This window comes from Apodemus sylvaticus, chromosome 16 (assembly GCF_947179515.1).
Source record: "Apodemus sylvaticus chromosome 16, mApoSyl1.1, whole genome shotgun sequence".
Classification (NCBI taxonomy): domain Eukaryota; kingdom Metazoa; phylum Chordata; class Mammalia; order Rodentia; family Muridae; genus Apodemus; species Apodemus sylvaticus.
In genome coordinates, this window is record NC_067487.1 from 61,322,312 (window position 1) to 61,394,400 (window position 72,089).

At 45.1% G+C, this 72,089-nt stretch overlaps 1 pseudogene; it reads left to right on the forward strand.

Moving 5' to 3' along the window:
• The first annotated feature begins 29,448 nt into the window (after window positions 1-29,448).
• On the forward strand, window positions 29,449-29,558 carry LOC127667150 (uncharacterized; annotated as a pseudogene).
• The last annotated feature ends 42,531 nt before the right edge of the window (window positions 29,559-72,089 follow it).

The window sequence follows — 72,089 nt, forward strand, 5'->3', positions numbered from 1 at the left end:
CCTAGAGGTAGACAGTCCAGGGTTAGCTTCCTAGAGTTCTCTGTCACTCCCTGGGTATGGTCCTCAACTTCCGGTGCCCAGAAGCTGACTGGAGGGTTACCCATCATCTCTGCAGGACTGCAGGATGCAAGGGGGGAATGAAAGCGGGGTGTTGTAAGATGCAAGGGCAACTGAATTCCAGTGTTTCCCCCAAACACTGGCAAAAGAGACTCCTGTTTTCATTCTAATGTTTGAGCAAGACTCATGCCACCCACCCTGTAACAAAGGCCGGAACACAGAGTCTCTTCCAGACAGCCGTGTGCCTGCCAAAGGTCAGGGTTCTGTTGTTATAATATAAAAAGAGGAGAATGAGTTCTAGAGGCTTCCAGAATATCCTTGTACAATTATTTTTATTAATCTTTATTTCTCTTAGGTAGCTGTTAGGATTCTGTCTAAGCTCCACCCCACAATTACCTGGCAACAGCCAGGTATGCCCCTCCCCACAGTTGTCTGGCAACAATAGACCTGGCCTATAAAAAAGAGTGCTAGGCCCCTCCTCTCTCTCTATTCCTCTTGCCTCTCTTCATCTCTCTTATTCCTCTTGCTCTTCTTGGGCCCTCCTCCCCTCCCCCCACCCCACGTGGTCATGGCCTGCTACTCTCTCCCTCTCACTGCCTTTCTCTGCCTCCACTACCCCATTAACTCCCATCCTCTGCCCTGAATAAGCGCTATTCTATACCTGTCTGTGTGTGTCTAGGGGAAGGGATGCCTGGGCATGATTTTGCTGGGTCACCCCCTTCCCCCATACCGCTGTATACCACATTCTCTAAACCTCTTTCTCTTTTTATGATCACAACAGTAGCGTTTAAGGAGGCTTAAAGTTATTGAGTCTATGGGAAGCTCAGGGATCCGGTAAAATAAGAGAAGGAGGAGCTAACAATGTCTTCTGTAGAGAGATTTTGGAACAAACGCTGTGCTGGTGATGGATGCATCTGATCCGTTTTAAAGGTTCACCAGATTTTGTCCACCCAAGTGTGCACATTTCTCATCCCTGGAATGAATTATCTAGGAAAATTGTTTATTAATTGAAAAGGAATAATGTTGCTGAGTAAAACTGAGCACTGTCTGACCTTAGATCCTGCTGGGGAAGTAGAGGGAATTGTGGCAAAAATATTAAGAAAATAGAACAGAAGGATTACAGAAATATCTGGGCCTGAGTAGTCAAGGTATGTCAAAGACTAAACCTACTTAGCAGGAAAGTGTGGGGATAAAGAGAGCTAAGGAGAGGGGTGCGTTTAGAAAACACTCTTGCATTATTTTGGTTTTAATTTGCGCAGCCATGGACAGGCCGTTTTACACAATGAATGATGCTTATTGAAGTATATTATCAATAATGAAAGCAGTTCTTTTCAGTCTTAAGAGCAGGTTGCAAAGCATTTTGGTCTCATCTCCATGCACAATGCAGAAAATGCAGACAGTTTCGCAGCTGCTAGAATACTACAGCACTGTGTCCAGATAGGGATGCTTTTAACAGACAGAATCAGTGCAGCTCGCTTGTGGGAAATTTCAATTTCTCTGCGAGTGATTTACATGGGAGCCCCAGCTTGAAGCCATAGCTCACATCTCCGTTGCTCTGGAGATGGCTTCTCTGTTGGAAAGGCAATTATGACCTGCAGGAGAAGCCTGTCTACCGTTAGTCTCCAGTTTTAAATGTTGACAGGTGGAGATGAAGGTGGGGGCAGGGGTGATTAATAAAAGGCTTTGTCTTCCTCGTCTCTGGAAAGAGAAGGGTTTATGCATTACAATTTTCAAGCCTCCAAAGATCTTTGTGTACTTGGATTTTGTTTGGTTTGGTTTTGTTTCCTGAACATTTTTTGCATTTGTTGGAGATTAGAATAACGAATCTTTTGTGCTTAGTGATTCTTGTTTTGTTGTATTCGTAGGGACAAAGAAGTGGGTAAGTCTGTCTCTTGATTTCTAAGCCAGGGATTAGATGCCTAGGGAGAGAGCTATAATCATTTCGGGCCCCTGGATCTGGATGCTATGTTGACCTCCACAGCACCATTCTTACAATGCTGTTTATAGAGGAATAGACTTGGATGCAACAGTGGCTGGTGAACCTTGGTGCCATCAGACAGGACTGGTGGGGAAGCTCTTGAGTTGGCATTCCCTTCACCTATTGTAGCACAACTGCATCTGCAAATTAGATCACTGCTCAGCTAAACAAATGTGTGTTTTTCGAGTGACTTACTCTGTAAAGCTTGCCATAGCCTCGAGGCTCGTGTATTCAAATCAGAGGCTGGCGCTGAGGCCTGCCAGTGTTGTCCCCTAATTGACTTGGGCATGGGGACCCTTGATTCCTTCTCTTTCAATCCTCACCTTATAGTCAGGACTAAAAGGCTATAATTATTTGAAGTAGCTGAAATTTGAGTGACCTAGATAATTATCTCAGCAAGATGGGCTTAAAGTTTATTGACACAAATGCCAGTTTCATTAAAGGTTTGGTACAAAAGGCAAGTCCTGGAGGCAGCTGGTTGACCGAGGTGCATTGACAATGAACAGCACCAAAGGCATAGGAACCACCAGGGACTTTGAGGCAATTACCGTCATTTCCATAATACAGTTAGCAGAGGATTATGGGAGACCTGAAAAGCCTTTGGGGTTATCATACTTTGCCCAAATGGAAGCTAAGCTGTCTTCCAGAACCCACTTCTCAGTGTGAACCTCACAGCCTCAGACTGCAACCAGGCACATAGTTGATGGGGGGAGGGGGGAAAGTTGGCAAGTTAAAACAAATCAAAATTACACTGTCCCCTAGGATGGAGGTAGCCAAAGACAACAGCATCATGACAATGGTAACATTTGGGTTAGGAAGCTGGGCAAGGTATACACTTGTTTTTCCAGATACTCAGAGAGGCTGAGGCAGGAGGATCATAAGTTGGAGGCTAGCCTTAGCAACTTAGGAAGACCTCTGTCTCTAAAATAATAACAATAAGGCTAAAAATATGAGGGCTGAGGATTTGGTTTGGTGATGGAGGGAAGACAAGGATAGGTTCTGTCCTCAGAATTATCAAAAAAAAAAAAATCAGGTGGACAAGCAAACAATAAAGAAGAAACTGCATAGGTATTTGTTTTTAAACCTTTATGTGTCTCTCATATCTGTACACCTGACTCGCTAGCGCTGTACACACAAAGATAAAAACAAAATCTTAACAAGTACCATGTGAATCCAAATCCATACAGCTGAGACCCCAATAGGATCTTTTTGTGTTCATTAGGTATCATGAAATAGTAAGAATTCCACATGTACAGTAGCTGCCAAGCACAGGCTTCAATGCATTTGCCAAGTGTGGCGTGGCACTGCTGGTGAACCAGACGTCTCTAGCCAGAGTGTAAGCTGGTGCAAGCACCGGCAGTAACGAGAGCCTATGCTCAGTGGTTTGCACAACACACATCTGCGGCCTCCTGCCTTCTCCAGGACAGGAATTCAGGCGTGGCTTCCCTCAGGGCTGTGTCTCAGGGTTTCCCACACAGCTGTTACCAGTGTGGCACCCAGAGCTGAAGTCACGTCTGAATGTAAGATCGTATGTTTCTGTCCCCTCCTCTGTCACTATGCTCTGTGCAGGTAGCAGGCCCTTGTCAAGAGCAAATGGGGTTTTGACTTCCGTACACAGAAGCGTCAGGGTTTGTGGCAGAGAAGGAGGGAAGGAAGCTGCTGTCCTGTGGAGTTTTTGTTCATAGAAATGATGGAGACAGAGAGCCGGGCGAACTGTAGCTGAATTTATACAAACCTCTGGACTGATCACACCTTTGCATGAAATGGTGTAATGACAACACGTTAACACCTATTTATAGAGCAATTAACTTATGCAGATGTCTTAAGAGGTGAATCATCTTGTGCAATAGTCACAAAGCTAGCGACAGGCAAGCTGGACACCTTCTGTTAATGACAGCTTTCCTGTTCGCAGCCACCAAGCCTTACTCCTGACAGACAGCGCTTGGAGGACTAAGGAGATTGCTTCTTTGGTTAAGTGCTCACCTTACAACTGTGAGGACCTGAGTCTGATTCCCAAAACTCCTGTAAGAGCTGGCAAGGTTACATTTGTAACCCTAGTGCTGGCGAGACAGAGACAGGTGGATCCCTACAGCTGTTTGAGAAGCCAGCCCTACTTCCATGGCAAGTTCCCAGCCAGTAAGAGACCATCTCAAAGCATACAAAATAATAAAATAAAATAAAATGAATGAATGAATAAAAGTGGTTGATATCTGAGGAATTACACATGAGGATGTTCTCTGGCCTCATATGAAAAGCACGAGCACACACACTTGCATTTGCATAAACACATGCACACATAGATGCACACACAACAGATAGTATTTTGCTAGCCGAGCAATTTGGTTCTGCTAGCAGCAAAGTACACAACTATCTAAATATCAAGGTTCTATTGTACCAAAAAAAGTTACCAAGGACCAAAAACCTTGCCAGCAAGGCGCTGTTCAGATTGTCTCCCAGTTCAGCTCACACAGGCCAATTTTAACAGTAAAAAAAAAAAAAGTGGTGAATCAAGGCCTAACCCTAGCAGAAGCTATGGCAGACATGGGGCAGTGATCGTTCTGACATCGGCAGTGTCTGGGGCAAGAGGGCAGAAGGCAGGATGCTGGTGGGCAGACAAGAACGCAACCACATTTCCTCAGCAGCTCTCTCTGCAGTCCGACCTGAGGAAGATTTTCATCCTCAAGTCAGATTATTCTGCTCCTGTGACTTCAGGCTTTTAAGGTGCCATGCCGCTGGCAGACTGTGCCTGTCTCTCACCTGGGCATATTTTCCCCAGCATTCTCTGTGACTTATTACAAGGACAAACCAGAAATCCTTGTATCAGCCAGTTCAAGTCAGCCAGCAGCCATTCAAAGTAACAAAAATACAGTTGGCTACTTCTGTATATGATACCCAGAGATGCATGGACCTACAGTCATCAACAACTTAATAATCACCATGTGATGGTTTATCCAGGGAAGGAGGAAGCCACTGCTTTCTCCAAAATTTCTCAGCACTACATTTAGTGACTGTAGTGTCCTTTGATTGTGGGGCTCATTGCATTTTCTACGCTGATAGTCTTGGTGTCTGATAATCTCTTTTGATACCTCAGGCAATGCCAAGATATGTCACCCAATAGGTCAAAACTGCTAAGTCTCATCCCAAATTTCTAGCCTCTACATCCTTCCTCACAGACTCTGCCCTTCCACACCCCTGAGCATCATGGGTCAGAAAGCAGGAATCACAGAGGCTGACTCACTCCTTTCCTGACGGTCATTATCTATGACATTTATGGACGCCTGGGTCATCTAGCTATCAGTCAGGGGCAGAGTCATAACAAGCATCAGGAGGAGGAAAGGGAGAATTCTACCCACCCAGGCAGGCCAAAAAGTCAGTGAGAAAACAATGTGACCTTTAGGAAACAGCCTGCTGTGACCAAAATCTGGCAGTTTAGAGAATCTTGAAAAGTGGCTTTTGCAGTGACTCTAAGCATGTTGTATGTTAGAAGCATTCAAGACATTTAAAAAAAAACAATCTAATACTGGTTCCCAGCTCAGAGCACTTTAGTCAGGTTGTAACTGGGATAAGAGTACTCTTTCAGGGGCCAGAGAGGTGGCTCAGTGGTTAGAAACACTTGCCGCTTTGCCAGAATCCAGGGGGTTGGTCCCCAGCACCCACATCAAGCAGCTCATAACCTTCTGTAACTCCAGCTCCGTGGAAATGGTTTCTACCTTCTGATGTATCTCCATATCTGTTCTCATGCACACACTGCATCCCCACACACTGTGAACACATTATTAAAAATAAAATAAATATATTTTAAAAAGAGTATCCCAGGCCTTCAGTCTCAGAATTGACTGGGGTCATGCTACAGTGTTGTCTAATTATCTTTTCTCTCTTTAATCCTGGCTCCTGCACTGGAGAACCTGTTGACTGAGTGGGCTCGGTCAGATAGCTCCTCAATGTCGGGCTCCAGAAAATGGGGTACAGTGAAGGACACCACTGGAAAAGGAAGCACGCACAGAGGAAAATTTGGGCCAGCGGTGATAAACCTTGTTGAAGGACAAGTAATGAAGAAGAACTTAGAATTTTTCAAGACTACATTGCAATGAGTTCGGAGAACAGAACTATCTTGATTGTTAGTGGCCTGTACTCTCTGGAAGGTGCCCTGATAATGTTCTGTGAAGTGAGCTGCAAAGATGTCTGAAGCCCATTCTGACCATTTCATGGAGGAGTTTCTATTCAAACATCGTGGCAATGAGGGAGGACATTCTTTCTGGCTTATTGGCAAGAAGCCCAAAATCTCCTATTTATTAGGAGCTGACCAGTTAACACAGCACACACTATATCACTGCACTGCATCAGCACTGAGCAATAAAGACCACACCAGATTCTGTGGATAAATAGAAATGCTTTATGGGAAAACAATGGAGGTAGATACAGCAACCATCTTTGAATGAGACCTTGACAGTGTGTGAGGGAACAAGGAACTGGCAATGGATTTATTCTTAGGAATTGGGGATTGGGGATTACATTCATCAATACTTCTAACTATTGTACTGTGATTATATAAAATGTATGTCTGAAGTCTTACAAAAAAAGAGTATCCTAAAAATGTTCCACAACGATAACCTAACAGAAGAGTTTTGCCTATATGTACATATAATCTATTTGTAAAGAATGTAAAATGTCTGTAGTCAATACATTCATCGCACACACAAAAAGATAAGAAAGACACAATTCACTGTCAGTACATGAAGCAATTAAAAAATGTCTCGGAGATGAACCAGATGTTGGAAAACTACTCAGGAACTTTAAAATAACCAAGATGAATACATGGAGGGATCAGAAGGGGGACAAGAAAAACACAAAAGAGAAGGAAAGTGTATCATAGAATCAAAAGGAAATGCTGATAAATAAATAAAAACAGGATATGAAATGAAAATCCCATCCACCAGCTCAGTAATAGAGTCAGCAAACATGAACACAGGACAATAGGAATTATCCACACCGAAGCCCAAAGAAAAATAACCTATCCGCCAGATTAGGGAGCCAACATCAAGCAGAAGCACAGAGAACTCCAGGAAGGACAAACAACATACACATGAGACAGACAGACACTGAACTGCTGTAACCAAGAGCTAATGAGAAAAATATGACAGCATCCATGGATGACACACAGAGAGCAAGAGCAAGACATGAGTAATCGTCAGAGCGAGCCTGTGTGTACCGGGAGCCTGAGGGAGGACTCTGTAAGAGACTGGGATTCGTTGTCCTTGAGTGCTCGACTCAGAGGAAGTGCTTTTTATACGTGAATATAAAGTAAAATCCTTCCCAGAACACCTAGAATAATTTATTGGCAGGGGACTTGGGTTAGGAAGAAATTCTGCAAGCACTGGGAACATGACATCACAGAAGCTCTGAGTCACAAACATAAAGAATGTCAAAACAATAAAATAAAGACATGTCCAGAATACATTTGTCTTGTTATCATTGCTATAAAAGATTACTATCTAGGCCATGATTTAAAACATTAGACTGTGGGGCTCAGAATATAAGTAATAGTAAACCTGTAGCCTGAGATAGGAAAGAGATCAATGGTAAGAACTCCCCGTTTTATACTACTGTGAAGAAGTGTAGCTTACTAAATTCCAGAGAAAGCATACAATATTTTTTTAAATAAAAGTACGATGTTAATTGTCAGCGTAAATAGAATTATAAAGGGAATAAGAAGGGAAAGATACAAACAAAGCCTACGTGGAGTTAATGGGAAGGAGCTAGAAGAACGACAGGCCGAAGGATGGACACTCAATTCCAGCGCTGGGTGTGGTGGCACTCTCCTTTAATCCCAGTATTTGGGAGATAGGGGCGGGCAGATCTCGGTGAGTTCAAGGCCAATCTATTTACAGAGTGAATTCCAGGGCAGCCAGGAGCACACAGAGAAACCCTGTTTTAAAAAACAAAAAACAAAATCAAACAAAACTACCAACCAAACAAAAAGAAAAGAAACAAGAAAGAAAACACTTTGTCAGTGCTTGTCCAACCGCAGCTGGAGAATTCAGGAACAGATTCCCAGTTCCAAGTGCTCATTAGAGAAGAGACAGTTAAGACGCCCCCTTAAGGAACTGGAAAAAGAAAACTGAACCCAAGTGAAGAAGGACGTGAATAAAGCAGATAACAGAAAGCATGAAAACTCAAAAAGAGAAAGGCAAGGAAGAAAACCCAACAAAACATAACAACTGGCTCTCCGGAAAGGTCAAGGATCTGGATGATCTCTGTTCCAAGTGATCAGGACAAGACAAGGACACAGCCTTCACCTGGAACGAAGGAGCCTCACACAGAGGCCAACCAACCACACAGGTCACACAATGCCAGCAGAACTCCGGAATCACTCCTCACCGCCACCTGAAAACACACACAGAGCGAGTTCCTTAAAGGGCATGAACCACCAAGCATCAGCTGAGAAGCAGAGGAACTGAAGTTTGCTTGTATGGCGGAGAACCCTTGGCACCCACTGACTGGCAGGTCGCCCCTAAAACAACCCCACCCCTCCCACCTCTCGGCACATTCAGCATTCTGTACTTTCCTCCTATTGAGTACGAAATGTATTCATAGCCTTTTCCATAATGTGTGCAGGTGTTTTGTCTTCGTGTATGCCTGTCCACCACATGCATGACGTGCTTGAGAAGGCCAAAGAAGAGCAACGGAACTGGAGTTACAAGCGGTTTTGAACCTCTGGGAATTTGAACCTGGTTTGTCTCTTAAATGTGGATTCATCTCTCTAGTGCCAGTGTGACATGGGTTTAGGCAGTGTGGTGGTTCAGATAAGAATGTCCCGCCATAAGATGATATAATTGGAGGCTTAAGGAGTGGGACTGTTTGAAGGGTTTGGAAGGTGTGGCCTTATTGTAATAGGTTTGACCGTGTTAGAGGAAGTATGTCACTAGGGGTGGGCTTTAGGTTTCAAAAGCAAAGTCTCTCCCTCTCCCCCTTCCCTTCCCCCTCTGCTCCCCTTCCCTCTCCCTCTCCCTCCCCTACCCTATCCCTCCCTCCCACCTATGGATCTGTAGAACTCTCAATTCCTCCAGTACCATGCTGCCTGCGTGTTGCCATGCCTCCCCCCATGATGACAAAGGACTAAACCTCTGAAGCTGTAAGCCAGCCCCAATTAAATGTTTTCCTTCATAAAAGTGGCCTTGGTCATGATGTCTTTTCAAGCAATAGCACAGCATGACTTCTAACAATTAGAATATGTTGGAGTGATGGAATTGGTAACCTTAACAGACTAAAGCATAAAGCCTTGGCTGTGGAAACAAGATGGATGGTTATCAACAGATGACTGGACAGAGAAAATGTTGGATACATACTTACATACACACATATGTAAAATATCAATATATAAATAAAATATATATCATATGTTAGTATGTAATAAAAAAGAATGCAATTATGTCATTTGAAGGAAAGTAGATGGAACAAAAGTCATCACGTTAAACAAAGTAAACCAGAGTCAGAAAGATAAATATTACATTTTCTCTTGTATATAGAATCTAGATGTGTGTGTATGTGTGTGTGTGTGTGTGTGTGTACATGTGCACATGTGGGTGGGGGGTTGTGAGCAGTAAGAGGTCTGAAGGATGGAGAAAGGAACTAGAGAAGGAAATGAAGAAGAAAGGAAAAATATCAATACTTTCCCTCATATGCAGAATCTATCTCTATCTATCTGTCTGTCTATCTATCTATCTATCTATCTATCTATCTATCTATCTATCTATCTATCTATCTTTCTATCTATAGTAAATAATAAAAAAATCCCAGTGTGGGGTTTCTTCCATTTATATTCCTGGATGAAAGGCGCACACACACACACACACACACATACACACAGTGCCTTTATATTTTATAATATGCCTTAGACAGCACAATAACTGGGCAACTGCCTATCCTCCGTGCTGTTAGAATCCATTCTCCTTTTCATAACTCTGAGTTACTACTTACCAGTTTCTATGATCTATCTGAGCTGCTCTTAACTGCAGCTGGCCAGCCCGCATGGCTATGTTTCTGAGGCTCAGCTGTCACATTGTGGCTCTCCTTCTCCCTCCTGCATGGTCTTCCTCTTCCATCATGGCCCCTCTGTCTCCTTCCTCCTCATGGTCTCAAGCCTGAGAAAACTAAACCCTGCTTATGTCTCTTATCCCCAGCTATTGACTGCTGGCATATTTATTTACCAATCATAATTGCCTGGGGGCAGGATCCCTCAGTATCCTATGTACAGACTCTCTAGTCTTTGAGGCAAACAGTTTGGGGGGCCCAAATTGGCCTTATAGGACAAACAGCATTGGGCCAACCCACTGCATCCATCCATCCATCCATCCATCCATCCATCCATCCAACCATTCATCCATCCATCCATCCATCCATTATCCTTCTATCTATCTATCTATCTATCTATCTATCTATCTATCTATCTATCTATCTATCTATCTATCTAAATATCTGTCTGTCTGTCTAAATATCTGTCTGTCTTTCTATCTGTCTACCATCTACATCTCTCTGTGTGCCTCTGTGTGTGTGTGTGTGTGTGTGTGTGTGTGAGAGAGAGAGAGAGAGAGAGAGAGAGAGAGAGAGAGAGAGCAACAGAGACAGTGACACAGACAGAGAGAGATGCAGAGGGAAGACTGGAGGACAAAAAGCCCAGCCAGAGGTGAAGAGTGACAGGAAGGCAGTGCAGCTTGAGTATGAGCAAAGTACCATGGTACATAGGGATGAGAAGCTCACTCTTTTTCACACTAACTAAAAAATAAGTCAACAAGAAAACCATGGTAGTTTGAAGCAGTGTCCCAAATAAGTCTCAGGCATTTGAATACTTGGTTCCCGGTAGGGGAAGATTAGGATGTGTGGCCTTGTCAGAGGGAGTGTGTCATAAATAATACAGAAGCAAAACCTCCAAAACCAAAACCTCCAAAACCATGTTTTCTCTCTTGGGTTATCTCCATCATCTCTTACTCTAGCCAAAGAAAGCCATGGTTCTGTGAGGAATCCCGGGAGGGACACTCACATAATATGATAGGAGAAAGAGGTCCTCTGCTCAGAGGCCCAGCAGGAGCAGAATCTTGACAGGGAGTATGAGGTGAACCTGGAGGGGTCCTGAGCAGTGCTCAAATGTTGGGGTGACCACTGCCCTGACTGACGGCTTGACCCCAGTGACCATTGCCCTGACTGTTTGATCTCAATCTCACAGAAAATTTCAGCCACCACACCAGTGAGGCTGCTCCTACACTCTGACCCATAGAAGCTGATGGTAATTGTTTTTCACTTAAACATTTCTAATAGACACATTAAAATTGTAGAGGTTTCAACACATTAAGCTTGATAAGGTGCAGTGTGGTATTTGAACACACATCTACACACCTACAGTGTATAGTGATAATGTTGGATGATTGGCATAGTCACCAGTTCAAATGATGAGCATTTCCTGGAGTTGAGAATATTCAAAAGCTTTACTATTCACTATTTAATTTACTATTACTATTCACTATTTAAAAGTATATAGTTAATTGATACAACTACAGGCACCCTACTCTGCTAACAAACATTATGAACTACCCATCTTTTCTATCTATACCCCTGAATGCATTAACTACCCAGTCTCTACTACCCATCCATCTAAGACTGGTAAAAATGATTCTATTCCTTACTGCTAAAAACAACTTTAAAAAATTGAGACAGGTTCTCACTGTGCACTCCTAGCTGTCCTGAACTCCACAATGTAGAACAGGCTGGCCTCAAACTCATGGGCGAATGCCTTGTTCTCTTCAGTAGTGGTACTAAAGGTATGCTCTACCATACTTTGTGAGAACGATATTTATTTTAGTTCCCACATAAGTGAAAACTTAATACAATGTCTGTCAGGCTCATCTGTGTTCCCCAAAGGATAGAAGGTCATTCTTTATATGGCTCAAGCAATATTCCATTCCGACTTCTGACAAAGGCATCAAGGACATACCCTAGAAAAAGGAAGGTTTATTTAACCAATATTTTTGGGGGAATGAGTAAGCATAGGTAAAGTAATGAAACTAGATTCTTTTATGTCACCCAAAGGACAACTCAGTAAGCACAGCAAGCAGGAAAGTATAAAGGAACCACCGGGGGAGAGAAAGCTAGCAGTGCACAGGAGATATGAAGTGAGGAACAGAAAAATGGACAGGAGAGCACCAACTGGGGAGGGAGGAGCAAGGCCAGTACAGAGGGAGGAGGGACAAGGAGCACCAAGACTTTGATAAAGCCTCAAGGTAGTGGTTTGCAACCTGTGCTATGACCCCACAAGGGTATCATAGCAGATATCCTACAGAGCAGATATTTACATTAAAATTCACAACAGTAGCAAGATTACAGTTTTGATGTAGCAACAAAAATAATTTTATGATTGTGGATCACGGCAACGTGAGGAAGTGTTAAAGGGCTGAGGCACTAGGAGAGTTGAGAACCACTGGCTCAAGGAATCATATTATCTATACATTGTGTGTGTGTGTGTGTGTGTGTGTGTGTGTGTGTAAGTTATGCAACTTGTGTTGACAATGTTCCCCACAAGAACAATAGAATAACAGAGAATCAAGACCAGAAATGAGAAACGTCCTTTTGAAGGGATGTCCAGGGAACTCCAAGTCACTCCCAAAGCAATATAGATTATTGCTGTTGCCCTCCATTAACGGTTAACAGTAAGCCCCTGTTGCTGAAGACAGCAGACACTTAGGACACAGGACTTGGGTTATTCAACCTGGATTCTAACCTGAAATTCTCTGTCCTGCAGCGAGAAAATGCTGTGCACACTACCAAGGGAGGGACACACTTAATAGTCCTATGGGGGGGGGGCGAGGGTGTGTGTGTGACATCTGTGAATGATAATGACCATCAGGACAAGCAATCCGTAAAGGTGCAGTAGGTCACACTCATATGTTGGTGGCAACCAACAGCTCTCTGTTGGACTTAAGGCTCTCTCAACAGGAGAGAAATCATGCCTGGTACTGGAAGTCTGATTTTCTAGGTCTAGGGAGGTCATGGATCTTAGAAGAGAATTTATTGCTGACTTTGCTAGACCAGCATCATTCCTAATTACCTTCAAAATCTTATCCTTTTACCCACAGAGAAGTGTAGCTACCATACTGTCATCAAATAAGCTCTTTACCGTAAATGAAGGCCATCTCTGAAAGCAACAAATGGATACGATGTGGATATCACCCGAGTCTGGGAAGCCCAGCTGTAATGTTTGCATTTTCATCACGGCATCTGCATCTGCAGCTCAGAGGACATCACAGAAGAGGGGTGGAAAGACAGTAAGAGCCAGAATACCAGGAAGTGTGCTGTGAAACAGTCTTCCCTAGAAATAGCTATATAAAAAAGACCAGAATGAAGGCTGTATCAATAGAGACGTGCTAATGGGGAAGGGAGAAAAATCTCATACGGTTCTATCCTTAGACAAATAACCCCAGGCAACTAATTAATGGCTGTGTGAAAGAGGGAGAATTAGCTTTTCCTAGGGTTAAGCCCTCTCACTGACTATCCATTACAAAGTGGTCAGCCCTGAAACCATGTACACAGAAATGAACTTAGCAGATGGTGTGTGTGTGTGTGTGTGTGTGTGTGTGTGTGTGTAACAACTAGAATCAAAGAAAAAGGGTCTACCAATTAAGAATCAGGGGTGTGGAAGGCATTTGAGGGAGGGGGGTCTGGAAGGAAGAAAGGGCAAGGAGAAACTGATATAATTATATTTTAGTTAAAAGTGTGTATTAAAAAATCAACTCAAAACTAAACAAAGCCTTAAACTGTGAAACTGCTAGAAGACAAAGAAGATCTGCTGATGTGCACTTAGACTGATCCCACATCTCAGCTATGGTGACCCGTGCTGCAGTGAGCGTGAGAGGCTACACATTCCAATTTCACTGCCTTTGGATGTGCATTTGAGTTGTGAGATTGCCAAGTCCATCCATTGTCCCATGTCTAGTGTTTTCAGAGCATCCTACTGTTTTCCATGGTGGCTGGACTAGTTTATATTCCTATCAACAGTGCATGAGTTTATCCACCTCCTCGACTTCATTTGTTGCCTTCACTATTTTTTGAGGCACGTTAATCCGAGTAAAGTGACACATCCTGCAGGTTTCACTTGTGTCCCTCTTCCTGATGATTAGTGACGTCTGCATCTTTTGTGACTGAGTTGGTCATTTGTTTGTCCGTGAGGGATAGTGTATTTAGTTCTTTTTCCCACTTTAACATTGCATTATTGTTATGACTAGTACTGTGCTGTTGCGCTGTTGGGTTTCCTTCCTGTCTTCTATATAGTACCCCTTGGTTATACGTATAGTTAGTATTTTCTCTCATTCCACATGGCCAGGGCTCTGACCCTGAGCTATAGAACCTCTCCCATTTTATAGATCATCCCTTGACTCTGTCGCATGCTTCCTCTACTCTGGGCACAGCCTTTTGGGTTGATATACTCTTGTCAATTTTCATCTTTGTTGCCTGTGTTTCTAGTTATAGCCTTTAAAAAAAAAAACTTAGACCAGTGTCTTAAAACATTTCCTGTATGTTTTTTAGTAGTTTCATAGCTATTCGCTTTTTCATAAAACATACTAATTTCATTCTTTTACCTAGTTTCCTGAAAGCATTTCTTGAAAAGACAGCTTCTCCAATGTAATCCTTGATGCTTTGCCTAAAGTTCGTGGTCTGCAAATATGTTTGTGTTTGTTTAATGTCACCAGCTGTCTTAGTTAGAATTTTACTGCTGTGAACAGATACCCAAACTTATAAAGAAAACATTTCATTGGGGCTGGCTTACAGGTTCAGAAGTTCAGTCCATTAGCATCATGGTCGGAGTGTACAGGTAGACTGGAGGAGCTAAGAGTTCTATATCTTGATCCAAAGGCAACCAGGAGAAGCACCTCTCCTACACTGGGCTCTGCTTAAGCATAGAACCTCAAAGCCCAGCCCCACTGTGATAAACTTCCTCCAAGAAGGCCACACCTCCAAATAGTGCCACTCCCTGGGCCAAGCATATTCAAACCACCACACTAGCCTCTTTGTTTCGTGGTGGCAGTGCTTGCTGTTTTAGCTACAGTAGGTTGGTAGTATGATTTGGATGTAGAGACCATGCCTCCAGCTCTGTCGATTTTACCCAGTGCTCTGTCTATTTGTAGTAACTTATTCCATGTGAATTTCAGGATTATCTTGCTGTGCCTGTGAAGAATGTGAGCATTTCGACAGGCATTTCTTTAGGTAGTATAGACATTTTGACAATATTAATTTTTCTAATCCACAAGAAAAGTATTGAGAGGTGGGTCCCCTGGAGGGTGCACGGAACCCCTGTGTTCATATCTACCTGACTGTTCTTCGGATATATCCTTTGTAATATACAAGGTGGTTTCCTGAATTTTGAGAGCTGTTGTAACAAATAATTCAACCCAGGCAATGAATCATGGGAGCTTTTGGTCAGATGCACTGAGCCTGAGCTTGGCTTTGGCATGTGTACTGAGGGCAGTGAGGTGTGGACGCCGACACTAACTCTGAGAGCTTAATTTAGGAATTTCTTTGAGTTGTTTGATGCCATTTGGCATCTAGAGAGCTGAAGAATTGGGTATTGGTGTGGGAAAAGCCCACACATTTGGTATCAGAAATGATCTGTAGTCAGAAATAGATCCTAGAAACTGCAAAAGCAATGAGGCAATAGAATTCCCAACCATTCTTTGCCCCCTAAAAAAAGAAAGAGCATCCAGTGGAACACATGGGCCAGGGGGATGGCTTGCTGTTCAAATAAGGTGGTTTACCAGGCATGAGGATCTCTGAGTTCCCCCAGCACCCCAAAAAACTCAAAGTGCTGTGCACTGGCAGTTCACGAGGCAGTGTGCAATCCTACCATGAGGAGGGGAGGTAGGCAGATTCCAGGGCCTTACCTCCAGCCACCCTAATCAGTGAGGCCTACATCCTAGTGAGAGACCCTGTCTCACAAAACACGTGAACAGAATCTAAGAAATGACACCCAACAATGACCTTTAGTGTGCACACACATAAGCACACATGTATAACCCTGACACATAGTGTGCCTGCATACATATGAACTCTCTGTCTCTCTCTGTCTCTCTGTCTCTCTGTCTCTCTGTCTCTCTCTCTCTCTCTCTCTCTCTCTCTCTCTCTCTCTCACACACACACACACACACACACACACAAACCCTCAAAATAAAAACCTAATACTTTAAAAATCCTGGGTTAAAACATAGAATCACTTCTTCAGAACCTGGGTCAGGAAAGGTTGCTTAATCAAAACAGAAAACACAAATCACAAAAGGTAAAGCTGACCAAATGAACTTTACCACAGAGAGAGTGAAGATACTCTACACGGCAGAGGTGGAGTGTGGGGCTGCTTGGAGAGCACGTCCAAGAACTCTGACAACTCACCAAAGAGAACAGAGTCCTGTTGTTAGAAACAGTCATGCAATTTTAACAGCTACTTCAATAAAGGAGAGGTGGGTATAGAAACTAAGCTAATTGTTAGTCGTTGGTGAAATAAAAATTAAAGTCACAAGGAACTGCCAGTATTTACCTACAAGAATGGATGGCATTTTTTAAAATCTGAAAATACCAAGCAAGTACTGGCAAAGAAACATAAAAACTGAAACCCTCATCCATTGCCATTTTGCTGGTACGACAACTTTGGAAAGCATTTTGGCAACTTCTTCTAAAGTTAAATTTACATGTATGGTGTATCTCAGCAACCCTACTGCTAGGTATTTACTCAAAATAAATTTTGACATATGTCCACAAAAATCTTGTATATGAATATCTGCAGCAGATTTATTCATAGCTGGCCCAGACAGGAGACAACCCAAATGTCTGTAAACCCGTGAACAGATAAAATTGAATTATGTTCCAGCCTTAAGATGAAATGGCACTCAGCTACACAAAGTAGTGAAACCTGGCATGTTGGTGCGTGCCTGTAGCCCCAGACTTGGGAGGAGTCACCTTTGGCTACATATCTAGGGTACATGAGACCTTACCTCAAAATAAACCCAAAACAAAAAGCAATGAAACCAAATAAGTATGGTGCATACTTATAATCCTAGAACTCAGGAGGCAGGGGCAGGCAGATCTCTGAGTTCAAGGTTAACCTGGTCTACAGAGTGAGTTCCAGGACAGCCAGGGCTACACAGAGAAACCCTGTCTCAGGAAAAATAAAGGATCTGTATATCCATCTATGAAAGATGAATCTTACTGTGCGTAAGTTAGTGAACTAGACTTTGGTTATCTTAATTTCCATGCTGATGCCATGGAAGCTTGGCTGTAGTTTCTTAGCTTTCAGTCAGCTTTGTTCTAGAGCTCTGGGTTGGCATACCAAGACAGGAAATAAGAGGCTTCAGGATGACATCATGGGCAGATAGTATAATTTTTCCAAGAAAGCAAGCCAAATTTGGCCAAAAATATTATAGTTAATAAAAGAGTTTGAAAAGAGTTGTGAAAATCTGTATACCAAAGTCAAGTTTAGGGGTTGGGGAGATAGCTAAAAGCACTTGGTCTTCAAACATAATGACTGGAAGGCCTAAGGTTGAATTCCAAACAATCACATGGAAAGCTAGTTGTGGCTACAACCCCAATACTGAGGGTCAGAGGCAGGCAGAGCACCCAATGCTCACTGGAAACCCTGCCTAGCATCCAGGTCAGCCAAAGATCTGCTTTAAGACAATATTAAGGAGAATAATAGAACATACCTGATGTCTTACTGTGGGTCTATGTGTGTATCACTGAACCCACATATACCATATACAATAATACACACACACACACAGAGAGAGAGAGAGAGAGAGAGAGAGAGAGTCAATTCTATTTTTATTTATCAGAATATTCACTTTTACTTAAGGCATCATTTAGAATGCTACTAAAATGGTCAACTGAAGTAGGAACTTAAGAGTTCTTTGGAAAGTTGGTTGGATGGTGTTTTGCTAGGGCAAACATGAAGGAACGTTTCATTAAAGTGGACACAGGTATGAAAGGCTAAGGCAGACTTGTGAAGGAGTGTTTTGCTGAAACAGTCACAGGAGAGATGTTCTGCTAAAGCAAAAACATAAAAAGACACATGATGAAAAGACATGTATTGGTCTGCCTTACATTGTGTAGTTGAGCTGTATTTGTTGAGATGCCATAGAGAGAAACCCATCAAAAAACTTCTGGTGGTGTGCTGTAGTTTGTTGCTGCTTCTGAGGACTGAGGCTGATTGGATATGTGTGCTGAGGCATGAGAGGAGACAAGACAGACATATTCTAAGGCAAGAGCCATGCTGAGGCAAGGCACGTAGAGGACATGAGATGTTTGGAGGGTATAGATAGGACTCCATGGAGTGACAGACAGAGCCAGGCTTGCTGGTACAGCTAGCTGTGCAACGCTTGTGGGTCTCACATCTTTGCTGATCATTGCTTCCCTTGCACAGCCAAGAACGTCTCTTGGTGTTCCTCTTGGTCCCTCCTGCTGCCTCAAGCAGAGGCTGAGACCTGACTTTCTCTGCTAGGCTGTGTCACCCCTGTTGCTAACACAACTCTACCGAACTGGACTGCTGGTGTATCCATGAGGTGTTGTGAGTAGATCCAGCTGCTGCCGACTGCTAACCTGCAAACTAAACTACTGATTTCCAGACAACACAGATGGGGGCTGCTCCAAAGAACACGTCCACTCTCTCTCCACCTCCCATAGCCTTTCTTTTCCACTACCTCTGGTGGGTGGTGGGTTACAAAAAAAAAGTTAAAATGCTTAAAAACCATCATTAAAAACAAGGTTTAAAAAATTAAAGATATGAATAACTCTGAATAACTCCAACAAAAAATGGCAGGAGGATAGATTGGAACACACACACACACACACACACACACCTAGGGCAGTATGGAGAAGGTATAACTTGAAAGAATATAACTCTGGTATCTGGGGGGGGGGGGTAGTTAGGTCTTCGTGTCCATCAGGAAAATGTCACCATTACTTTCCATCTGGGTAGCCCTACAGCCAGGACCCACTGAGTAATAACACCTGATTGTTACAAAATATTGAAAGTCTCACAAAGTCTCTATATGGGGGAAAACGGAGGTCATTCTTGCCATCCCTCACAGCTTTCTTGGCAGCTTGCCACAGGCCAGTAACAATTTTGTTCTTCTCTCATCTTTGGGAAGAAATAGCATTGTGTTGTCCCAGTAGGCATCAGCATGTTGGTTGTTGCCTCTTCCTTCCATGTTTATTCCAGGAAGTGAAGATTTTACTCCTGGCTCCAGATCTACGGTAATGCAAGTAAGTATGTGTTGCCTGAGAGGCTGTGCCCAAAGGATTGAGAAGCAAAGCATGATGGTTCTTCCCCAACTATGGGTGAGCAAAGTGCTTCAGTAGGAAAACAAATAACCCTAGAGTTGAACCACTAACCACAACAAGGAGACCTAAGAGCAGACCTGGCTCCGGGACTCAGTGGTCAGCAGAACTCAAGAGCTCAGTTCACCAGTTTGATTTCTGGTGGGTGTGTCCACTCCTGGCTCCTGTTATTGGCCTGAGTGTCTATCTGTGTTAGGACTTTACTCCTGTGAACAGACCCCCCATGACCAAGGCAACTCTTATAAGGACAACATTTAATTAAGGCCGGCTTACAGGTTCAGAGGTTCAGTCCAGTATCATCAAGGCGGGAGCATGGCAGCATCCAGGCAGGCATGGGGCAGGAGGAGCTGAGAGTTCTACATCTTCATCTGAAGGCTGCTAGTGGAAGACTGACTTCCAGGCAGCTAGGATGAGAGTCTGAAAGCCCATTCCACAGTGATAAACTTCCTCTAACAAGGCCACACCTCCTAATAGTGCCACTCCCTGGGCCACAAACCAACCGCCACAGTGACAAATGAGGCTTGGGAAGTCAATGCAGCTGCTGAAGCAGGGCCAACACACAAAGAACATTTACAGTTTGTCTCCCATGTCAATTGGGGCTTCAGATACCATTTAGAAGTGGTACTAGGAAACTCATGAACTTCAGATCCCAGACTTAGATCAGAGCATGTGAGGCTTCTGAGGGGTTCCACCTCACAGGAAGGACAGCCACAAGAAAGTCCAATAGGCTTGGGTATGTGTGCCCTCTTACTGCTTCAATGGTAGACTCTTATTTTGTATGTTTTTGCACCATTTTTAGCTATCTTTCTTTCTGGGTTTTTTTTTAATCTATAAACCTCATAAGAATGTTCAAACCTATCCAAAAATCCAGGCAATGGTGCCTGTTAAGATCTAAAAATAGACCAGAAAGGCCGAGGCTAGCTTTCAATAGCAGAATCCAAGGTGTTTGAAAGATTTCTAAAGCTGGTCAAAGGCTTTCCTCCTTTTCTATTTTGAGTTCAGTCACTTGAGAATTTTCAAAATTTCCAGATCATTTCTTTCTTTTCCTGATACTGAATAGAGGAGAAGGCTGGCCTGCCTTGGGAGCACACTGAGATCCTCTTGTTCATTTTTCTGTGCTGTGCTGATGGTTGCAAAATAGTCAAGAATGTTGACCTAGGAGAGAGAAAGCTTCTGCTCAAATTCCACTTCTGACCAGGAAGTCAAGAGTAGGTGAGTTGAGCCTTCTCAGCCTGGTTTCCTTCTACAAAATCAGGGCTGGTCTAAGGTGTTGGTTTTGCTTTGGTGGTGCTAAGTATTCCAATGCTAAATACTGACCCCCAAGATCTGATTGCCCCCCCATGAGGAGATCCTCATGTATACCAAGTAATAGTATATAAACCTTGCTCCTCAAGTTATTTGGCCAATAAAAGGCTAACACCTGTGATTGGGCAGTAGAGAGAGAAAGGCAGGACTTGAGGATGGAGTGAGAGGTCTCAGGAGAGACCAGAACAAAGGACAAAAACAAAGAGAGGGGGCCTCCATGAGAGGAGATGGACCACGAGCACGTGACCAAGAGATACAGCAAGAAACAAGGGACATATGGCTGGGATATCCGTTAGAAAAGCTCCAAACCTGCCCAATCTAGGCTCACAGCTTGCAAATAAAATACCTGGATTGTGTGTGTTTTATACGGACTAGATAGAACATTTAATTCATCTTACAACAAGGTTCCGTGTTTAATTGTGATATAAGGACAGAGGATTAGGTAAGTGGTAGGTCTTGACTTGCTTTTTTTAATAATAAATACAACTGTGTTAGCTCCCGTCTGATTGCTCAAAACAAACAAATGCATAAAAATGCAAATAAGAAAACCAGACAGAAGCATCTTGGGAAGGAAGAATTAATCTGACCTATGGCTCCAGTCACAGCCCATCAGGGCAGGGAAGACGTGGAGGCAAGGAAAGGGGGCAGCAGGGCCCAGGAGGTGATAGATGCGGGTGCTTGGCTCGCTTTCTCATCGTTGTTCAGTTCAGGACCCCAGCTTGTGTTGCCACGATTATTTAGGGAGGGTCTTCCCACCTCGGTGAACTCCACCAAGAAAACCCCTCAGAGACACAGCCACAAGAGTTTTTTTTTTCATCGCGAGTCTAAATCCTATCAAGTTGGCACACTTAAATGCCATCATAATTCTTGAGTGTCTGCAATAGCTAGCAAATGAAATATCAGTGTTCTAGTGTGTGTGTGTCTGTGTGTGTTCCAGTGTGTGTGTGTGTGTGTGTGTGTGTGTGTGTGTGTGTGTGTGTCTGTGTGTGTCTGTGTTTGGATTCACCTACAAGACAAACCTCTTGCTGGATGTGAGATGTTTCAAGAGAGGTTTAACCGAGGAGGGAAAATGCACCCTGGGTGTGGGCAGAGCTGTTCCCCAGACCACTAAAGAGCTGGTAGAGCATCCCACTCTTCACCTGTCTTTACTTCCTGTTTGTGGATTCTCTGTGACTGGTACCCTCTGCCCCTTCGAGCATACCTTCCCTAGCACCATGAACTGTTTTAAGCATTCCTTCTTAAAGCGTGAGCCAAAATAAATTCTTTCTTTCTTAAGTCACTTCTGTCGGGTATTTTGATATAACAGAAAGGAAAGTAACTAAGAACTTATTAGTGGAAAGTAAGTACAATTTGCAACATGCAGCATGTTTCAAAACCTGTGAAGTCTACACTGGGAGTCTTGACATCACTTTCCATTCCTGCTTCCCACAGAACAGTCAGTTACCCCCAAACAGCAAGATTGGGCAGTTTTATATTCCAAGGTGATCTGTGTGGGCTTCTGGTGGTTGTTGTTCTCAGAACACTTGGTGCCAGAATCTTTCTTTGTGGATCAAATTTTACTAATTATTGTTTCTAGACAGAGCGACCTTTTCCCATGAGCCTAGCCAAATGTTCTTCTTTTATCTGTTAATAAAAATGACTGGTTGGTAATGAAAAAGATTTCGTTGCCAATGCCCTCTGGCTGCCCTTTCTGTGCACAGGGAAGTTTTAAGCTTCTAGATTCAGTGGAAAATGTTACTTCTTACTTAATTTCTGAAAAAAAATGTGCCACCTTGGACAGCATTGTGACACATCTGTGTAAGTTGCTCTATTAACCATTCTGTCAGCAGCAAAGGCTGGAATAGTCACATTGCAGACTCATTCCTCATGCGAGAGGGCTTAGCAAATTATCATCTGTGGGCATGAGAACTCAAGAGTCTGTAATGGACTAGATACTGGTGACTCCTCAAGATGCACAGACTGAAAACCAAATTCCAAATGATGGTCTTCGCAGGGGACATTTGAGGGGGTAACTTTTGCAAGGGCTGTGTCTCCATGAATAGGGAAGGTCAGAGACCTAGTCATCTCTCACTCCTTTATGTGAGGCACAATCAGAAGTTGGACATCTCCAACCATAAACTGCTCCCTACCAGGACACTGAACATTTTAACATAGTGCTTCTCAACTTTCCTGATCTCCGACCCTTTAATACAGTTCCTCATGTTTGGTGACCCCCTCAGCCATAAATTATTTCATTGCATCTTCATAATTGCAATTTTGCTACCGCTAAGAACTGAAATGTGAATATCTGATATGCAGAATATCTGATATGTGATACCACCATTCTGTGGGCTGAGGACCCCACAAAGAGGAAAGTAGGCTGTCCAGCTGTCTCTACCTCTCTCTGCTTCCTGGATGGATACAATGGGACCAGCTGGGTCACACACAGCTCCACCACCATCTCTTTCTCTCCATGATGGGACTTTTGTCCCATCCAACCTAGCCTAATGACGGACATCCTAGTAAGAGATCCTGGGTCAAAAAAACCAGGCAGCCAGCACCTGAAGGCTGACCTCTGACCTCCACATGCCCGCATCTGCATGCTCTCACACACATGCACACACATGCACACACAGAAAATCTCCATGGGATGGGGAAAATGGTTAGTACCTGAGCGTGTATCTTTCATGGGGAAGGACAGAGGGAATGTATTCTCTTACTGTTTTCAGTAAACCACAGCTGGTGTTGTGTCAACTTGGTTTGCATAGCGAACCAAGTCACACAAGATCATGTGTAGCGAGGCAAGCTGAAGGAGGACATTAAGAGGATTAAGAGGAAGCCGCTTTGCTCAGAGGCAACACTGCCTAGCTGTTGATATGTTAGAAGGGCGGCTGGTGTCTGGACAGACTACACCAGGCCAAAGCAGTTCTATGTGGCAGAGGTTTATTGGAGACATAGAGGGGGAAAGAAAGAAAGACAAAGGGAAAAAAGGTCGAAAGTTTATTTAGGCTGCGATGTACCCAATTCGCAGGTAAGTGCGGGAAGTGGACTCTGGGAAGGTATGTGGTTGCCCTGGCAGCAGATGTCATCTATGTGTGACATTCCTGAGTTTGGAGCAGATCTGCCAAACTGGTTCTTGATACCAACAGCTGTGAGATGCATGTCTACAGTCAAAGCTCTAATGTCTATCACTGTGTGTGTAACACACTTTCTAAAAGTCCTAAAAAAGACAAATCATGAAGTACTGACTACTGTATGGAGAAATTCTGGTTCTGCCTCTCAGGCCCAGGATTTCCTTGCTAATGTTTAAAGTCTTGTTTATTCTAATGCTGGCCTCTTTTCTGACCAAGTCTGAAAGATTCATTTAAAATTGGGAGGGTTTCAGAGCTGGAAGGATGGGTCAGCAGTTAGGAACACCTACTTCTCTTCTAGAGGACATGGGTTTGACTCCTAACGCCAGATGGAGGCTTACAAACACCTGTAACTCCTGTCGCTGGGGATTTAATGCCCACTTCCAGCCTCCTTGGGCACTGTGCGTATGTAGTACATAAACAGACACAAATGAAATACCCATACACACAAAAAGTTAAAACAAATAATATTAAATGAGGAGGGTTTCCATTCACAGTGCTAAAATGGCCCAAACAAACAGCTGGTCTTTGACTTTCGAATCCTCCTTAGACAGAAATCTCACTGGTGCTTTCTTTCTTCTGGCCTCCACGGAAGCGGTTGTCTAGAATATCTTAAGACGTCTCAGAAAAAGTTGATGACAATGCTAAAAAATAATACTTTTAGCCAGGTATGGCGTGGCACCCCAGGGCTACATAGCAGGACTCCCATGTGCTGTTCCTCAATACAAGCACATCCATACATGTGCACATGCATCACTCATGTGTACATGTGTGTGCATGGATGCACACAAAGTTAATATAATGTTTTGATCTTAGAGATTTGAAAAGCCAAGAGTGAGGGTGAGGCCTACTATTTTCCATCATATATATCCCAGGCAATCAAGGAAATCTGAGTTTGTCAGACCCTTTATTTTCCTTATTGATCCCGGTGTTTCTTTTCTGTTTTAATTTCAGACCCTAGATTAGAGTTGCATTTTTAAGGCGAGCTCTTTGCCTCTTACCCCTCTGGACCTGCACTGCCAGTGTGTGGTCTGGGCAGCTGAAGGCTAGGACAGAAGCCAGACAAACAGATCCAATCTCATTGCTGGAGGCTCTACCAGGGCAGATGCCTTAATCAGGAGCTCCAGGAGAGACGAAGATAAAATATGAGTGGTATGACATTGTTCCTTCAAATGAAAAAAGGGAGGAGTGGGGGACACATTTAGTCAGAGACAAACACAAGGGATGACACAAATCTGAAGGAGTCATGGCAGAGAGGTGACATCCCAGGACCCAAAGAGGCTCCTGGAAAAAGCTAACAGGGAAAACAAGAGCTTTTAAGAAGCCAGGCAGGATCAAAGCAATGCAGACAGAAAGGCCAGGGGCAGGTGATGTAATGTCTGCAGACGACAGTGTGGCAGCCCCCGCTCATTTCCTGTTTTGCTCCAACAGGGACATCCAGGGCTCTCTGAGATGTAACTTTACAGAATAAGCAAGCTTAGAGAAGCGTGTCACCCGAAGATTGGGCAGGGGTGTGGGAAAGGACAGAGCCCCTGGAACGGAGTGCAAAGCTTAAAATCAGATTAATTATGCCTGGCAGAAGGCCTGAATTGACGCTGAAATTGTAACCTACTATTGGTTGTCTTCAGAGCCTAAAGACAAAGAGGCCACAAATGGTCCAAGGCGAGCAAACCTGTTTTTACTGTGTTTGTGTCTCCACACTGGCCAATCACAATGTGGATCTTCTGCAAAACCTCCTGGTGAAAGAGCAAATTATGGAGTTTGGGGATGTCAGATCCAGAATCAGGACGTGCCTTGAAACACATCAGGAAGCTTGCATGTTCAGGAGCTCAACCATGTAGACACGGCGTGGTTAGACTCACCTTGGTGGCCTTTCTTTTATCCTGTCCCTCTTTGTCAGTCACTCAGATTCATTCCGTTTTTATTGTGATTATTTTTTCCAAGTGTGTATTCTATAGAACAAGTTGCCATGGTGATGAGATTCTACCTGACTTCAGACTGAATGATGCAGGCTGCTGGCCTGACTCCTTGCTTTGAATGAAGCAATCTCTTCCTGGTCTCTTCTGTTCTGTGTCCACCTTCTCGGGCAACATTGCTACTGGATTAGCTAGTCTGTTCTGTATCTCGGGCAACATTGCTACTGGATTAGCTAGTCTGTTCTGTATCTCAGTCACTTTTCTCAGGTTAGTCCTTACCTAACCCTCAAGCCGCACCCCAGTGAATGAGTTCTCAGCAATGGTCTCCATGCCATCCTCTATTAAATATGGAGACCATGACTCAGCAACAGACAGCTGAGATAAGTGGTTCTCAACCTGGGGATTTTGACTCCTTTTGAGGGCTAAGAACCCTTTCACTGGGGTCGCCTAAGACCATCATAAAACACAGATATATACACTACGATTCTTAGAAGTAGCAAAATTATTCTTATGAAGTAGCAACAAACATAATTTTATGGACTGGAATCACAATAACATGAGGAACTGTGTAAAGAGTTGCAGTATTAGGAAGTCTGAGAACCACTGGCTAAGACGAACACATAGCTGCTTAGCCATCATGCCCATGATAGCTGTTTATGGACAGACCTCTCCAGGAGACTTTTCAAAAACACAACACTATCCTGGTCAATACTTTAAATTTTTTATTACATTTATTATTGTTGTTGTTTTATGTGTGGTTTAAGTATGTGTAGGACATATACATGTCAGAGTGTATGTGTGGAAGTGAGAGGACCACTTGGAGGACTCAGATCTCTCTACCATGTGGCTGCCATGCGGAGACAATTGCCTTTGCCTGCTAGACCAATGAAAAACCTAGTAAGTAAGTAATAAAGATCAACTGTGTATCCACAGCACTGGTGAGCACTGAGCACATTCACAAGAGCTACTGTGAAAATGGCTGTAAGAGTGTTGGTACTGTGCTGGGACCTTGCTGGCTTCATTACTGTAATTCTGAAGTATAACTTGAGGTGGGGCAGTGTAAACCTACCACATTGCCCTATTTGCTTAGGATTGCTTTGGTTAGTGTGGTGTATGTCTGTGTGTGCGTGTGTGTGTGTGTGTGTGTGTGTGTGTGTGTGTGTGTGTTTGTTTCAGATGGCTGCAAGGGATTTTTTTTCTAGTTCTGTAAAGAATGTTATTGAGATTTTGATGGAGATTGCATCAACTCTATGTAGCTTTTGGCATATACTGATTTTCACAATGTTAATTCTTGCAGTCCATAAACACGGAAGGTATTTCCTCTTGATTCTTCTGTTTCCTTCTCAGTATTTAGATTCAGTCTAGAGGTCTTACACCTCAGCCATTTAAAGATTCAATCTAGAGGTATTTCACTTCCTTAGGTTTATTTCTAGGTATCTTATTATTCCTGAAGGTATTATGAATGGTATATTTTCCCCTGATTCCTTTTTCAGGGAATTACTTTTTTTGTGTGGAGGAAAGTTATTTATTTTTTTTTTTGTAAGTTGCTTCTGTATCTTGCTACTTTGCTGAAAGTGTTTATCAGGCCGAGCAGCTTCCTGTAGTCTTTAGTGTCTCCCAAGTGTAAGACTATGACATTTTCTAATGGGAATGATTTGACTTCTTTCCTTCCTATGTGTATGTCTTTCGTTTCTTTCCCTTGCCACACTACTCTAGCTAAGGCTTCAAGCCTTATTTTGAGCAAGAGTGGACAGATCAGAAACCTTTGAGTGCCTGTGGTGGTTTGAATACGCTTGGCCCTTGGGAAGTGGCACTATTAGAAAGTATGGCCTTATTGGAGCAGATGTGGCCTTGGAAGAAGTTTGTCACTGATGGGGTGGGCTTTGCAGTTCTGTGCTCAATCTCTGCCCAGTAGAAAAGAGAATCTCCTTCTGCTGCCTGCAGGTCAAGATGTAGAACTCTCAGCTCCTACCTCTGCCTGCACACTGCCACACTTCCCACCATGATGATGATGATGGTGTATGCTGTGATGGTGTTTGAAACTGTAAGCCAGGCCCAATTAGATGTTTGCCTTTGAAAGAGTTGCCTTAGCCATGGTGTCTCTTCACAACAACAAAACCCTAAGACAGCACCCTCATATCATTCAGGAAATGCTTTCAGTCCCCCCCACCCCACCCCACCCCCATTTAGTAAAATACTGGTTATTCATACACAGACGAATGAAACTAGATTTTTTTATTTCTCATTATTCACAAAATAAATTCAAAATTAATCTTAGTATAAAATCTGAAACTGCTAGAAGAGAACATAAGAGCAATACTTACAGACACAGGCAGAAGTGAAGACCTACTGATACGGAAGGCAGGAGCTCAGGAAATAGCTTAAAAACTGACAAGTGGAATTTTAGACAGGAGGCTAAAAAACATCTGTGCAGCCAAGGAAGCAATGGACACAGAGAAAACTACAGTCTGCAGAATAGGAAAAATTCTTGTTAACTATACGTCTTACTGAGGAGTGACACCTAGGATTTATTAAAAAATTAAAATTAAATACCCTACCACCAATCATCTAGTTGATAAATGAGCAACTGCGCTGAGCTTAAAGGATGAAATACAAATGGCTAATAAATATTTCAAAAAACGTGTTCAACATCTTTAGCCATTAGAGAACAAGAAATTATACCTCCACTGAGATTCTACGTCACCTCAATCAGAGTGACAATAACCAAGAAAACAAATGCTGAGTCCAGGGTGGGGGCTCTCATATTTCATCCCAGCATTTCAGAGAGCAGGGGCAAGCAGGTCTCTGAGTTTGAGGCCAGCCTGCTCTACATGGTGAGTTACAGAGCTGTCAGGACCACATAGAGAGAACCTGTAGAGGTGAGCTTTTAGCTACTCTGCTTGGTGTTTCCTGTGGGTTGTGTGCCTCCAGCCCAGGAACTCTTTGGATCCTCGAATGAAAGACACACACACATTAGCTTGTTTTTGAAATTCCTTGGCTAGTCAGAGGCTGGGCTGTTCTAATCATCCCACGGGCTAGCACACTTCCCCCCACCCCCACTCCTGGCTCAACCCCTTCTAAACCGACCTTTAACTTTGCCTGCCCTGTTACCTTCTGTGAGGTCCATTGGTCCGTGCTGTCCAAGACACTTCCAGGCAGGCCTTCTGGGGCTGCTCTCCCTTTCCAACTACATTTCGGATGATTTGCCTGGCCATTGGCTTCAGACATCTTTATTGATCGATCAAAAATCAATTTTCGAAATTGACAGGACTTTCGATGTTTGGGCGATTCCCGATTAAATAAAAGCATTAGAACAAATTCCCAATAAGCACTTGTCTTACAAAATAGACAAAAAAGGAAAGAAAGAGAGAGAATAAAGAGAGGGAGGAGGGGGAGGGAGAGATGAGAGAGAGAGAGAGAGAGAGAGAGAGAGAGAGAGAGAGATGGATTTTGGGAAAAGAAACCCTTGTTTACTGCTGGTGGATGTTTGGGTGCTGTAAAAATCAGTGTGGAGAGTCTTCAAAAGATAAAAGTAGAACCAGTTCTACTATTATTGGATATATAACCAAGAATATAAGTCACCACAGCATAGAAATGCTAAAAGATCTGGGTTTGTTGCTGTACTATGGGCAATAGGCAAGGTATGGGACCAGCCTAGATGGCTACCAAGAAAAACAAAGTTATATATTCTAATTAGCTGTAAGGAAGAATGGGATGACCTGTCCTTAGAGGTGCTGAAGGTATGGCTACTGGGTCACATGTGCATCAGTAGGTGACAGAGGGTAGAGATGTTATGTCTAAGTTCATCTGAATGATTAGCCTAACATACCCTGACAAAAAGCAAACCTGAGATGATTGCCAGGGGGGCTGAGCAGAGATGGAGCCTGAAGGACCCCCAGTCCGCACAGGGCAGGCCGGGGCAGGCTTCCAGGACAGGGAGCAAGCCAGAGACTAAAAGAATCCTGACTGAGCCTGAGACAGATGATCTCCCAAGGGGTCACTTGGTCAAGCTGGGCAAGGAACAGCCTGAGATGACATATGAATGAAGGCCTTGGGTGCTAGGCAGGCCTTGGGGAGCAGACCATGCCCAAGATGTCCCCTGCCCGACTCCATAATGCACAAACAGAGCAGAGCGCTCCTAAGACAAAGGCCCCAGAGACTCAGAGACTCCCAGTGCTATCAAGAGGAACAAATACGTAGTAGAGAAATAGAAGATAAACAGAAGGATGTGGGCACAATGAAGAAGGGCAGAACTGGAGACTTGAGGATAGTGAGGAACAGTCTGATCTGAGTAGCTGGTGATGCCACTTAAGATCATGGTGGGGTCCTGGTCTGTGCTGCTACCAGGGACCGCATCTGGGTCTGTGGCCCTGTAGCAGCAAGGATCTGTTACCACTAAAGACCAGGCAGACATCCTTGGTCTGGGCTGTAGTCCGGGGACATGTTGATGTCTGAGGACTGTGCAGAACTGACCCCACCCCTCACCTGGGCATCCTGGCAGAGCTGGCCCTGGGAGCAGGAGAGCAGGAAAGCTGACCTCACCCCTCACCTGCTGCAGCACAGTAGAGCTGTGGAGAGTGGGCCCAACTTCACCTGGGCAGCAGAGTAGAGCAAACCCTGAATGTCGGGGTTGTTGGTGAGTGCAAAAGAGCTGGCCTTACCTGTCTGCTGGGCAATGGTGCAGATGAGTGGGAGATGTGCTCCTCCCCTCCTTTGTCTCTCACTATCTATGCCAGGTGAGAAAGCTGGCCCCAGGACCCTGGAAGTGGGGGAACTGATCATGTCCTTCACTGGTGAAACATTCAGGAGAGCAGGCCCTACATCTTGCCTTGGAAGCAGGGTAGAGCTGGCCTGGTTTTGGGGGTTGCTGGTGAGCCGCCCCATGGGCGTGAAGAGCCAGGAGGCTGAACAGCTCAGACATGTCTCAGGCCCAAACCCAGGGCTTTGAATTGACCCACCCCAACATCTACCCCATAGATGAACTGCTGGAGTGTGTGAAGGGACTGGGTCCTACAGTATCCTCTATGACATAGGGCAATAACAGGATATCTGAGAGGAACACCAGCGAGGTTCCAATACTGGCAGAGTAACAGAAGCCAGAGTCCTTGTACCAGACTAAGGAGTCACTGCAATGAACATTTGCAAGCAAAGAGGTATACACAAAGGGTTATACGGTGTGATACATTGTGACACACTACAGCTTCCACAATGAGATTTTTTTTTCTCTTTTTGTGGGATGGAGGTTGCAAGGGTGATGGGCAGGTTAGAGGCTAGCAGGAAATGACTGGGATTGGGGTCCATGATGTAAAATTTACAAAGAACCAATAAAAGGTTTGGATGTCCATTTATTTTAAAGATTTTATATATGTGAGTGCACTGTCACTCTCTTCAGACACACCAGAAGAGGGCATCAGACCCCATTACAGATGGTTGTGAGCCACCATGTGGGTGCTGGGAATTGAACTCAGGACCTCTGGAAGAGCAGTCAGTGCTATTGACTGCTAAGCAATCTCTCTAGCCTTAATAAAAGTTTTTTGTTTTGTTTTGTTTTTAAGGAATGAGATGTTATCATTTTAGGAAAATGTAAGGAACTGAAGATCATCTTGTCAAGCAAAATAGCCTAACTCAGATTAACTCAGAAAGACAAATAACATGTTTTTTCTCATAAGGAGAGTCTAAATATAACATGAAGTATAAGGGAGATCATGGATGGAGAAGTATAAAGGGAAGGGGTGAACAAGAAAGAACAATGAGGAAGAATCTTCATTTATTATGCATATTTGTAATACATTTGAATACACACATATACATACACATACATATATGTAACAGAAGGAGCTATTAAAGAATAAAAGGGAAGGCAGTGGGGGCATATATATGTATGTATACATACATACATATATATGCGTATGTATAATGTCATAACAAAGCCCATTGTTCTGTATGGTAACTACAAAAGTTAATTTAAAATGTTAATCAAGCTTGCTGTTCATCATGAGTGTGACATAATTACTAGGAAGCTAAACTAATATCATCGCCAACCGTGCTAATAGAAATGTAGATTTTAAGGGATCCATTAAAATATTAAGGGAAGAAATGGTTTCCCACCGGCAGCCTCCCCCCTCCCCCCTTAAGGCTGTGGGGAGAAGCTCCAAATGTAGCGAATGTAACAACTGCAGTAATGACAAGCTTACTACATAAGGAGCTGAAGTTTGCACAACATCCTAAGTATAGGGTGTTTGTTATACAGATTCCGGGTATCGTTTGCAACAGGGAATGTTCTACAATGACTAGTATGTGGATTTAATTCTGAATATAGTTGGCCCTCTATATATGTGGGCTGCATACCTTCTAAGGATCAAAGTATTCAGAATAAAAGTGTTGATCAAAATATTCAGAATAAAACTGTCCATACTAAATGTTTAGTTTCTTTTCATCTAATTAATACAAAATAAAATTTATATTAAACTAGGCATTATAGGTAATCTAGCGATCAAATACAGAATACAGGTGGAAGGCTGAAGAGGCAGTTCAGTGGTAGAGGACTTGGCCTTGTTTCAATGAGCCCCTTGGTTCAACTCCCAGCATCGCAGAGGAAAAAATGTGTATGTGTGAAGTATGCATATGCAGTACTATGGCATTTCATGTAATGTGTGGTCAGGGGGCATCTGGAACCAATCTCCTGAACGACTGACGGACACATGTCTTTGAAGAGGGATACTAGATGGGGAAGAGATGAAATCCTGTCACAGGATTGACATTTCAAAGGAAATGGGACATTCGACCTACAGGAAGAACTTTGATACAAGGTTTCCTAGGCAGGTTTTATTTTTACAGAGAGACATCACGCTCAGGAGCATAGATTTTCATACCTTCAGCTGTCCGCAGAGACGTCTCCAGCCAGCCTATGGTCATGTTCTGCATAACCTACAAAGCAGCCAGTGCTCTGCAATGGAAATCCTGGTCAAGGGGTGAGCTTTTCCTGCATTTCTTCTGACTTCAGTGCTTTGCTGGAATAAGATTCTGAGGATATCACATGGGCGAGGATATCACATGGGCGAGGATATCACATGGGCGAGGATATCACATGGGCGAGGACAGCCTTGGTGTGCACCTGCACTGTGTGTTCCCCGAAATCCCCAGGTGTTGACAGCAGGTGAGTTTCTTCCTGTGACTAGAGCTGAGGTAGAGAGAAGGAGTGTTTCTTTGGTCTCTCCCTGGGCTCAGGTACCCCTGGAAGGCAATATTTAGAATAATCCATTCTTCACCTCCATGCTTGGTACCAGGATGCCTGGAGACTGGTGCCTGCGGTCACCTCAGACTTTGCTCAAAGATAGGGCCTGCCGGGAAGCAGGGTGCCCAGTGATGCAAACGATTTCTTGACAATAGTTTTCTTTGCAGTAGAAGAGGGAGGTAGAGAGAAAACTGTTTTGGTCCAGCATTGGCCGATTTGCTGGCATCTGATTCTCACCATTTTCTGAGTCACTAAAGAGTCTGATGCAGAGAGAAAGATCTCAACAAGAAAGCAAATGGGTTTGTCACACCATATAGATCCCTCTTTTCTCTCAGCTGATAATGTCTCCAGTAAGAAGACGAGGCCTTTAGAAGGAGACAGAGTCCTGAGAGGCATGTAGGATCGTGGCTGTAGTGAGCTTTGGCATCTGCTCCACGTGGACCTGGATTCATAGCCTTTCTCTGCTGTTTTTCACGTTGATAAAGCAGTTACTACTTTAACTACGTCTAACCCTGAGTGTCTTCACCCGTAGGAGGTGGTAATGTTGATATACCTTATCAGCCTAGGGAAAGTCTTAAAGCAGGAACCCTTCAAACAGTTCCATCTCAGGCTCGATAGTACAAAGGGCTCTGGTTTAGTTATAGCTAATGCTCTTGACTGGTTTTATTTCCCAAGAAATGGTCCCAGCAGGGTCTCCTACCTAATATGCATTCTTTCAATGGTATAACTCTCATCTAGAGGTGGTGTCCTTGTGCGCTTGTTTTGGATGTGAGTGAATGTGTAACAGAAGCAGCTCTTTGGGGTCTTGTCCTTTGCAAGGCAACTTTCACAACTGCTCCACAATCCTGAAAGGACCATATCCCTCACCTTTTGTCCAGAATTCTAAACAATCCTTCTTCGGATTTACAGAACCTTGAAATATCTGCTAACCATTGTAACGCTCACCCCAGTCCTTCATTCTATACATCAAGCAACACAAAGTATGCAAATAGCAGTGAGGGTCACTTACAGAAAAGTGTAGGTATTTAAGAAAATATAGTCCCAGGAGTCTGGGTTCAGTTGTGTTTTACCAGTCAAATGAAAGCAAAAGGGATATGGGTGCCCTGGATGAGGAGGCCTTGCTCGGCATGTAGCCTTTTAAGATTCAGGAAACTGGGGCCTTGTTTAGAGATACCACTCAACCAATCTCCTTCAGAATTACAACAAATTCATTCAGGCCCTTCAAAGCCTGTGGACGAGGTATCCTGGTAGCGTGTTTCTCAGTGTGGGTTCTCTTTCCTTGCTGCTTGGTTTCTGCTGTTCATGTGGCAGGCATGTAAGGGGAATCTTCATCCTTCATGAGTTCTTAGCTTGGACTGTCTGTAAGTAGACAGGTTAACAAAAGAAAAACAAGTAAGTTTAATCACCTGAGTACTGTGTGAACACATAACCCAGAGAAATGACTAGACCTCTAAGGAGAGTACACGAGTTGGTTTATTCTTGAGGTTTAAATATGTTGCTTCTCAAACACAGAAAGATAGATATAGGGAGAGACCCACCTCAAGGAGAGCAACACAGAACAGGGGTGAGGCTTGTTACACAGATGTGAATAGGTCATGTTCATTGATGAAGTTTAGTGACTTGGCCTTTCTCTCATTGATAGAGGGAGACACCCTTAAAAAAGGGGGCTGTCTTTGGTGGCAGATGTGATTTTTCTTAGAAAAGCATAAGTGTTCAGTGCTACTATTCAAATAATAGCCTCAAATAACTCTCGGGCAAAAGAGGGCCCGCTTTTTTGCTTGATGTCTCCTCAAGGCCATCCCACGACTTTCTTCTTTTCCACTTGAATGTCTTCAACCCAACACACCTCAGGCATGAGTTCAAAGAATGGGAGACAAGAGTAGAGATGAAACAAGGAATTGAAAGCAATGGAGGTGTCAAGGAGGATTTTTGTCCCTCTTAGGAAAGCAGACTGATTTATTAACCAATGATCATGCATGTGTGTCATGAAAATGTGTGCACATGTGTAGAGGAGTAGAGAGGGTTTGGGTAGAGATTAGGAGTTAAAAACAGGGGAAAAAAAACATCAACCAGATAGTACACATGGTGTTACCCATAGCTCCGGACACATAGGCAGCAGAGGTTGGCCCTGTTGGACATCAAAGGGAGGAGAAGCCCCAGGTCCTGGAAAGGTTCCATGCAGCAGTGTAGGGGGATACCAGGACAGGGAAGTAGGAGGGGGTTGATTGGGGAACAGAAGGAGGGGAGATGGTTTATGGGATTTGGGGGGGTATACCAGTAAAGGGGAAACCATTTGAAGTGTAAATTTTAAAAAAGGAGTTGAAGGATACCTTCCTCTTCTGATGAACACAGAAGTTGTTCAGAATCCTCTTTATTTAGCCCTGGGAGGAAGTTACTGAGTGTGCTGGCTAGTTTTATGTCAACTTGACACAAGCTAGAGTCACTGGAGAAGAGGGAACCTCAATTGAGAGAATGCCTCTGTAAGAGCTGTTTGGAGGGTGCTTTCTTAATTAGAGGTTGATGTGGGAGGGCCTAGTGCATTGTGGACAGGGCCACCTTTTGGCAGGTGGTCCTAGGTTCTAAAACAAAGTAGACTGATTAAGCCATAGGGAGCAAGCCGGTAAGCAGCATCCCTCCATGGTCTCTGCATCAGCTTCTGCCTCCAGGTCCCTGCCATGTTTGAGTTCCTGTTCTGACTTCCGTTAGTAATGGACTGTGGGTATGGAAGTATAAGCTAAATAAACCTCTTCATCCCCAACTTGCTTTGGCCATGGTGTTTCATCATAGCAACAGAAACCCTAAGATATTGAATATGGTCACCCATGGCCTCAGGACTGCTAGGCCTATGACAAGATATTAGTATCTTTTTAAAGAATAGGGATCATGTGAGAATTCTGTATTTTGTTCACCAAAACAAACTAACCCTTCTTTTTAATAAGAAGGGAAAAATGAGCTCCCTTCTTTTTTTACACTGGGAACTCCATCTGATGGCCTATGACGATGACCACATATCTCTCAGAGCAGGCATCCAGACCTCCCTGGGAGAAGGGCGGAGGACTACTTGATGTTTTCTGGAAAGAAGAAAGTCTGTTAGAAGCACAACTTCCTCCATGTGTGTCTTCTGCCTCTAGCCTGTGTCTCTTCTTTATCCCTTGAAAGACCTGATGAGAGTCCCTGGTTCAACTCTGTGTATGCTCTAGTGAGGATTAGACTTCATACTGTCCCAGGATACTCCAGTGACATTGGCCCTGGGACCACTACAGAGAATATGTTATTGTAGCTGAATGGTTCTTTCAGCCATAACAAAAAAGAGCTTTGGCCTGAAAGTCATGTCCCCTTAAGTCTCTGGCATTTGAATACTTGGTTCCTAGGCAGGCTTTTGGGATGGTTAGGAGGTGGGGCCTTGCTGGAGGAAGTATGTCATTGGGGGCAGGCTTTAAGATTTCAAAAGGCCGGCGCTATTCCCAGTGTGATCTCTCTGCCTTCTGCTCATGGGTCAATATGTGAGCTCTCAGCTGTCCCACCAACCACCATGCCTATTGGTCTATTGGCAAATCTGCTAATTCTGGGTCCTCCTAGGGACCTAGCAACAGCTGACATCATCACCTACTGCCATTACAGCCAGGTGCAAGTGGCCTGACTTATAAAAAGGATTGCTCACTACATCAGCCCCTCCCCCTCACTCCCTTTCTGTCTTTCTGTTCCCATGTGTTTCCAGCCTGCCTGCCTTTCTCTCCTTCTGTCCTTCTCTACCCCTGTTTCCTCTGCCCTCATGGCTCTGCTTCTACCCCTTCTCCAGATCTTCATTCCACTCCCTTCCCCCACAATCAACCTCCCTTTTACCAGGGCTGTGGCATGCTGTGATTGCTCAGGGGACACCTTGGCATAAGCCCGCTAGATAACCCCTTACCCCTGCCTGCTGCTGCATTATATTTCATAATAATACCTTTGCTTTTCCATCATGGATTCCAGCCTTTGGAACCACAAGCCTAGTTAAAGGCTTTCTTTTAAGTTGCCTTGTCATGGTGGTCACAGTGATAGTAAAGTGAGTAATACTATAGCTCTGGGATTTCTTAGGGTTGGAGAATTATTGAGGTCAGGGCCTTGGCAGCCCTAGAAAGCTAGGCTTGCTCAATAGACCAATAAGGCAAGTACTAATGAAAACGAAAGACGGGAGATGATTCTGTGTGACCATATTGCAAGAGAAACAAATAAAGAGAGATGCTTATTTCCCTAAGACGAGAGTTTTCTATTCAAATCTAGGACAAGAAGCATGCGCAGTTCAGTATTCCCAGGTAAAATGTGACACTGCTCATTTTCATTGTCTCTTTTTCAATCTCTCCTGCAAGACAGTCTGACAAGTTGTCAGAACTGTGGGAGCTGGCTTTTGGGGATACAAGCTCCTTCCCTGGCTGTACCAGGCCTCAGACTCCTCTTTCTCCTGGCATGGGACTCCAGCAGGAACCCACTTTTTCATAGTTTAGTAGCCAGTGGAACTGGCACGGTGACTCTTTATACTGTGTCCATTCCTGCCATGATAGCGACACTGGTATCTTTCCAGGTTGAGTTGGTATGAAAACCTTTATTTCTCTATGACATAATGTGAGCACCTGTCATTAAGAGGAGAGGTGGGAGCTGTTTCTTGTCTACCCTGTGACCTTCAAAACAAAACAATAAACAATCGCAAACATAACAAACAAACAAAAGCCAAGTGGCATATTTCCTAATGATGTTAAATCATTAAGGGATAATCTCGGTCATTATGCTGGCTGTCACACACAGAAGTTACAAAAGCCAAGAATCTAAACAGGATCCAGAAGGCTCTTCACTATAAGCAAGGCAATTCAGTGTTTTCAAAGATGGCTAAATGGTTTGTTAACTGAGTAGAGCAGCATGGCCAGAAGAAGAAACCTATTATGTCATCGGAAAAGGAAAGATGGCGCCAACGAGGGAAGCCACGTGGGGAGAACTGGACCATGAATCATGTCAGTGTGAGTGGACTTATTATGGAGAAGTCACACGGCCCTGCACTCTGGGGATTTGATGGCTTTTCTGGAGTAAGGAGAAGTGTCTGACCCTTTTTGCTAGGTTACAGTGATCTCATTTGGGGGGAATTTTTTATTGTTGGTTGTGAAAATGGGCTTTTACCCCCCAATGAATCACAGCTAAGCCAGATACAGAGTAGAGAGAATGATGTGATCACTGTGCCACCTTTGGACTTCCCAGCAGTCTAGGGGGCACATTTGTGACATTTCACCAGCAGCTTGGTGATGCCCAGGTAGAGCTGGTCATCGAGACAACACCTTTGTGCAAGAAGAAAGATGGAGAACCATTTCCCTACCAGAAGGGTGCTGCTCTGCACTGGGTCAGACTGCACATGAGCTGGGGAGTGGCTTGCGGTGCTTGGATAAGCCCCCTTCTTGGCCACAGACAAGAGAGCCTGGCTGCCACCTTCCCAGGGACTGAGATTAGACTCAAGCATGACTGGAGGCTTCTCCTCTGGCTCTCACCAGAGTGTTAGGGAAAAGCCAAACTGTTTACACCATGTAAATGACAGTGCCTGTACTGCCTGGTTTTGTGTCAATTTGACAAAGGCTGGAGTTATCACAGAGAAAGGAACTTCAGTTGGGGAACAGCCCCCATGAGATCCAGCTGTAAGGCATTTTCTCAATTAGTGATCAAGGGAGGAGGGCCCCTTGTGAGTGGTGCCATCTCTGGGCTGGTATTCTTAGGTTCTATAAGAGAGCAGGCTGAGCAAGCCAGGGGAAGCAAGCCAGTAAGAAACATCCCTCCATGGCCTCTGCATCAGCTCCTGCTTCCTGACCTGCTTGAGTTCCAGTCCTGACTTCCTTTAGCGATGAACAGCAATGTGGAAGTGTAAGTTGAATAAACCCTTTCCTCCCCAACTTGCTTCTTGGTCACGATGTTTGTGCAGGAATAGAAACCCTGACAAAGACAATGGTCATGACACAGGAGAGCAGCAGACCCATCAAGAAAAAGATATTGGTGCTGTCAGACATCACTGAGCTAGCTGAGCAGCAGAGGAGGAAAGTTGTCAGTCCTGAGAGAGCTGGAGGCCTCCAGGTTGCCTAGCAGCAGTGCCATTACAAATACCACTCAAGCTTCTGGAAACCATCCTTTGCCTAGAAAGATGGGATTTTCCTCTAAACTGGTGGCTCTCTACCCTCCTAATGCTGTGACCCTTTAATGCAGTTCCTCATGTTGTGGTGACCTCCAAGCATAAGATTATTGTCATTGCTACTTCATAACTATAATTTTGCTACAGTTATGTTAGTGTAAGCACCTAATGTGCAGGATATCTGATGTGTGACCTCTGTGAAAGGGTCATTCGAAATCCCAAAAGGGGTCACAATCCACAGGTTAAGAACAACTGACCTAAACTGTGTCCTTTGAGACAAGAAAAGAAGTGAGACAAGATGCCCTGAACTTTGCACAACCTGAAGAGAGAGATTCATTTAAAATTCTCCTGCCACTAGCCTCTCAAGGACTAGGACTCTAGGCATGGCCCCACTACTCCTGGTTTAGAGAGATAAATCTTTGTCAGTCTGAGCTGCCTAAGTGTCACATTTGGTTCCGTTGTGAGTATGGGGCAAGATGGTGTCCAAATATGAAAGAAAAAGGAGAAAAGAAAATACCCACTTGGGTTTAACCAATACTCTCTAGCCTTTCCCCAATTGTTCCCTTCCCCAGTGCTCTGGCCAGAAAGACATGCTTCTCAAGAGATTTACTCTTCATGTGCAGGACACATTTTCTTGACATAGCTTGTTTTGAGTTCAAACTCAGCAGATAAATAAAAGGCACAAAACCCAGGACTCTTCACCAGGACTGTATTTGTGGTTTTTCAACTGCTGACCGCTCTCCTCACCAAAGTGATGTAGTTTACTATCATGTCTAGAGTCTTTGGGGAGTTACTTTGTAGGTTTGCTCAGGGTCTTTATACTTTTCTCCTTTTTCATTCATGTTTGGACAACATAGGAAAAATGATCCGTGGCTCATTCCCTCTTGCCTAGAGCTAGAGAGCTGTCCTCAGAGCATCTAAAGCATTTTGTTGTCAGATCATTTTACATGCTAAAACATGTTACAAGGAGTAAAATGTACTTATGTAGCCCAACCGAGTTCCCATTTGTCTCAGTATTTATGTAATCATGGCATATTAATCAAAACTAAGATGTCAACACAGGCTTAACTACCTGAACTCCAGACTTAATTTGTACTTCCCGACTTTCCCAGTGATTTGCTTTTATCTGTTTCAGGATTCCACATAACATCTGGTCCAAGGGCCCTCTCCATCTCCTTCAAACTAAACTGGCTCATTTCTCTTGGACTTTCACAAACTTGGTACTTTAAGGAGAAGAAGCTGAGCATGTTCTAGAATATTCCTTAATTTGGGTTTATCTAATGTGTTCTTATTCATAGACCAAGGTTATGGATTTGGGGGAGAAACTCCAGGAAGAAATTTTCCTTCTAGTTATATCACATTAATAGATATATAATACCTATTTACATGTGAAGCCAGAACAACAGAGGCTGGGAAGATGGCTCAGTGGGGGAAGACACCTGCTGCCAAGTCTGAGAATCCATACAATGGAAGAAGAGAACCCACTCCCACAATTTGTCCTCAACATTCACAGGCACACTTTAGTTTATCACGCACATGTGCACATATACTCCGACACACTGAATAAATGTTATTTCAAAAGTTTTTAAACCATGACATATCAGCGATAATATTAACTCTGGTCATTTTGTTAAGGAGATTTTTTTTTTGCCATGATAACATTACTATAAATATTCTTCTATACATAATTTGCTAGAAGTAAACTTGTAAGGGTTTGTGATTCACTGAAGAATGATACCCCTGACTCAAATACTATGCAAAAGCAAAGAGTATTTTATTCTGCAGAATTCCAGCATGCTGGGGTCTACCATATTCCAAGATGGTGGCACCCAAGTGAGCTCGCAGGCCCAATTTAAAGCACATTAGGAAAATTCTGGGGAGGTGTAGGTGACCTCTATCAATGGCTTTATCTCTAGGCACATTCCAGAACTGCTGCTAGGGAGGTCTGGAAACTATTGTTGAGGAAGTCTAGAAACTGCTGCTGGACCATTATCCTTGCTTCAGTCTAGGTAGTGTGGCAGCTTCTGAGGGCAGGACTTGCCCAGTTCTTGGAAACAGAGATTTAAACCTAGTCTCCTGAACTAATTTGAAGTCTGTCATGGAGTCAGCCTGCCTCAAACCCACATTCAACCAATACCAGAGAAAGAGTACTCCTCTCTGAAGTAAGAAGAGACTATCAAAACCTTGGTGATCATTTGTTAAAACTGCCACAAATACCTACAAAATTTTAAGGGAAATATTCTTGAGCTGTTCTCCCCCTAAAAACGTATCCGTTCTCCTCTGTGAGTATATTTATTCAATCATTTGTACAAAAATAAGCTCAAGGATAATGGAGACTTGCTTCTTAGCATGTAACCCAATATTAACATTATTTATTCAGTGGTCCAAATTCTGGCTTTGACTGTTGAAAGCTTTCCAGGCTGGTGCTTGAGTCCTTCAGAAAGACTCTCATTATTTTTGTGCCCTCCCCTCCCCCCTCCCCTCCCCCACCTCCACCCCATTTCTCCAAACAGCAAGCGCTTCAGGTAGTGGCTTGCAGGGTAACATTTAAAGCTCTTAAATGTTGTGTTAAAATGTGTTAAAAGTCAAATGAGTTGAGCCATTTGAAGGGTGATCCCACTCATGAAGAACAGCTTATCCCTGACAATGGTGGGAGCATGAAGCCTTTGGTTATTGTCAGAGGAACAGCTGCTGTTTGGAGAACTCTGATTGGCTGCTTGACAGGGGACAAGCTGTGCTTTTGTTTGATCTTCCCATATTTAGCTCTCTCACAGATGCCAGGGGAGGCTGGAGATTTACCTACCATCCCCCCTCCCCCAGATCCCCACCACCACCTCAGGTCCTGATGAACCAGCCACTCCCACACATAAATACTTTTGGTTTTCACCTTACCAGTCCTCTCCTTACCCAGATCTGTGTAGACAGCTCTGATGAAGAAATTGTCAGTTCTCTGAGCCAAGTGTGCTTGTGGGGCTCAGCTTGCTTGAGGAGATGTGTGGCTAGGACTGCTGGGGCTCTAACTGGAAGCTTCCAGAAGTTCCCAGTATTTGTTGCACCGGCTGGACCTAGATTCTGTCTGTAAAGAGACGACCCCAGCATGAGGTATCTAAGCCCCTGTGGTGGCTTTGGAGGCGCCATATGCAGAATCAGCTATTGTTAGATGTTCGGAACCATGGCTCAGCCGCCAACAGGGAACCGGGCCAGCAGACTGGCTCCTTGTGTGGACTGCAGTGTTCTGGTCCTGGCTCTGCTGTTTGCTACCAGGATGTCTGTGAGAGTCAAAGCAGCCTCCAAAGTCCACTTATGATAAGGGTCTCTAGGTTGGAATATGACTAGAGAGTGGGTTTTTGTTTTTGTTGTTTGGGTTGGTTTGGTTTTTTGTTTTGTTTTGTTTATGTTTTTGTTTATTTTCTAAGATAAACTGGGGATTCAGAGGAGATTGGACCTGAGTAGGTAAGGGTTAGTCATCGCAAGTGGAAGGAACACAAGCATTTTCCCAGGACACGAAGATCAATCACATCCAAAGAATTGCTGATGCATGATCTATTTGTTACTCTTCAGACTCTTGTCCTCACTTGCCCGCCCACAAAGGACTGACTACACAACAGAGTGACAGAGAGCAGCATCTACTCTGTATGTCACCAGTGGAAACACACAATGGCACTTGGCTCTCCCAGTGCCCCTCCCCAGGAGGCTGTTTCTTGGGCAGTATCAGAGCAGCCCTACAGTGCACGGCCATTCACCTGCCTTGTGAGCTATGGGGCCTCCTCAGTCCCCAGGCCCTTTCTAATTGTTCCACGAAGCTGGAAGGGGTGTCGAGAGAATCTTTGGGACAAGCTGTAATGCTTGGATTTGAGTGCTTAACTCACGTGACTCCCCTCTCACTTGGATTTCCACTCCTGTGACCACAGAGAACACCCCGATGTTTATTTCCACTGCCTAGCATTCTCTGTGGGTCTGGGTCCCAGGCTAGTTTCCTAAGAATACATACATGTAGCCTCAAACCTCTACCCAGAATTAGTAAACTCCTCAAGGCTAGCAGATTGGTAGTTCTATTTTTAAAGCAAATTAATCTGACAGGATTCTAAGAAACAGGGTACCCTTAAGAACTGAAGAGAAATGCCTGGTTGCCTTGGTGATAACCAGGGTGACCACAGATTGGGGGAGAGGAGAGAAACAGCCATCTTCAGTAAGCATCTCTCTGGGTGAAATTTCTAGAAGAGAATGATGTATTCAGCCTTAAAAACATTACTATTTTAGATGGGCTGACAGGTACAAATATTTATTTTTCTTAGATATCTGCTATTGACTGTAAAATTTAAATCTTTGGAGGTGGGTATTGTCCTTTGCTACTAACACTGAGGTGGCTTTGGTGGCTTTGGTGATACTCACCTCTCCCCTAGTTGTTCCCAGAATGCCACACCTCTGGAATTATCTTTTCCCTTTGTCTTGTATTATTAAATTTATGTCTGTTCTTGGGGATACTCAGATACCTGCTTTGGGGCTTTCTCAAGTTTATAATTTGTAGTTCCCTGTCTATTGTGGATCAATGGATTCAGTGTATTTTGTTCAATACAAGAATGATTAGATAAACATCCAGGAAGCATATGACTATTAGAATTAATAAAGTCAGTGAGTCACAGGCTCTACACTTTTGTTGCTTTTAGAGCTTGGGAGGCGGCTCATCTGACAAAGGCACTTGCTGTAACACTTCAGTACCTGAGTTTGCTTCCTGGGACCCACAAGGCAGCAGGGACTTCCACAGGGAAGAACAGACTCCTGCCTGTCATTAGAAAGTTAAGCAAAAGTTTAACACACATGTCCAAGCACTTCTACATATCTACACAGAAGAAATGAAAAGGTATATCTACATAAATATTCATAGCAGCATTACTCAGAACAGTGGAAAGCAGAGAGATCCCAAACATCTATCAGCTGGCCAGTGGACAAGTCCCCGTTGAATGTCACTGTCACGGAATATTGTAACAATGACCTCTAACTAAGGAGCCCATGGATTCTCACACTGTGTGACAGAACCCACATGTAAAAGATGATTTAGTGCGTGATTCCACCCATAGAAATACTCAGAAAATCAAATATGCAGATAGCAAGTAGAGAGTCTGTTGGGTAGAGAGACAGATGACTATATATGGGCCTGAAGGATTCCTTGGGGATGATAAAAATATCCCCAGACTGGATTCCAGCGATGGCTGTGTTCATCGTGATAAATTACCTAGGAATTGTTGGATTATAACATAAGACAAATGTTATATGTAAGAAGTGTGCAGGATAAAGGAAAGCACACGTGCGTGCTACGTGAGGTACCAGGCACAGGAGAGCCTCAAGCAGAGGGTTTGCAGTGATCTGTATGTTAAGGTGTAAAGGGTTTCTTATTGGTTGGCTTTGGATTTGAATTCTTACAGAAAGGGGTATCTGGGAGGCGGACTCCTTTCTATGCAACACCTTATCCTCCTTCTGAAGCAGAAGGATTGTCAGTGAGTCCTAAGTGGAGAAAGCCTCGTAGGAGCCTTGAGTGGCACCCACCTGCTTCCTGCTCTTCCTTTCCTACTCCTGGGGCACGGGGCGGAGTGTGTGTGTGTGTGTGTGTGTGTGTGTGTGTGTGTGAATCTATTGTCACAGCATCTGTTCTTGTCACACCTCTAATTCAGTCCCCCTGGCCACATTCCTAGGTCTCCTGCAGCTCTGACCATTGTTTCACACAGTCAGAAGTGGCCATTTTATTGAGCTCTTGTTGCCTACATGTTGTCACGGGGACAAACATCTTGTCCTGTAACCCTGAGCCCTCAGCCCATCAAGGCAGGCATCTCATGTCATCTTTTGCTCCTGGCTCTCAAGATATCAAGTTGCTGGGAAGCAGATCCTCAGAGACGAGGTTTCCAGTGATGCTTCCAACAGAGACTTACGGCTCCAAAGGGCCCAGAAGCAGATGCAAGCGAGAAATCAGAGCCAGGTGTTTGCCCGGGGGTGGGGGGGTGGGGGGGGTGGAGGGGGTCTTTGGTGCCAGCCCTCACACCCCCAGGCTCGGCCACCAGACATGGATGATTCCTGCTTATTCTTCTATTTGTTCTTTGTTTCAGTCATTACTTCCTCATCCTCTTTATTTGTACAGATAGAAAACCACAATATGTGGTGAATGTTTTCAGATCAGCAGAAATGGCACGTTGCTCTTTCTATAAATAGGGAGGAAAAGATAACACAGGTTGCATTGAAATTTACCTTTAAAAATGCAAAACATAAAATAATCATTTTTTTACCATTTTTTTAAAATTTACACCATTGGATCATCCCTATGCATTTTATTGATAAGGAGATTGACATTCAAAGAGAGAAATACAACAAAACAAAACAAATAAACAAACAAAACCTCAGTAGATTAGCCTAGCTGGAGAGTGGCCCAGGAAAGACTGCAGGCCGATTTTGCCTCTGCAAAGGTCAGCCAACTCCCACCTCCTGAGCCCACACCATGCGGGATGTGCAGGCAAGGGGCCAGAGAAATGATTTTATTTCTACCTCTTGGTAAAAATAATTCTTCAATCTTACAGATACCTAGAAAGTCACAGGCCCAAGGGTAAAAATAAAGCTTGCCTTCTGACAGAACAGATCTCATCAGACAATATAATTTCTCCTCACTCGGGAGCCGGGGCGTTGGAGGACGCATCCTGCTGGATGAGGGTCCAGTTGGACCAGGCAGGACAGCTCTGTGGGTGGAGATTCCCCCTGTCAGCCTTGGTCCAGGTGTCAGGGGAACTTCCGGAGCCTCTGGCACCCCCAGGGTGGAAGTCATTCCCAGGCAGAACGAAACGTGGAAGCTACAGCAGCTGAGGCCCGTGAAAGGTTTCACTTGCTCCTTTTTGTCTTTACTGCCAGACATTTCCCACAATGCCTCTGTCCTCTGCCTGGAAGTAGGATCGAGCCTTCCCAGCCATCTCCAGTCCCTGGAAATGGTGTCTCCCTTGATGTTAGAGGTACACCATGAGGCAGTTGGTCATATTTCCTGCAGCCAGCTTCTGAGGTTGGTGAATGCTCCGACCTACTTCTTCTAGGCCCAGTGCAGAAATGAAGAAGACGGGAACATGTACTTTAGTTCATACTGTATTTTGTCTTCATGGTCTCTCCTCTTTCCTTTGAAAAGTGTGCTGTGATAAAGAGCATGCTGCCATGACTTCTGTCTTCTTTTGCTTTGTTTTGTCACCTAGATCAAGTTGGCCCCACTGTGTAGCTGAGGATTGACCTTCTGCCTCTCCTTACCAGAGTGTTAGAGGTGCAGACCTTTACCAGCGCACCAAAGCACTCGGTTTTAGTGGGTGCTTTGGATTTAGCCTGGGGCTCCGTGCATGCTAGACAAACGCTTTTACCAACTAAATCCTCAGCCTGAGCCACCATGACGTCGAAACACACAGACTGTCAACCACAGCTTTTTGAACGGATAGACATATGGACAGATTGGGTGGAAATGTTTCCTCTTTGGTAAGAAATGCCCCGCCCACCTCCTGGATCTGCATCAAAGAGTGTAGCCTTCATTTTCACCAGAAGGAAAAACCCCAGGCCCAAGGAACGTCACTAATAAGCCAGCTTCTGGCAAGGGCGTCATGAATGCTCTCTGCCCTGTACCGAGCCAGTGAGGGAGGCTTTGGGGAAGAGGTGAGAAATGAGGTGGTCATTCCTTAGAACGGCCACTCCTGGTGAGCAAGGGTGCCCGCCATCTTTGAATGTTTCCTTCCCTTCACTTCCGTGTGTCTCCTAAGCTTGGCTTTCTCACAGTGACATTCACATTTGTCCTTCTCTTAATCTTTGAGACATTGCTATTACCAAATGTCCTTGACCTCTTGTCCGGGATGACTGTTGTAGCTCTGTACATTTTCCTAAACTCTGCTTCTGGTCCCATAGCCATTACTAGCTGCGAATTCTACTGCGAGATGGCAGGGACTCTACACCCACAAGTCACCTTTTCCTGCTTCTGAGCCTGTGTCCTCTGCATACCCACCTCTGTTCTACCCCTTGTAGCCTGGCCTCCTGTGCAAGCTCTCCGAGATATTTCCTTTTCAACTAGAAATGCTTCCGCTGACCCTCAGACCCAGGTGCTGCTCCCAACAGGAAGTTCATGGGCAACATTACTATTCCCAATGGAAAAAGTAATGGTGGCAGCCAGCAGTAGTGGTGGTTTCGTGGGAGCAATGACATTTTAAGCAGCATGTGCCCACCAGTATGGTAGAATGGTTAGATAATTGTCTCTAGCCAGTCTGTGTAGGTTCACATTGTGATCTGCCATGCTACTGGCCTTGGCCAGGTTACTTAATGTTTCAATGACTCAGTTTCCCCTTTATAGCTAGAGAAGGATACTCAAACTTCCCTTATAGAGTTTGTTTCTGTAATAGGAGCTGGCATTTGTTTTACTAGGTTGCAGTCAAGAAAAATTAAGGAGGGGCCTGGACCAGGGTTGCCATGGTATCCTATCATCCGCTCGCCTGGGTTGGATGCACACTACCTGTCTCTGGGGGTTGAACTTTTAGAGTTTACAGTGCACAGAACCATCCTGGGGCAGGTAACTGGTAACAACATTAGTACCTTAGAACTACAACAGCAAAAACCCTGCCTGGTTTTCTTTCTCTTTCTCTCTCTCTCTTTCGTTGTAAGGTCAGACTCCCAGGTGTGAATGTTTCTTTCTGTGGCGTCTTCAGAAGTTCCACTTCATGCTTGCAAGATGGCTTCTGCACCTCTGGCATTCCATCTGAGGAAGAGCTGGGCCCTTTGCCTGACCGCTTTCATTGTTTTATGGGCAGTCTTTCCTTTGTCCCCGCCTTCACTGAGGAGACTGACACAGACAGAGCTTTTCTCCAGATCTGGGTTTGAACAGGTCCCTGAGGAGCCTCTGAGGGACACAGGGAGGAAAGAGAATGTCATGCAAACATCCATTCTCTTGTCTCTGCTCCCTGAGGAAGCCTGGGGCTGATGGCCATTGCACAGGCACAAGCATCCGTTCATATATAACTCTCCTGGTGACCGTCTCCAAGTATCGCAGTGTCCATGGGCCCTGCCTGTACCTGAACGCCTCTGTTTCTTTCCCTGTAAGGCTTCCCAAGCTTCTTCCTTCTCCAGACTTTCCTTGGGGTCTCAGGCCACATCTGATCATAGAGTCCCTTCTGTCTGCCAAAGGCGAGAAAGGTAAGAAGGTCGCCAGTGTAAGGACAGCCAGGGACAGCAGCTGAGAATCCTTGTTGAGTTAGCCAGCCGTGGTATCTGCTATCCATACCCAACTGAAAAACGGAAACAGATTTCCAGGCCTAAGGCCTTGAACACCCACCTCTGTTGGGCTCAGCATGAGTCTCTCACAGTAGGAGGGTAAGTTCTCTGGTCAGAAGTCCATCCTGAAGAAAGCTTGACCATTATCCAGTCAAAGATGTTTTATACAATAGCAGCTTGTGGGAAGCATCCCTGCTGGGATCATCCAGAGCCAGGCACTCACAGGAGCTCGAAGCTAACTATTTCACAAGTGCTTCTTCGAGAAGAGCCCAGGATTTGGCTCCACATGCCACAGTGCCCTCGGAGGCAGCCATAAGGACTCCTTTTCCTCCCATTCCCCCTCACACGGGGGCTCTCATCCAGGCCTCCTTTTTTCTATTTGGGGTCCTCCATCCCTACAACTTTCTGGTTCCTGCAGTATGAATCTCTTTACAAAGAATCCCCAAGGTGGCTGCTGCTTCTTTTCCCCATTTCAAAGACAAATTTGGCTGGTGGGATAGTACTTGCTGATCTCAGCACTTGGCAGACTTAGGGGGATCACCAAGAGTTTAAGGCCAGCCTGTGGCTCTGCAGCAAGACCCTATCTCTCAAGCCAAACCCTTTCAAATAGCCAGCCTCCAAAGCTATAATTCTAGGATTGTTGTTGGCCCAGCTGCCACATTCGATCTTACTGTACACCCAGGCCTTCCAAGCTCCTGCACGCGTCGAAATAGCAAGGGGAGATGCATCCCAGACACCTTCCCGGAGCCCAAGGCTGAGGTGGTGGGCTCTGAAGTCTGTTTGAGGAACACTCTTTCACTATCTCATCAAGGCTGCCTGAACTAGAAGTAGACACAAGAAGGCTTGGAAGCACCCAATCAACAGTGTTACCCTCTGGAGCGTGGGACATCCTCTAATGTCTTTAAATACAGTAGTAACCGCTCACAAGGGTCTAGTCAAACACTGCCTCCTGGTGCACTGTGAGTCTAGCGAATCATTTGAAGATGGAGTCTGAGAGTCCAGATGGAAGGTGTTAGCCTCTCACTGGCTCCTGGACATTATGGAGGAAGCTAAATTAGAAAGAGCCGGGATTGAGCTAAAGAGACTGGCATCTGGAACCTGGGCAGAGAAGTGTTAGAGAGGTCAAGGGAAGAGAGGCAGAGCACCGGGGTAGCCTAGGATCTCCCTTGGAAGGGCATTCCTCCTGAGCACAGTGTGAATGAACCTGGGCAGATCACCTAGGGAGGAGTTACCTAGACCCCACCCCAGCCAATGCCAGCAACGAAAATGTCCTTGGAAAGCTTAAGTTCAGCTGGTTTGATTTTTAGACAGAGCAATGGAAGTCAAGTGCTTAGTTCCAAAGTACACAGCCAGAAAGTCAGAGGGCTAGAGGCAAGGGCAGGGGTGTGTATGTGATGGTCTTTCCTTGGCATGAGGCTCTCTTAAGACTTCCTTCCTGCCTACCATACTCCCCCTGCTTCTTCCCTCTCCCCTCCCCACTTTTGATACTGTCTCTTTTGACAAGGACTCCTGTAGCCCAGGCTGGCCGTGAACTCACTATGAAGCTGAGGATAACCTTGTACTCCTGATCCTCCTGCCTCCACCTCCCATATGGAGGGATTACAGGCATGTGCCACTAAACCTCGCTTTATCCCTTCACTGTATTTTATTAAGAAGCTATTCTTCCAGTCAGCCACTCAGTAAACATGGTGATGGCTGCCGGGAATGAAAGAAAGCCTCCACCCTGGAAGTGCCCCATGTTGCTAGGAAGGTGACTGTGCATCAGTTATGACAAGCTGTACAGTGTAAACTGTGACTGGGGTCAGGCCGTGTGTACAGTGAACAGAGGAGGCCCTGCGACAAGGCCCTGCACCGGTGACGGACAGCCAACAGTAAACAATTCATTTCCCTAATTACCAAGCTTTAATTAATCCTGGCTATGTCAGACGGTGGCAACAGCCCAGCCCCAAGACTAGAGTGAGTGGGGTCGGGGGAGAAGGTGAACTGAGGCTGGCGGAGAACGGGCGCATGGTCTTTCAAGACTGGGGTCCGGTCCTGAACCCTCTGCTGCTGAGGTGGGCAGCAATGCGTCCTCATGGGTGAGACGGGGCTTTTACTGACCAAGATGATTTGGAGCATGAAATGAGAAATCACCAGGGAAGATTCTAGCACGGTCGCCCCGCCCCTGTCACACACACAGTGAGCCAGGGATGACTACAGCACAGCTCTCTCTCTCTCTCTCTCTCTCTCTCTCTCTGTGTGTGTGTGTGTGTGTGTGTGTGTGTGTGTCTCTCTCTCTGTCTCTCTCTCTGTCTCTCTCTCTGTCTCTGTCTGTCTGTCTGTCTGTCTGTCTCTCTCTCTCTCTCTCTCTCTCTCTCTCTCTCACACACTCTCACACACACACACAGTGAGCCAGGGATGATTAGATGATTACAGCGCAGTATACACACACACACACACACACACACATGCAGTGAGTCAGTGATGACTATAACACACACACACACACACACACACAGTGAGCTAGGGATGATTACAGTACAGTACACACACACACATACACACACACACACACAGTGAGCCAGGGATGATTACAGTGCAGTACACACACACACACACACACACACACACACACACACACACAGTGAGTCAGTGATGACTATAACACACACACACAGTGAGCCAGGGATGACTATAGCACACACACACACACACACACACACACACACACACACAGTGAGCCCCGTCACTATAGGTTTCTATGATGCTTGACTCTATGAGTTCCAGGTTCCGAGAGTCTAGGTGCCTATTCGTCCTATTCATCTCCCTGCAGAAGTGGTGACTTTGTCTCTGGTCTCCACTTGCCCCTCACTGAAGTGGTCGGGCCTCTGCTTCCCCTGGATCAGAACACCTCAACCTGTGGCTTCCCTGAGAAGCCACTGCTGCTGGGAGAACAGCTGCTCCCCCAAATTCTGATGTTCTCTTGCACAGGGGCCCTGCTGTGTTAATTAGGAAAACTGCATGCATGTGTGAACTCTCTCTCTTCTCTCTTTTCATATCTAAAAAAAAAAAAATCCTCCTTTGAGCAGCGCCAGGAGTAAACATGCAAAGTCTTGCAAATGTGTGTGAGGAATACGAAGGAGGTACCATCTGCTCTCCTGATGGCTCCCACTTGAACCCAGGCCTCATGGGCCTGCAGCATTGGGAAGGACAGGCTTTATCGGCCCTCACCAAAGCACAGGAGAACATCCGCCCGGATAGGCCGCTCCCTCCCAGTCCTGGCCTCTGCCTCCTGCAGTGACCACCTCCACCCAGCTTCCTTTGGGTTAAGATAGAGGGGATGAAAGGGAAGAGCAGAGAATGAGGGAAGTGGAGAGGGATGCTAGTCAGCTAGCAATCCCGACTTCCATCTTCCTTTTCTATCCACACCAAGCATACCAAGAATCCTCTCTGATGAACTAAAGACATCAAACATGGGATGCTGTGGCTAGTTTCTCCTCACACACCCCCCACCCCTCTCCCAGACACCTTCTCATATCCTTTAAAAGCAAATTCAATCTGTGGTGAATGTGTAGAAGTCGCTGGTGGTCCATCTCTGGCTGCAGAATGTCTGTGTGACAACGCACGCTGACCTTTATGGAAGCCGCCATATGCTGGCCCTGCACAGGCACAGAAAGAAGGGGAACTTCTATCAGGGCCTTGCCTCTCCCAGGGCCGTCCTCGGAGCCGCTCCCCTCTCCGATGCTTTCCCATGATGCCTTTCATTCTCCTCCACTCCTGTCCTTCTCTCTGAAAACTCTCCAGAAGACCTGTGGGTTCCTCTGTGGCTTGAGGTTAGGCCTCAAGAAACCAGTTCACAGCTCCCCTTTCAGCTCTAGCTCGGCGGTGGCCTGCGCTGTTGATGCACTGTGAGGATTAGAGATAATCAGCATTGGTCCTTGTCACCCACAGAATAAGTGTGAGTGACACTGGACAAGAGAGAGCCCCGCCCATTTCTCTCAAGGCCTCACTTCAGTGCCTGGCTCCAGGACTCCTGCAGACACTGAAGGGCCCTGTCATCTTTCCGAACCTCACGGGCTCTCTATCTCCCAGACCCAAGCAGCTCTGGTCATTCTTGCATTTGGTTTGTAATAGAAATTTTGGAAAGCGCCTTCTGCTCATAGAGGGAAATCACCGGAAGGGACTCTAATCCGCTTTCCAAACGCACAGAGAGCGGCAGTCTCTTCAATGGAATGGAACTAATCGCAGCAAATTGGTTTTTCTGGTACAAACAGTCTCTCCGAATATGCTACACAGCGTCTTAGCGGAGTAAAGCAGAATCCAGGGCGCACTGCTCGCTCCTCCATCCCCAGCCCAGCATCTGGACAGCTGTGTGCTCTTAGGGTCACAGAGCTAATCTGGCTGTGGGGAGGAGTTAATGAGACCGCAGCTCTGCAGGGACCTACTTGGGCCATCTTCCCATCTGCAAAACCTGGGTGATGAAGGTGGTCTCAGGGGCCCCAAATCCACAGACAGATTTCCCTCAGAGCTCTGGTTGAGCCTGTCATCTATTGCTAAGCACTCACAGGGCTAAGGTGGGAGATCAGGCAAGGACGGGAAGCAAGATGGACATACGGTTTCAATGGACACAAAAGAGCCAATGAGCCTGACCCGTCCACTTCAAGGGGGTTAACTGCAATTGAAAACAATATGCTGCTGGGCGGTGATGGCCATGTCTTTACTCCCAGCACTTGGGAGGCAGAAGCAGGCAGATCTCTGTGAGTTCAAGGCCAGCCTGAACTACAGAGCAAGGTTCCAGGACAGCAGGGGCTAGCTACACTGAGAAACCCTGTCTTGAAACAAGCAAACAAACAAACATCTATCTGTCATCTATCTATCTATCTATCATCTATCATTTATCTATGTATATATATGTATAATATTATATGAATAGTTATAAAATACATAATATAACAGAATTATCCTCCATTGTAGATATAGGTATATATAACTGCAATATAACACTTTGCATCAAGGCTGTGTGCACTCTTCCTGGCTTTCTATAGATGCCTAAGAGCACATGCATTGTTTCTATCATAAGACAATAATCAGAGAGCTGGCAGACTCAAATCTAATCTCAAATTGCCACAGCTTTGGGAAGACAAAAAAGTTTCTCTCACAATAGCTAAGCAGCCTGTTTTCCCTCCCCATATCCCCTGTGACCTTCTCAGTTCCTTTCGAAGAAAAAAGCTGATTTTTCCATAGGGGCTATATGTTCACACCCAGGACTGGATGCCTGGGCTTTAGTATCTCTTGCCTCTCTCTCAGAGGTCTCAGGACAAGCCCTCTGTCACCTCACCCAACCATCTGAGCACCCTGCCTCAGGGTAGGAGCTGGTCTATGATGGGCACGGTGTAGGTTCCGGACTGAGGGTCTTTGTGCTAGTACAAAGCAAAATTGCTCTCTCCATGTGACTCACCATCTCTAGGGCTGTATCTTCTCATGGGGTTAATTATACCAACCTGAGTCTCAGGGAGTGTGAGTTAATTGCCAAGCACTTTACAATTATTGGGAGCCTACGAGGTACTTCACCATCATAAAGCATTACATCTAATTATTGTTCATAATGATAAAGCAAAGGTTTGGAACCAAAGAGGGCTCCCATGGCAACCTTAACACTCCCTCCCCCTCACACACACACACACACACACACACACACAGAGAGAGAGAGAGAGAGAGAGAGAGAGAGAGAGAGAGAGAGAGAGAGAATTAAATATAACTCATAAACCTGTCATGTTACTGGGAAAATATTTATTTTTCTAAGTGACGACGATGATGAGTAGGTAGTGCTAGGGGAAGGGTTTTTCTAAGTGCTTTAGACAGACATACTCCTCAGCCCGATGACACTCACAACCTGCTGAATCCCAGCCAAGGCCGCCCTCACTTTGCTGCAGCAAAATCGTTATCAAGCAGACAGCGTGAGGATGCTACGTGTGACTTTTTGAAAACCGTGTTATAGTTTGTCGGTAAGAATAGTCCAAGGTGACTGAGAGTATTCTATTAATAAACCCAAGCATATCCCTAAACAAGCAGTACAGGAGACTCTATCCATCAATGGAAAGGCTATTTACAGAGAGATGGCAGGCTGCTTCTCAGAATGAGGGAAGAAGGCTTTGACACAAGTGCATCCATCTGGTTAAATGAAACTTCTAAGAGTTCAGTACACCATTATGACCTTATTCACACGAAGTACCTGAAGCGCTGCACATATCTGGCTGGAGGAATCTGTGGCATGAAGTGATATAAGTGGCTGGTTTTAGATTATTGTAAAATCTCGCAGCCACCAAAAAGAAACTCTACACTTACTCTGAGATGGTGGTTTATCTGTTCCCCTCTTGTCATTAGCAGGCACCAGAAGACTTGCTTTCTTTAGCCCCACACATGTGGAGCCCAGGCAGGTTTCCTCCTTGGAAACAAGAAACTAACTTTGTGTGTGCTTGGTTTCAGCGTGGAGAGAGGAATGTTGGGTGCTTCCTGTAAAGTCCTTGGGGACACACACCTTGGGGACCCCTGTGTGGGCAACAAAAGGAGACATTTCTCTAGCAAGACCATAAAGGCAGACCTTGAGCCAAGTGAGGGAAGCTAGCACTGCAGAGGGCAGAGCTGCGGTGCACCCTGAATCTTGTAGACTATGGCAAGTGCCCAGGCCAAAGGACAACATCAGTCAGCGTGCGTGCGTAGGTGTGCTCTCTGTTCACTCTAAGGAGCATCTGGAGGAGGAAAAGAGGGAGGAGATGAGGGAGGGGGAGGAAGAAGAGACAAGAAGAGGAGAGGAGAGGAGAGGAGGGGAAGGGGGAAAGGGGAAGGGGAAGAAGGAGGAAAAGGAGGAAGAGGAGGAGGAGGAACAAGAAGAAGAAGAAGAACAAGAAGAAGAAGAAGAAGAAGAAGAAGAAGAAGAAGAAGAACAACAACAACAACAACAACAACAACAACAACAACAACAACAACAACAACAAGAAGACGACAATGACGACAATCCCTTCTTGCAAGCCTGTCTTTTAGTAGTTTACAGACTAGGTGTGGTTGGGAACAAAAGAGGTAACTGAAAAAACGACCAGGATCCCAAGAAGTGGATAAACAATGAAGCATCAATCAAGACAAGTTACCACAGAGCAGCAGAGTTAGCAGGGAGGGACAAGGTGACTCAGGAAGCTCCCCACGGGAGTAAAGATACAGCTTCAAAGACCCAGGCAGGAATCTTGGTTTAGCCACTTTGAGGGAAATTACTTCACTGTGCCAGGCTGCTGTTTCCCTTTGAAGAAGGAGGTAAAACCACGGAATATCCTCAAAGGTTGTTATGACCATTGAGAGACAGCTTATCTTTTTATTGATTTTGACAAAATCAAGCATATGTCTCATTGTCTGACACACAGTGGATATTCCATGAATCTCAATGATCGTTAATGTTAACAGGTAAGGTTGAGGGGGTGGAGCAGGCTGTAGGTAGAGATTTCAGAATGTGGAGCCCTGTGTGTGTTTATTGTTTCAAACGCTGACATACAAGGTTTCACAGCTGAAACTCAAACTGAGAGAGCCTCTTGAAGATGTGTCTAGCAGGCTGATTAGCTTTGTGACTCGGTTGCTCGCTTGTCAATGGAGGTGATTACAACAGAATCTGGTATATCCAAATTCCCTGAGAAGGAAACTGAGCCCGCCACATAGTGCTAGATAGTACGCTGGGCTTTTATTATTAGCATGTTGTATGTTTATATATAACCAGTGAAAGTAGTTCTCAGAGTTAAATATTAAACTCGATTAATTATTAATGCCAATTATTTGAGCATGAAATGTTTAGCTGACGAGGTACCCCGTGAATAGGTCTGGTAAATGCTGTCATTAGCAACTTAATGTCATGCTACACACCCTTTTCAAAATGTTTTTAATTATTACAATTTCAGCAGAAATTACAATGTAAAGGTTTCCCTGGGGAAAGTGACAGAATCTGTACTTTCTGAAAAAGTGGAGAACAAGCCAGGAGTGAGTGACAGGGAGACTCTGTGTGCAGCCCAGTAGCCCCTGTCACTCCACATGAACCCTGTATGGAAGTTCTGGCCACCTGGATGGAAAGGTGGAGAAAGCAGTTGTTAGGACATGCACGGCAGATGTGACATCATTTCTGTTCATCCATGCATGTGCCTACTGAACAAATACTCGGTTTGTGTTCCGAGCTCTACGCTGGGCTCTCAGGTACCACAGTGAGCAGACAGGCATGGCGCCAGAGTTGCTGCTAGGCCGCCTGCGGCACGGCAGATGGAGGCACATGCCATTTCTATAGTGGAGGCTTTGAGCTACCCAAGTTGGGGAAAAAAAGTCAAAGTCTATGTAGAAAAGGAGACAAACCATCCAAATGTCTTTTTTTCCAGTACTGAAGCAGCCTGTTAACCCCAAGCTAGCAGAGTAACCCTGCAGCTGAAGCATCAGCTTCCCTCTGTTACAGGGTGGACTTGGGTGGGGCAATGTTGAGGGGTCATAGGAGCAGCCCAGGAAGAATGCCTCATCTGAACAAAGGCTGCAAAACCCACGCTCCTCTCCAGATCTCTGCTGGACGATCCCTCTCTGCAGAGCGCTATAAAGATGGCTGGCATTTAAAAGCAGATTTCAGTTTTATGGTTCTGAAGAGCCTCAAAGACACACATGAAAGGCTAGAGACACGTAATAAAATCGGTGATAAATGGCTCTTCCCACCCCATCTATCAACGCATGCCACAACTCTTTACCCAATTATCTTCCAAGGAACACATAAAGTTTAAAGATGAAGTGGGCACTAGAGCCGGTAGTGACGCTGTGGCACCTGTCACATCAAGTCATTTTTCTTCCCCAAATGTGGGGAACCATCTCAAAATGTGGGTATCGGCTCAAAGCGTGGGGATCAGCTCAGCACACTCGATTACCTCCTCTTGCGTGTTCTCCGTACACTCTGCCACACCCGAGGCATACTGGGGAAGTTTTGGGGTTAGGTATACGGAGTTCAAGCTTGCCAACAGCAATTTTTTTCTATTGTGCAGAAAGAATTCCTCAGAGTCAGAACGAACATGACAGTGGCAGTCGAGGGAGGAAATGGGGAGATGTGACATTGCTGAAGGAAAACGGCACAGAGAAAACTGGGACTCATAACTCACACCGAGGAAACTGCTCGTTAACTGCTTGGTCTCAACTGCTGGGGCTTTTGATCCCTATTTAAAGCCTCTCTTAAGCAGGATTAATTTTTAGAATGACAGGTAATGCCACCCACAAGGGGGAAATAACTATTTATGCATCTTCCAAGATTACATATTAAAAGGCGTTTTATTGCGATTTAATTTAATAAGTCAGAATTTTCACCCAGAGATCAGTTATCACGAATGTGGTGTAATGCTCATTAGCTGAGGGGAATGACAGAGAAGTTATGAGGGCAGGAAGGATGAGGTCGGGAGGAGCCCCTGGGCATGGTGTGACCCCTTCAGCATGGCCACGGTAGAGAGCCTGCGTAGCCTGGAGCTGTGCTGAGGAGAGGCAGCCCCTTTACAAGGCAGTTAAGCAAAAATGTCGAAGTGTGCACACCACCCTTCATGAGCTTCATTTTTAAGTTAAGGCATGAGAGTTCCTTACCACTACAAAATAAACATGTGTAGTTACTGCAAATAATCCTTTTTTCTGACGTGTTTACACCTATAGCATTCTGAAAGAGAGACAACGGTTGATGAGAATGGAAAGGCCTGAGGCAGGAACATCTCAGTTTGTCTAAGGAAGAGCAGAGACACGAGTGTGCTTGAAGCAGGAGGGAGAAGGCGGGAGGTGAAGGGCAGAGACAGTGTGGAGCTTGGAGGCCACGGTGAAGTTGTAGTTTTAATGTGAATAAGAATGACTCCACAGGAGGAGATGGATGGGTAGAATAAACGAATGAATCTTTAGTTTCCCAGAACAATATGGCTCTCTGAAGGAGGTGAGCTCAGGGTGGAAACAGAAAGAAACTTCAGTAGTCCTGGGAAGACATGATGATAGTGGTGGTGGTGGTGGTGGTGGTGGTGGTGGTGGTGGTGGTGGTGGTGATGGTGGTGGTGGTCAAAGAGGTAGTAGTGGTTCTGGCAATGATGAAATGCTAGAGGCATTTTAATTGGGGCAGGATTTAGGTGGTGATGTAAGGTAATGCCTACGGTGGTTAATTTTCACTGCTAACTTGCCTGGATTAGGAATCACCCAGGAGATTCACTCGTGGATATGTCCATGAAGGTACTTTTAGAAAGATTTAACTGAAGAAGGAGGGTTGGGGGCCGTCTCTTGAAATGAATGAAAAGGAAAAGAGGGGACAGTGAGGTGGGTAGCAGTGCTCCCCTCTCTGTGTTTCCGGACTGCAGATGATGGAATGAGATCCAATAGACCAGCCGCTCAAGCTCCTGCGTCCTGGTCTGCATCACCATCACTCACACTGTGAACCAAAAGCAACCCTTCCTTCCTTCCTTCCTTCCTTCCTTCCTTCCTTCCTTCCTTCCTTCCTTCCTTCCTTCCTTCCTTCCTTCCTTCCTTCCCTAAATTGCCTTTGTGCAATATTTCATCGCAGCATGAAGAAAATACACACCCAAAAGATTAAAAGCAGCATGGGAGACATAAGAGACGGGGCGTGAGAGGAGCCCCTGATTCACCGTGAGTAACCGGAACAAGAAGGGCAGTTTATTTCCAGGAGGGTTGGGGCTGGGGTAGAAGAGCATAGAAAACGAACCTGGTGTGCATGTGTGGCTTTTGAGACGCCACTTACGCCTCCATGTGGAGATGGCAAGGTGGCAGCATGGTTGGGCTTATGACTTATCTGGGCTGGGTTAGCCCCTGGCCACACAGAAGTACTATAGAAGGATATTGAGTACAAGAGATCACGTGAGAGGAAGGGGGAGGAGGCAGGAGATCATGTGGGAGGAAGATCACGTGAGAGGAAGCAGCCGATCACGTGGGAGGAAGCAGAGATGGAGATGCGTCTAGATCTGGAGACCAAACTACCAGCATTTAGAGCAGGGGATAAAAAGGAACTTGAGGAAAAAGAAAGTGGAGTGGAGGGGAGGGGAACAGAATGAAGCTGGTATCCCAAAAGTCAGTGAGCAAAAATCTCTGAAGGAAAATGCTGTACTCAGCTATCAAAACAAAACAGCTGGCAGACTGAGCGACGGACAACCTTCTTCTGTGGAGAAGCACCCACTGGTTATAGTAACGGTGATGTTACCTGTGGCCTTGACAAGAAAGCTGAGGGAGAATATTGGAAATAATTCAGGTTCCCATCATCCTTGAACCCTTATGCCACGGCACCGCTTGTTCAGGGAAGTGCTTCAAAGACTCCCTCAATGTGCCTGTATCCTCTCCATCCAGGCCCGTGCCCTCTGGAGGTTCCTCCATAAGGGTCAACTACCAGGAAATCCTTCTCCCCAGAGGGGGAGGAGCCACAGCTTCATCCACTGCCGTAGTCACTAACTTTGTTTTGGTGATGTAATGCAACAAGTAGATTGTGTGTGGGGGGGGGGGGGGACGATGTTAAAATAAAACACTACTAAATGCGCAATTTAACTTTTGTGACGAAATTTGAGCTCTGTCTGGCTGTGAACTCACTATGTGGTATGTAGCTAAGGCTGTCCTCAAACTTAATCTTCCTGCCCTAGCTCGTTGGTGCTGATGCGGCTAACACTGGCTTCCAGGTGTGCTACTTTCAAAGTGAGAGGCAGAGATGTTTCACAGGCTGCTGAATGCGCAGCCACAGAACCAGGGCTCGATATTTAGCACTTAACAGCTGACACCTCGGAAAGGCGTGAGGACACGGCGCCCTGGAAAAGAAAGCCACAGAGGTATGGAGGGCAGAAAAGGACACCAGAGAGTTATCACCCTCTGTAAAGTGGACGCCATTGACACTTGGCATTCAGGAAGGATATTCTAATATCTTCTGCAAGTGGTGAGAACCAATGAGGTTTTTTTTTAACACACCCCATTCTAGAAAAAAATGGTATTTCATCATTCTTAAAAGCAAGATGAATGATTCATTTTTCTCATACTCCCTGATCGATAAAACAAGAAGTTTGGCATCTGTTAGATATTCCCACTCCACACATGTAACATGAAGTCAGGGCACCCTGGGGACCATAAGCAACAATGGAGGCCAGAATCATGACTTGGGGTCGGCAGCGTTGGTCTCCCTTTTCCTAGTCTGACGGATGGGAACAGTGTTTCTAGCTCCTAGATATGAACATTTGAAACACTGTCGTGTTTATATGAAAGACAAGGGTTCATTGATAATGCTAAATGCCTCAAACATAACCAGAAAACCAAATGATGCAAAGAAGCCCAGGTAATGGAGTGTCTGCAGCTGAAGAGGCTCTGCTGGGGAGGTGGGGGTGGGCAGTGAGAGGGAGGGCGGGGCTCATTTGGGGAAGTGTTTGCCTTGCAAATATGAGAACAGAACTGAGTTGTGATTCCCAGCATGAATGTAAAAAGCTGAGTGAGTGTCTGTGCCTACAATCAAAATAGTGAGGAGGCGGGAACAGGAAGATCCCTGGGGCTTGCTGGGCCACTCTGTTCAAACCGGTAAGCTTCAAGTTCAGTGAAAGACCATGTCTCAGAACATATGAGAAAGAGTTACTAAAAAAATTGACAACCTCTGGTGGACGGACACACACACACACACACAATGATGTTTAAATATGGCTGACTCAGGGAGGGGCACTATTAGGAAGGTGGCCTTGTTGGAGTAGGTGTGGCCTTGTTGGAGGAAGTGTGTCACTGTGGGTAAGGATTTTAAGACCTTCGTCCTAGCAGCTCGGAAGTCAGTCCTCTCCTGATTGCCTTCGGAACAAGATGTAGAACTCTCTGCTTGTCCTGCACCATGCATGCTGGGTGCTGCCATGCTCCTGCCTTGATGATAAAGGGTTGACTCTCTGGACCTGTAAGCCAGCCCCAATTAAATGTTGTCTTTATAAGAGTTGCCTTGGGCATGGTGTCTTCACAGCAGTAAAACTCTAACACACACACAGAGAGAGAGTAGGGTACAGAGAGACAGAGACAGACAGACAGACAGCTTAGATGAATGTCAAGGGTATTATGTTACTTGAGAAAAAAAACAGTCACAAGAAGTGTCATGCACTATACAACCCCACTTGTGAAACAAATATTGAAATGACTAAATTCTACAAATGGATAACAGATGGCCCATGGGGAGAGGTTGGATAAGGGATGCCTGTGACTATAACAGGTTGGCAGAAAAGAGACCATGGTACCAATGGAATACTTTTTTTTGTAACTCTAATTAGGGCTGCCCATATGTACATGGCTAAGAGGCTATCCAGGGGAGCATGGGAACCCCATCAGGGGCCACATCCTCAAAGGAAAAGGACTCTCGCCCACAAGAAGTTATTAACTACCAATGGCTTCTCTGCTGGGGGTGGGGCCTTGTGAGCCCCTCCCCCACCTCTATTGGAACAAAGACTGGCTTGACCTAGTGCAGATCTTGTGCAAGCAGTCACCGGCTCTCTGAGTTCATGAGTGGAGCAGCCCTGTCATGTTCAGAGCACCCTTTTATTTTTTCATCAGTCCTCCTGAACTCTGGCTCTTAGCATCTCACACTCCTGATTCCCAAATGTTCCTTGGACCTTGTCGGGGAGAGGGTGTGAAGCCAGTCCTCCATATTCAGGAGCATTCCATAGTCAGCCTCTGCTTGACAAATGCTTTACCAAAGCCTCTCTGTTCTCTGCCATCTGCTGTGGAACGACGCTTCCCTGAGGAAGGCTGAGAGCTGCAGTAATCTGTGGTATGAAGATATGCATGGAAAAGGCAGTGTGATGCTATGACCAGCTAGCAAAAATCGTGATAGTAAGACCTCCCGAAGACCCATGACAAGTTCTGTGTCTTGGTGGCAGTGTTGGTGACACACATCTGCACCTGAATCAATAAGTCTATGCTGACACAGTTCCAACCTCAGCTTCCTGTGTTTGGTATTGTACTGCAGTTATACAAGAAAACAGGCCCACCTCTGTGCTATCTTTGCAATGCCATACGAATCTTTTATTATTTTAAAATAAATGGTTTTAAAAGGTCACAACATACTGCTGTCCATGGGGTGACAAAAACAAGCCAGAAGCTGGAAAAACATTCTGCATACATTTATCTGACAAACTGTTTGCATCCAAGTATACAAAAAATCCTTACAAGTCAATTTTAAAAAATACAAATCAATCAAGAAAAGAAGGCACAGATTCCTAATGGGCACTGGATTTCTAATGCACATCATGATTGATCATTAAGAAAATGCAGATTCAGTGCAAATTTAAATCATTGGCTTGCGCAGCCACTAGACCGTTTCAAATGAAAATGGCTGACCTCAGATCTGGCGAAGGTATAGAGCAATCAGTATTCTCTGTTCCAGCCAAAAATGTAAACTGGACCACCAAGTCCAAAAAGACACCCCAGCATTTGGATTTCCTCAGGTGGCTAATAATGAAGATTAATTATGCAAGGAGTTTATTGGGCAGTATATTCCAGACCAATGTAGACAAATGGGACCATAGTGGAGTAGGGGAAGGGAAAGGAGGAGAGATTGGGCAGCACACAAACATGGCAACCTCAGGGAAGACATCAGCTGACCACAGAGGAAAAGCTGGGCTGAGACTGAAGTTCAGAGATGTTCTGAGTTGGGGCAAGAGGACTTGGTTTTGTACTTCTGTGATGAACAACTGTTAGATAAGTTGTTCTCAGCCTTCCTAATGGCGTGACCCGTTAATACAGGTCCTTGTGTTGTGGTGATCAACTACCATAAAATGATTTCATTGCTACCTCATAACTATAATTTTGCTACCCTTATGAATCATAATGTAAGTAAGCATCTGATATGCAGGATCTGTGATATGCTACTCCCAATGGGGTTGGGACCCATGGTTGAGAACTTCTGCATTAGATAAAGTCCTGGGAAGGAGCAGTGGTCTGGGGTGAGATAGCCAATCAATCATCAATCAAGGCAATTCCTGAAGAGGGCTGACCGAGAGGCTGGCTTCCAGCCCTGCTGTCCCTTATCTAAGTAAATAATAATGCTACACAGTCCCCTCATTCTACCCTTAGCTTACATGACTCCTCTTCCCAGTTTGGGCTGCAGCTCCTCCAGAATCCTTGGCCAGAGTCTATTTCATCTGACTCATCTACTAGGACTTGTCTGTGTGTGCCTATGTGAAGGTCAGAGTTCAACCTCAGTTGTTGCTTTCAGGAGATGTCTACCTTGCTTGTTGAGACAGAGACAATTAGACAAGGCAAGCTGGTCATGGAGCCCTGGTGATCCTTCTCTGCTGTTCAGTGCTGGTATTGCAAGTGTATATCACCATACCAACTTTTTGACCTAGTTCTATGGATCCAAACCATATCTGCATGACCAGCACTTTACTGACTGAGCTATCTCTGCATCTGTCCACTTGCCCTCTTGGTCACAAGACCAAGCACAGGTACATAAAGAGGGAGCTGGTTACACTCCTGAGAATCTGGTAAATTGTGCTTGTCAATGTAATTCTTGTCTATTTATTTATTTTTCTGCTTGCTGATCTCTCGACAGAACAAGCCTAAAATTTCCAGCCAATGGTCATAGCTCAATGGGATTTTCATGGTGTCCCCTGTCACAAATGTTCCCCTCTGGGAAACAGAATCTCTAACCCACAGAGGCCCAGATGCAGATATGAGCCAAGTTAGATAAGGCCCCATCTCCTCCACCCCTTGGCTCCTGGACCAATATTCAGTACACTGGACAATATGTTCAGTGTACTGAATATACAGAACAGTATAAAGTTTACTGATTTACCATGGCTATGCAGTCCTTCCAAGATGCTACTTGTAAACAGACACTTCAGAATGACCTTTGACAGGGCGTTCCATCTCTCCTGAACTGGCTGATTCTGGATTACATGGACTGGTGGACCCATAGTCACATGCCTGACCTTTGCTTTAAAGTGGGGACTCACTCTGGGAATCTTCCTTGGTAATGGACTTGAGTTAGATCATTTGGGTTGGAGAGACAAACCTGTATCTAAATATCCACTTGTTACTGTCAGAATAAAATGTTGAGTGGGAAAGGCCCAGCACATTTAACTTTCCAGCAAGTGACAGGCTGATCTGCTTGAGAGATGGTGCTAATTACGGAGCTTATAAGTAGTTCCCGTTACTAGCAGTTTAGACATCCAATAGCAGCAAGATCAGACCTCATCATTGGTCAATGGGTGTGGTTGACTGACTCCAACGTGGTTTGGTCCTTATCGTCCAAATAGCTTTTTAAGGGCTCTAACAATGGTGAGTATTCTCTGGTAGGTATTGCATGCACAGTAGAACATTCACACATCGTGTTTGCCCCCTCATGATAATTCTTCTCCCTGGGACTTTCTTATTCCTGACCTTTCAATTTTTCTTCTGGAATAATACCTGTTCCTACAGCAAACTGTCTCTTCAAAAACACGAGGATGCTTGAGTTTCTCCACCTCAGTCTCTAAATCTCCCGGAACTGGTGTCCCTCACCTCTATGTTGGAAGCGTTCCTATTCCTTAGCTATTTTTTAAATACTATGACACTTCTCTTTCCCCATCCCCTAAGGCCTTCTGGGTACGAATGATTTAATAGGACTTGGTGATCAGATATTTAAAAGGACAATCTCCTTTGATAATAAAGATTTCTTATTTTACACAAAATGAACCACTTCAACAACAGGAAATGAATTAATTGCTATCTTGTTTTTATGATGAGTAAACTTGGTAATGGTCTCATTGATGTTGTACAGTGGGACTCTTTTATTCAAGTTCTTGAGTCATTCCTTCATCTGTAAAATAGAGAAGTTACAGGAAGAATACAGTTACTGTGGGGATTATGTCAGCAGACAGAAAACACTAAAGCAGTTCTAGAACACACTGAGCACCTGTGGGAGAATTGCCAGAGAGGTAGAGCTCACTGAGCATGTGCAGAAAAATACAGCTGGAGACCAACCAACAGCTACAGCTGGAAGCCAACCAACCAGTAAGTCTCCTGTGTATATAAGGGCCCTCCTGTGGGTCCTGTGGGTTCCTAAATAGAAACTATGCCCTACTATGAACAGACAATGAACCCTCATTGCTATCAAGCAGACAGGATGATGTAAGTTATGAAGAGAGAATTTTTCTTTAAGAGATGGAGTTGAATGAATTATTGAAGACACGTTATGGCAGGGTAATATCAGGAGTTCTCAATTATTCATGCTTTATTGCCCTCTGTCTGTGGGAGTCTGGGGTGCCTCATCTTCTGCTGGGGTTGGGGGGAGTTCTGCAGCATGTTCTTGGAGTGTTTTCTGATAATGCTTCTCCCCAACATGATCCTGAGGCTTCTTACTCAGTTAAAACAAGCAGACTATTTTGAATTATATTTTTAGAAATATCTTTGTGTCACAGAATCTATCTTCTAGTTTAAGGTGTGTGAGCATGAAATTTTCTACCAAAAAAATGTTCCTTTCTGAATACACTAACAACTCTCTGCTATTCTGAAAATCTTAGTGTCAGAGGTAAGGATGTTTGGAAGGCCTCACTATCCAGGTACCCTACTGCTTCCTTCCCTGGTACCTTAGACTTCCAAATGGGCCAGAGTGTTTATGTACTGGATCGTATTCACTAATGTTAAGCAGGTTGTGTGTGCTGGCTATACATTCTCTGGATTAGATATATGTAAATGGTAAGAGGACTGGCTTAATTAGGGTTTCTATTGCTGTGAAGAAACACCTTCTTCACAACAACTCCTATAAAGAAAGATATTTAATTAGGGGCTGGCTTGCAGTTCAGAGGTTTAGTCCACTATTGTTAGAGAGGGAAGCATGGCAGCATGCAGGCAGACATGGTACTGGAGAAGGAGCTGAGAGTTCATATGGAACTCTCATGCTTCCAATTGGTGAGGGACCCCAGTTCCGGGAGATTTAGAGACTGAGGTGGAGAAACTCAAGCATGCTCGTGTTTTTGAAGAGACAGTTTGCTGTAGGAACAGGTATTATTCCAGAAGAAAAATTGAAAGGTCAGGAATAAGAAAGTCCCAGGGAGAAGAATTATCATGAGGGGGCAAACACAATGTGTGAATGTTCTACTGTGCACACAACACCTACCAGAGAATATTCACCATTGTTAGAGCCCTTAAAAAGCTATTTGGACAATAAGGACCAAACCATGTTGGAGTCAGTCAACCACACCCATTGACCAATGATGAGGTCTGATCTTCCAGCAGGCAGCAGGAGGAGACCATGAGCCGGTAGGCCTGGCTTGAGCTTCTGAGACCTCAGAGCCTGCCCCCTAGTGACACACCTCCTCCAACAACACCACATCTACTCCAGCAAGGCCACACCTCCTGATAGTGCCACTCTCTATGGGCCTATGGGCGCCATTTTTATTTAAACCACCATAGGAAACAAGATGTTCACATGGTTCCAAACCACAAATATGAGGAAAGGGGTAGAGAGAATTTTGGTGAGGTATGAGAGCTCAAGGGCCAGCCTGGGCCTTTTTCTCAACTTATCCTACACGCCACAAAGCAGAAGAAAAAAAATTCTATGTTAAATTCGTTGGACTGAGCATCTCTCTGGATACGGGGAGATGAGGATAGAGCAGGAATTTGAGGATTCCATGGTTTCTTTTTGATTACTATATCCTGATTAAAAGGTCTACTCTATGAATCTCTATGGCAAGATGTGTGCTTTGGCTGATAATCTTTGGATTAAGAAAGAAATTAGGAATTTGGGGGACATGGTTAAAAACTGAATCAGAAGTGTTCGGAGCACTTGTTCGCTCTTATCTAACTCCTTCCTGATGTTTTGACCTCCCACCTCGACTCCAACGGGGTCTTCAGGTCAGTAGTAGACGTATTAGGTGAGATCAAAAGCTCTTGCTTCTAACCTTCAGGTCTGCCTAATGAGGCCTATGGATCTAAACACCATCTTCCTCCCCTTCTTCTCTCAGAGGCAGGAAGTAGCCACGGGTGGCTCCTTTGGGGTAGGGGTTTAGGGGAAGAGCAGTCTTGATATTGGCCTTCAGGGGTTCCTTGCAGGCCCCAGAAGGAGTGGAGACCAGAGGTTATAGACAGTGATTTGAGATGCTGTCTGAATTGCTTTGTATATCTTGACTCTAGTACTTGCGTCTTAATTCGAGTGGACAGCTAGACCCAAACACTCTAGAGTAGTTAGTATATAAATAGCTGAAATGTATGGCTTTGGGGCCCTGAGGCTGGGAAGGCCAAGACCAAACATCCAGCAAGTCAGTGTCTGGTGGGAGCTTCCTTGCCCTGTCCTCACATGGTGGGGGGTGGGGGAGCAAGGCTGCTCTCTGAGTCTTCTTTATAAGAGTACTGTGTCTTAGTCATGAAGGTTCCCATCCTTATAATCTAGCCAGTCATGCCACCTCCTAAAAATAGCAATATGGGGCAGGGGTGTTAAGGTTTCAACATGTGAAATTCAGAGACATGGAAATTCAAACTGGAAATTTGAAGTCAGTTTCCAGCCTCCCTGAGAATTTTTATTCAAATCAATTAATTTAGATGAACATCTCCAAAGTAATGAATTTGGGTTATTTTTCCACCTCTCTAGCTCTGAGTAGCCCTTTTCTCCAAGATGTTCTGTCCCCTACAAGGACAGACGCTGTCACTTCCCTTTCACCCACCATGCCCCCCCCCCTTATTTTTGGCCTACACCTCTGAATGCTTTCCGAACCTTTCCTATTCCTTTCCAAACCACCTCTGACCATTCCTTCTTCAACATTCCGGACAACTCTTGGCTGGCTGCTGATGCTCCTTCTGGGAACTCTGCACAGGCCCTGCCAGGGCACAGCTCCTGAGGAGCTGCCAGCCACCAAGCCAGGACCCTTCACGCACCTACTTGTCAGTTTAGTTTTCAGCCTCAGTTTCCCTTTCCCTCAAAGACTTCAGGAAGTCATTCTGTATCTTTCCCTCATATATTAGGTCTGTCGAAATGTTTCTGAAGAGGCTCCAACCTCTTCTCCTCCCTCATAGGAGCAGTGCTGCCTTTCCCTTCGTAGATAGACCTTTTGACTGCTTGCAGTCTCCTCAATGCATAACACAGCATCCTTGAAACTGACTCACAAGGGTGGGAGGGGCTGAAGGATGAGCAGGACAGGATATAATGTGAACCACAGAAGCTCTTGCTTAATTATCCAGGGCTCAGGCAGATGTGGTGTGTGTGTGTGTGTGTGTGTGTGTGTGTGTGTGTGTGTGTGTTGGGAAGAGGGACACAGTAGCCTTCATTTTTCTCATCTAAAAGCTCACCCCACAATCCACTGACACTCAGGAAAGGATGCTCTTCTCCAACATCAAGCAATAGGTCTCTGTTGTCACTGGCAACAGCAGAAGCAGGAATGCATGCTGGCCACTGGTGATGCACAAGCCTGGTTCAGGAGACCCTTTATTCCACCTGTAATAGAGCATCTCTGAGAGGTGGGGCCCGTAGGTTCTCCACTTTTTGGATAAAGAGGCCAAAGGCCAGGGAAGGTCAGAGCTCTGCTGGAAACTCCATTCCAACCCTGCCTTGCAGCATTCGCCTGTGCCCTAGCCTGAACATTGCAGTTCCTCATCTGAGGCTGCCCTGCCAGCTTCTTCAGTCAGATCGTGTGGGAAGTGACAGAGACACAGATCAGATCAGCAGTGACAGACATGGTTACAGCAGCAGTGCCATCTGCCCCAGTCTCTCTCATCCGTGCGCTCCATGTGAGGGCTCTGGGCTCCTGTCACTGTGGGCTGCCCTTGTGACCACCCCTAGCGCTGCATTCCCTGTTCTGCAGTGGATAGACCCCAGTGTGGTCTTTGGGTGTGTGCTGCGGGGTGCATGTGTAGGTGTGCATTTGGAGTGGCTTGTTGAGTTCACCTTTGAGTGTGTTCCCATGCAGGATTGGATCTGGCTTCCTTGTCCATCTCTTATTGGAAGGCCAGGCCTGCCCTTCCCTGCTCTGTACCCATTCCCCTTCTTTGGCTGTCCTCCTCTGTACCTGCAAAGGCCTGCAGGAATGTGATTTCCTCCCCCTAAATCCTCAGTGTGCCTTCGGGGACTCCTGCTGAGCCAGTGGGAGCAGTCTAGGGCATGGTGGACAAACCAATAGATGCTTGTTGGATAAATGAATGGATTTCTGAAAGAACTGAATAGCTATTATGATTCCTTTGGGAAAGTTCTTCATTTCAGAGTTGAAGGATTGGGCCAACAATTAACACATACCCTCTGTCTCTGTAACTCTGTCTCTGTCTCTCTGTCTCTATCTGTCTCTGTTTATCTGTCTGTCTGTGTCTGTCTGTCTGTCTGTCTGTCTCTGTCTCACTGTGTCTGTCTCTGTCTCTCTGTCTCTGTCTCACTGTCTCTGTCTCTTTCTCTATCCCCACCCCCGCCCCGCCCCTACTTCCCAAGTTCCAGGGTTATAGCTGTATGCCACCAGGCATGATGTCCTAGACTTCACTAGGAATGGAATTGAGGGCCTGGTCCGTGCTCTGCCAACCGAGCTGTATCCCCAGCCCCTTCCTCTGACTTGACTCTGGATAGTTTGTGGCTTACTTAGCTCACTCTTGGTCCCACAGTTCTCAGGGCACCCTGGGAACTTCCCATTCGAGCTTGCTATTTCCCTACAGAAGCTCGAAAGAAAACTAACCATTGTTCCTTCGTTTCTCTGACGGTCCTCTAGGCCTTTTAGAGTCAGTACACAGCCATCCAATTAATTCGTGAAGCCCAAGTAGGTAGGAGCCTCTGTGAAATGCTTGATTCTGGTTGAGATATAGAACTTCAATTTCTAACTCCCTAGCTCTGAGAGGAAGATATGGCCTTATCAAAGCTGCCCAGCAAAAAAAGTGTTCTTTATAAACCTACCCAGCTCATCACCAAGCAGGGCACTATGTCCACTCTGGAAGCATCCAAAGATTTCCTGTGAATATTTGTTAGATCATTTCAATCTTCAGCAGGGCTGGATCTGCCGGCTATCGTTGGCTGGGTGCCAACTCTGTTCAGAATATCGCTTCTCTCTCTGTTCCTTCTCCCTCCACACTCCCAATCCCATAGCTCGACTCACCTTTTCTAGAACCTTCTTTGTCCTTCCCCAAATGACGGGGAGAGATTCACTAAATGCGTTGCCCAGCCAGCTCCCAGATGCTGGCTAGAGAGACCAATTTATAGGAATTAAGTGTCCCCAAGTTGGAACTGGGTCATTCTCCATAAATTTGCAAATCAGCTACTGGAATTAAGAACTTTTTTATTCTTATAGAAGCAATGTTGTGCAGGGTCTTAGGACATACCCCAGAAGCCAGCTGATACATAACGCAGCTGGCTCATCACTGACGTGAGAGATCTGAATGCAGAATACACATGGGTGTGCAAGAGGACACTGTGCTGGAGCAGGATGATGGGCTGGATGAGACCTGTCTATCAATGTGCTTCTAGTCCTGGGCCGGCATTCATAATAAACAGTCCTGTGCATTCATCCTCCTGTGGCCTCGGAACTAGCAGTGGATGGGGCTTGGGGTTTGATGCAAGTTAAGTCAACACCTAGCAGCTCAGTGTATCAACTATAACAGCAGTTATTCGCCAGCACTGCTGGACTCAAGTCCCCTAGCTGAGCGCGCTCCTGACAAACCAACATCTGAAGTGCTTGGGACCAGACTAATTTGGACTTTAATTTTTTTTTTTGCATATTTTGGAATTTGGGGAAAGAGCTAGGGTTCAACCCCAAAATTTGTAAGCACATTACACTTACAGCCTGGATGTGATTTTCCTCAGTATCCCTAGCACCTTTGTTTGTTAAGTGTAATGGTGTGGGATTTCCTGCTGTAGCATCATGTTGGGACTTATCACATTTCAGCACTCAATGTTTCAGATTTTGGAGTACTTTGGAGCATTTTGGATTGGGGATGTTTTGATTATGGGTGTTCGACCTGGATCTTTGATCAGATAAGACGCCAAATTAGCAGACCTGGGATCCATTCTGATTCTCCGAAGTTGTGATTTTTGCTGCATTTTGAGCTGATATGTGTGGATTTAACAGAAGGCAAAGAATATCCAAGTTCTTATACATCTCTTTAATGCTGTTTCCAGGCCCCACACTACCCTGTGCATAAAGTGTCTCTTAGTAACTGTGGCATATCTTTTCCTCTGTGTAAATCAACTAAGAGACCAGTGAGGCTCCAGAGCTGATCACCGGCCTTCTCACCGCAGTGCTGTCTGGGTTCTTAGCTATGGGAGTGGGAGGAGACAGGTGGTTTAGCAAAGAGTAAGGGGAAATGATGGTGTGACAACCCAGGAGCTGTCCCACTACAGTGCCATTTTGAACTAAAAAAAACAAAAAACAAAAAAAATTCTGATGCTCAAGTTTCTTAGGTTGTTGCAAATGTCTGTTTTGTTTCTTTGTATCTTTCCTCTCCTCTCCTCCCCTCTCCTCTCCCCTCCTCCCCTCCCTCCCCTTCTCTCCATTTCCTTCTTCTTTCCTCCTTTCCCTCCCCTCCTCTCCCCTCCCCTCTTCTCATCTCCTATGTCATCATTCCTCTCCTGCGCCCCACTTCTAAATAACATTTTTTTTGAGACAAGGTCCCATGAATCCTGGATTGTCCTCAAACTTCCTATAGCTAAAAATATACCATTGAACTTCTTTCCTTTCCCCTCATTTTCTTTTGAGAATTTTGTGTATGAGTACTGTATTCACATACTATCTGTCCCTGTGATTCTTCCAGGGTCCTCCTACGTCCTCCTTTCAATGAC